Here is a 66,614-nt window from a genome sequence, read left to right on the forward strand (position 1 = left end):
GAACATGCTGTTTTCCAGAACATTCTGCTCTGGCTGTCCTTTTCATTAAATATGTAACTAGATCTCCTCTATCTTCAGACTTACCAATCAGGTAAAGGCAGTTTGTTTTTGGATGCCTTTTAGCACTTTCTTTGCATAGCACTTTGTCCAAAATTGTTACCAAAACCTATCACTTTAATATGTACATATAATCCTGACTACATATATAGTATAAAGTCCTGTTAACAAAGGAAGTACATGATGAAGAAATGGCCAGTAGTTAAAGACTAATGAAAAATTATTGGTATGAAATACCATCAGTGTTTGTTGTAGGATATTTGGATATGTATATATGAATAATTTATGCTTAGCCTGTCCTTGAATTACACAACCAACTCTACATATGTTCTTTGGCTCTTTCAGGTTAGAATAGTATGCAAAACAGACTATGGATCACTTTCTCTAAGACTGCTTAAATGAAAGTTAAATACTTCTCAAGAATATGTTGCTGTGCTATTTACTATGCATAAAACTGATTTAGTCTTTACAGTTTGGCAAACTTAAAATATTGAATTTTAGATTCAGTTCCATTATCATTTATCATTCCTTAACATTTCAAAACTAATATGATTTTTCTCCTTTCAGAATAAATTATCTTCTTTTCATTTTCTTCTGTATTTTGGCTTAAATTGGAGAGAACACATTTTGTTATTTCCAGATCAAATATATCTATGTCTGAAATTGAATATCTTTATAAAAATTGATCTTTACATATATGTTTTTTTTTTTTTTTTGCTTTTTCGAGAGGGTTTCTCTGTGTAGCTTTGGAGCCTATCCTGGCACTCGCTCTGGAGACCAGGCTGGCCTCAAACTCACAGAGATCCACCTGCCTCTGCTTCCTGAGTGCTGGGATTAAAGGCGTGTGCCACCAACACCCAGTTCTTTACATATATGTTATAATAAAATGTTTACTAAATAGGAAATGAATCTTAGCATGTGAAATATAAAGCTTCTTCATCAACTTCCCCATGACTGAATTTCATACATATTAAAATACGAGACCCAGAAAGTGAAGCGTTAGCATTTAAACTTGAGAATGTTAGGTCAGAAGGGTTACTTACACCCCAGCTGGACTGCCTGAGTTCAATCCCCAGCACTCTCATGGTAGAAAAAATGTATGGACTTCTACAAGTTGTCTTCTGACCTACACATGTGTGCCTTGCCACACATATGTAACAATAAGTCATTCTGCCAAGCCGCCTGAGCCCTGCTTCCATGTGGCCACTTTCCGCCAGGCCACCCAAGTTCTGCCCACTGCCACGTTAAGGTCCCAAGTAACATACAGAGATTTATATTAGGTACAAATGCTGCTTGGCCAATGACTAGGATTTCTCATATGCTAGCTCAGTCTTAATTATCATAAATCTATATATTTTACAAGACTTATCTTATCGAGGACACCTCCCACTGGTGCCTTCTCTTGCTGGCAGATCACATGAGGACTCCAGAGCAGAGACCAGGAGGAAGAGCAGGAGAAAAGGGACAACTTCCTGCTTGTCCTTACTTAAATATGAGTTTGCTTGCTACGTCACTTCCTGCCTGTATCATGAGACTTCCTTTTACTACATTTCCCAGACTCCTCTTTGACTCCTAGTCCCACCTAATTTGCTACCTCATTGGCCAAAAAGTGCTTTATTCAACAATAAGTCAAATATACACAGAAGGACATTCCCCATCACACATATGCTCAGATACAAGCAGTACCGTCTTCCACATAGATGATAGATACATAAATACACAGATGGATAGATAGATAGATAGATATGAATGAAACCTCTTGATTATCCATATCCTCTTGGTTATGGAAAATAATTTTAACTAATAACAAATCATTCTTACATTTTATTTTAGGTTCTTTGTCAAGGATAATACCAATTACCTTTGTCAGTTTAAAACTTCTTTACAAATTCTTCAACCTCTCTTATGTTCTTGTTTGTACCTTCTGACAATGACATTGTGGTAGAATACTCAAGTCAGTAAATAAAAAATGAGCATTTAGAAATAGCTGAGATACATGACTGTATGTTAGGGTCTTCAGTGCTGCATCACAAGCAAGCAAAGTGTAAACTGTCTACGTTTAAGAAATGAATTAAGGCAGACTAGAGAGAGATAAAGTATATTTGAACTGCAGTAGGATTGACAAATCCTAGAATCTAAACTTGTCTCCCTGGGCCTGAAGTTTAAGGCTTCTCAAGTGAAGAGTTGAACTACATCAGAATTTCTACACTTTCTCTTTTTAGGATATTTTTAGTGTATTCAAAAGTTTCACATGGTTTGTAGGCAAAATAAAAAACAGTTGCATTTATTATATAGGTTCAAACTTACATTTTAATCCTACCAACTTAGAAGCTATTTACAAAGTAATAGGCATACATTAGATATTTTACTCTTAATGGGATATTCATCTATGTAGTATTTTTAAGATAGCAAACATCTTTATTTTGTGTTCCACAATAATTCCTCATGGTTGTATCTTATGAGAGCAAAGTATAGAAACTTAGCCTTATACCCATATGGGAAGACAAATGGAGTAGTTCAATGCTGAAGTTTGAACTACCCCAAGTCAGTTGTGTGTGTGGTGTGCAAATGATGTCACTGATGTTGACTTTCAAAATTTAAATATATATCCATCACAGTCTTTGAGTTTATCATTTCAGTCACCTCAGTACAGAGTTTGGAAAGCCTGGACTATGATCCAAAACAAACAAACAAACAAACAAACAAACAAACAAACAGAAAACTAAGGTGTGTCACCTGATAAATAGAAAGTGTGGCCAGTGCTTTCTGACAACAGGTGGTAAACAGCTACAGAACTGAAGAGGAGGAAAAGTAAGTGTTACAAATGCTGGTCTGCTGGAAATAGTCCCTCTTTCCCCTCCCCTCTACACCTGCAAAATGCCCGTTCCTACTTTGAGACTCAGCTTGGCTGCTTCAGAGTGACTGTCCCTAATAATCAAGCACACCCATGACTTTCTGATCCCTCTAATAAATCCAGGACATCCGAGACGCAGTCCATAGTATTCCTCCAAGCATACCTCACAGATGTAATTACACATTTATGTATGTGACTACTTGATTAGTTGTTCTCTCTTCTAGTACAATATATGAGCCTGTCTGTTATCGCCAGGCTATCACTCAATGTCTGGCTTCTTGCAGGAATTAAACATATTAGTGACATGGATGGATACAAATATTGAGCAAAAATTGGCTTAGGGTTATTTTAGTTATTTTCCTTCCTTATAGAATATTTATAGTATTCCAAAAACATGCTGTTCTCATACTGGGTAAAGTGGTTGAATGTTAATGGATTCTTATAAACATATTATTGCAAGAGAATATCATGTTACTTGATGACAGAAAACTTAATATCTTTGTGGGTGGACACACAACAATTTGAGAGCCATGTTCTGCAGTGGTAATTGGAAGCATTGTTTTGTAGAAAGTGTCAGCTGTGTTATGTTGTTGTTGTTAATAGCTCATAGTAAAGACTGGCTTTATAGCACACTAACTCTTAAGGGAATTTAATATTGCCATTATTGAAATGAAATGAATTCCTGAAACTTGATTGTGAACATTAGACTGTTAATCTTGGCTACACAAAAATTTATTACCTAAGACTGAATATGAGAACATAGCACGATATGACTCCTAGATAATATTTTAACAAAACACAAAAAGCCTGATAGGAAAATAACCACCATTAAAATGACTTAAAAAACAAACAACAACAATAACAAAACACCAAGAGTTTAGTACTTATTCAGTCAATAAACTGTTTTGTATGTGTTTTACACTTTAGATTGCTATGCTAAGAGAAAATTATTCTTTTCCATTTAATGTTTCTTTGGATAGAATATATGTGATCCATCTATACAGGTAAAGAAATGGAAGAAAGATAACAAGAAGATGTTTGGTCGGTGCCCTTGGTTTGTTGATCAATGTGAATGGTCTTCTTTACAAATATATATATATATATATATATATATATATATATATATTCATTCATCCATTCATTTACTTTATTGCTTTAAGGAAAAAGCAACTCTCAGTAGGATTATTACTTCCTATAAGTTCTGCCATGATGTTAGTTATTTGGGAGGGGTATGTATCAGGACACAGTGCTGATGCCCACCCTCCTGTTGCCACTTCCAAGATCACTTTTAATGCATGCTTTTCTTAAATTAAATTAAAACAAAAACTACTAACCACAGGGCGGGCCTACCCATTCTGCTATAGCTCAGGATAAAATTCCCTCCTATTGTATTTCCCTTGCAAACTTTACCAGTCTGCTCTATCTCACTCATGTGAGATATCTCTCTCCCTCTACCTACTACATAACAATCTCAAGCAGCTGGGTCACCTGTAAGACCTTATTAAAGTCAGAGTCTGAATCAGTGAGGACACACAAACACTCAGAGATTCTGCATTTTTTATGGCCCCTCCCCCTTTAAGATAAAAATCATATTCTGTTTCTTAGACTGGCCTTAAACTTGAAATGGCCTCAGAGACTAAGTGCTGGGATTACAGGTGTGAGCCATGAAGGTCCTGGTCCCCATGAGAAGCTATGGAGGACTTTGAAAAGCAAAGCACCTGAAACATTGTTTGGCTGTTAGCAAGTCCACTACAGCCCTGATCTCATTTCTGCTTTTGTACTTTCCCTGCTCTCCTACTAACATCTAGTGTTCCCTATTGTCCTTTGTCTTTCCTAGAGCCAACCCTTTTCTGAAGAAGTAGCACTCACTAACCCCCCATAAAACCAACCCCATGCTATGGTTAATTAATAATTAATAATGGTGCCTCTCAGTACAGTTCAGACTAGCCTCTGAATGGTTGTTCTCTTAGCCTTCTAAGCAGTTGAAATTACAGGCCTACTTTCACCTTCTCCTCCATGGGTGGATACAGCACTCTAATGTGGGGCTCTTAAGGTTTTAAGTTTTTGGTCCTGGAAGTTCTTTGGCAGTACCCACATGGCATCCCCGTGCTTCCTCTTTGTCCACCAGTAAATGACTCCTAAACCATGGCTCCAGCTTGTACTTCTTGAGCTGTCCTACTCACCATATTTAATAGATGTCATAGATGTATTTCAAACCTAAGAAGTATGAAGCCAAGTTTATAATTTCCTCCTGGTAGTGTATGTCATTAGTACTCAGCCAGAAACATAGTTGAGAACACTATTATTTTTAACTCTTAAATTTGTTCCTAATAATAGCATACACATCAATGGGCTTAATGAAGTGCATGCATTTTCATACCCTGATTCTGTTGACTCCCCCAACTCCCTGCCCTGTGCCTCCTGCTCTTCCAGCTCCCCAGGAGCCCCTCTTCTGCGCTCAACTCATATGTATTCTCTTACCATCTTATTTCCTCTTCTCAGCTCCCCTCCCCGAGCTCCTTTTCCTTTGTTTTCTCCTCTCTTTTATATATAGTTTCATATATAAAAATAAAAATCTAGGACCTACAAGAGAGGAAACATGAGGTGTTTTCCTTCTGTGTCTACCGTGCTTACCACAGTAATTTCCAGTTCATTCATTTACCTGAAAATGTCGCCGTGATTTCATTCTTCTTTATGGTCTAATAAAATTCCACATGTTGATGTGCATCTAACCTAGGTTCACTTCTTATGACTGAGAATCCTTCAAGTATGTACACAGAAGCAGCATAGCTGGTCATATTGTAGTTCTGTTCGTAATTTGTTGAGAAACTTCATGGAGAGTTCCATAGTGGCTGGACCAGTTTACACAAGCACCCACAGTGATTAAGGGTTCCTCTTTCTCCATGACCTCGCTACCATTTGTGGTTCTGTTTTCTGGATACATCCTTTTGCCCTGCTGTCTTGGATCCTCCCTTCTAGTGTCTCCCTCAAATGTATAAAGCAAATCAAACTTCATCTCCATCTCCACCATCACCTCCCTGACTCCCCAAATTCACTTCTTTGCCTCTATTCTCTGGAGGTTAACAGCTATCTTCGTCCTTCTTTATCACCTCTGCTTTCTCTTGGTCCTCATCCCCAGGCTGTCATTGGACTTGCACCTGGACCACTTCATCAGTTTTCCAACGATTCTTTCTTCATCCATTTTGCTCCCCAGTAACAGAATTTTCATCTTTTCCCACAGCGACTTTCCCAAGACAGCAGGAAAATCATGTTCCAAATTGAACCTTTTAAAGATTTCCATTGCCTCAGATTTAAACCCAGTTTTCTTCATCAAGGCATTATGTTTTGTTCCTAGAATTCCTGAAGAGCCGTTCCAGTTTTTCTCGCCATCTCTACCAGACTACCAATACAAGCTCCACTCTGGTCACACCAGACTTAATTCCCATTCTCCAATGCCTCAGCACTCCTATGCTGCTTTGGAGGAAAAGATATTTTATTGTCTACTGTAGAGATACAGTAAAAGTGGGAGGGAAGGACTATAAAGCTCCTAGCCTACAGGCCCCTACTTTGTAGGGCATTTCCAAAGCCATCCCTGCTAGAATGCTCTCCAGGTGCAGTATTTATCTACCAGATCACTGTAATTCTTCGTCAAACATTAGGTGATGCAATTAGGAGGAGCTAAGCTCTTTGCCTGGTACATCTTGATGTCTGGCTATACGGAATTTGCCTAGGCATAATCTGACCTGTTTTCCAGGCTGGGAAACAGGTACAGGGTGAACACCTCCTCAGCCCCAGAACCTCTGCAAGACGGCTAAGGCTAAGGCAGGGAGTCCCTACGTCCTGCGTCATCACGTGCTGGGAAGAGGGTGGGGCCCCCCTGGGATCCGCGAGGGGCGGGACCGAGCAGGTGGGGCGGGGCCGAGGGGCGGGGCCGGGCTGCGCGGGGTCGCGGCTGCGGAGAGCCGGGACGCGGCGGGCGGCGGCGCCTGTGTGCGGTCCCCTCGACGCCCGGTGCCCTGCGCGTGCTCCGGAGGGGCTCAGACGGAGCGAGCCCGCGGACGGACCGGTGGACGGACTCGGAGGCGGCGGCGAGGGCGGGCTCTGAGCGGCGCGGCACACACACGGCGGGAGCCGGGCAGCCCCAGAGCCCCGCGGCGCTCCTGCCCCCTGGACGGGACCGGACGGGACGGGGCGCGGCGGGCTTGCGGCTCCTCCTCCGCGGCCACCCCGGCAGCCCCGCGTCCCCTCGGCCGTCCGCACCTGCGCGTCGCGGCCGGTCCGCCCTCGGCGGCGGCGGCTCACCTGGGCGCCGCGCGGGCCGGGCGCCGCCTCCGGGCCGCAGGTGGAGCGGGCAGGGCGCGGGCACCATGAGCAGCGGCGCCAGCATCACCTATGCCAGCCGCAAGCGGCGCAAGCCGGTGCAGAAAACGTGAGTGACGGCGGGTACGGGAGGTCCCCACGCGGGCTGCCGACCGGGAGCTGGGGACCGGGAGCCGGGAGCCGGGGGCCGGGGGCCGGGCCCGCCCCGGGCACCGCACCCTGGCAGCCCGGCGACCTTCGCTGGCCCGGATCCGTTGACAGGTCTGACCTCGCTGGGGCCGCTCTGGATTATTTAGCTAAGCTGTCTTGAAATCCTATCCCTCTCTAGTTCGCCACCTAGGTGAGCTTTAGAGGACGTGTGAGATCCTTAGTGACAGGCGCTGCTGAGGTGAGGTGCTGGTTTGGAAGGAGGGGGTCGTGTGCCTCTGAAGGAATTCCTTTCTGCTCTCACCAGCTAGCCTTCTGCTTTGCCATCTCGATAACTAGCTAGGCAGAAATTTTGCAGGCTCGGTGTAGAGCACAGTTGGAGCCTGCAGTGGACAGGTGCCCTGGCGGCTTGGTAGCATTCTTAGCCACCCTTTGGTGAAGCTCTCTTCTTCCTTTTGGAGTGGTTTGGGGGCTTATAAAATTAAAGAAGAAGACGATAAAGAGAAAGAACTGGACTTGCTTTTACATTATCAGTGTCTACCTGTAATTCATTTCCCCTCACTTAAAAACTCTTGCCAGTTCTAACAGAGGATTACAGTCTTTGGGCTTTGTTTCCATGGGGGTATTAATATGAGATAAGAAATGCTTCTAAATAGTTTCCCCCAGAGAAGCAGATCCGAGCTTGAGACAGGTTTCTATTTAAGAGTTGGCTGTATTGATGCATCCATTCATAATTATCTTGGAGTTTCTACAAGTTACTATTGCCCAATTTTTCAAAAATAGTTTTAGGAACACTTTCAGGCAATCGGTAGTCTGCATTTTGCTTAGATACTTGACTTATCTATCACACAAATGAACCAGAAAAATAACATTTTAAGACTTATACCCTATGTACAACTGGTTATTGGATTAAAAGTTGTGTTACTCATGAATTATAGTTTTCTTTAGAAATTTCACCTGTCCTGCTTCCTCATATCTCTACTTACAAATTAGCTTTGAGAGATGATGTTTGTGTGCAAATGGTGCGACCAAATTCGGAAGTTTTACGGTACAGTGTATCGGACGCAAATATCACCAACTCAGCAGTTTTCCGTCTAGGCGTTTCTGAGGCCTCTGGCTTCCAGTGCTTTGCTATTTTGTAGAATGTTTTCTTTTATTAAAATGTGTTTGCTCAGTTTGACTTTGCTACTGATGGCTAAAGTTTGAGGGGCTTTCAAGTGCCTGTTCCATGTTGTCATTAATAGCAATACTAACTCAGCATTAGGTGAATTGGGTGTATCTCAGATTTTACGAACATGGGCCAAAAGTTCTGAAGCTCCCTGTGGGTTTTTAAGTAACCTTTATTCATTGTGTCATTTAAGGACATGAAGTGCTTTCTATACAAAGCTCGATATCTTAGTTTTTAATTCGTTATAACGTTTAATGTTTTTAGTTTCTAGTTAATAGAGAGAGCTTCCCTTTTAACACACAACACTTCCGTTTGGATTAAGATACAGCTTTTATTATATTGTCTCAGTATTTTTATTACTCCCTCACACTGTAATATACTATATTTGATAATTTATTACTAAACTGTTGTCCTACTCACTTCTATTTGATTTTATTTGGCTTGTAGCTGCAGTTTATCAGATCTTGACTGAGCACCCTGAATTGACTAACCTTTCAAGTGTTTTAAAGGTCACTGGCCTGGCTTTGTACAAGAGCTTACATCATCTAGTGAAAGTCCTTACACTTTCCCCCTGAATGGAAAATAGTTACTTTTATAATGCACTTAGTATAAGTTCACTCTTAACAATTAAGTTATTAAACTTTAGTATGAATCTTTAGCTTAAAATACTAATACCGTGACATCAGGACACACACATCTTTGGGTTGACCATGCTTTGTCATTTTACCTTCTTGGACCCTTTATGGGGTAGCCATTTTATTTTACTCAGAGAGCACATGCACTGTTATTCTACGGTTTTGAAATATGCCCACTTAAATACACAGTCGATGATGACATGATTGTGACCTGAAGGATCTGGAGGCAAAATAAGCCCCCTCTAGTGGCCGGTCTCACCATGACAATTATCTTTAGTAGGAACTAAGTTTGAAAAGTGTTCAATTTCATCCGAGTACAGTGTCTTGTATACAGTTGACTGTGAATAATCATTTCCTTCCTCTTTGGTGCAATGAAAGTTAGGAAATTAAAAGGCCCGGAGAAGCCTTGCATCCAACCCATATCCTCATCTTCAAGGTCAAAATTTCAGAAGTCACCCCAGGAATAGACCCTTCCAACATTTCTTAGCTAGCTGCCCCACACTTAGTAAGTCTGCTCCAGAACATGAGCAAATGTTTTCGCTTAAATACTGTTCTTTGGAAAGGAAAATGTTGTGTGTATTTGTTTAGTTATTCCATTTCCTGAAGGTGGCTGCAATACCGACTGTAGAACGTTACATACATTTTGGAAGCTTTATTAAGACTGAAATAGTTTTACTGCCAGCTTCGTTTATCACGTTTCTAGAACATTAGTAAGGCCTGTTAGCAAATCATAGGTGCTTAGTAAGTGAAGTCTTCATTGGAAGATGAGGCAGTAGTGGTGGTAATCAAGCCAGCCACCCTGGGGTGTGGGGACATAGTTTCTAAGAGTCACATAACCTACTGTTGAGGTACACATTGATAACAGCTTTTGCCTTACTGATATGCTGGCGATGCTGAAGGAATGTAGAAGCCCTTCATTCTGTTAAAACACTGTGAGCCTCACCTATTTAATAAACCTTACTAAGTTTTGTTATATGTAATACTAAGTTTTCTACAGAACTATAGTGAGGTGCCCTCTTCTAGAAAGCACCTAAAATTAAAGGGCCTTCCAGATAGTTAATCTTTTTCTTCACCATTTTCTCTCCAATAGCACTGTTGAGAGGGCGTCTGTGTTGAGACTGTAGATATGCCTGACATTAATTAACCTGTGGGTAGAAACACAAGGGCTCACATCAAGCAGAACAGAAGAAACCACAGATCCAAACTAAAAGATGGGGTCTAGTTTCTCACTGCTGTTACTCGGGCCACAGTTTTTGTTGTTATTTATTTGTCTGTATTTATTTTTTTCCCTTCCTGCAACTTATCTCCCACTACATAGTCTTTCTCTCTCCCTTTCTCTGTAAAGAATTTTAAGAATAGCAGGGCAGTCTCCTCCACTGCTGCACTTACAATTAAACTAGAAAACGGAAGGCTGCCAGAAAGCTAAGTGAAGGCCTGTTCTCTAAGCACTGCTAGTTATGTACTGCAGGCCTGAGACAACACTTACAGACATGACTGACTCTCGCCTTCCCAGCCAGTAAACTCAGCACAGGTGCCTTCCTCTGTTAACACAACACGTTATCCCATACTTAACACTGTTACTTAGACGTGAGTACTGTGCAAATCTTAACAGTACCCTCCTACTTTCACACTTTAAAAATTATTCATTTTGCTTTGCAGTATAATATAGCATAAAATGCTGTTTCCCTTTTTCAATAATAGGAGTGTTGAATACCAAATTTTCCTTGTATAGTTTAATTTCATTTTCATACTGGTACTATGAAAATAATGTTTTTTTTTGTTTTTTTGTTTTTTTTTTTCTGTCATGTCACTGGGACCTAAGGTTCACATTCAAAGTTGGTTCGAGTTGTAAGTGAAAAACCAGACTTTGGGTATTGAATCTCTACTTGTTGGCTTCAAAACATAATGCTGCCTAGCTAACCAGGTTAGTCAGTGAGCATGATAGCCTCTGTCCTGGGAATCGCTTGTTGCCCACTACATCTTTTTTTAATAGCGTTGAGGCTGAAAACACTTCTTTGCCATTTCAGGACTTGAATGTACTTGCTCATCTCTAGTTTCTGTGTTCATGTCTTTTCTTCTGAGAGTCCCCCCATCTTCCTACACTGCTCACTTACCCCTATAAAGCATTTTGATAACCGAGTGGTGTTCTATTGAGTAGTGTCAATGTTTTCCTTTATAGGGGGCAATCTGTCACTTCTAACATTTTAGTAATTTAGCAGTGTTTTAGAGAATACCCTAGACATTTGTAAATTCTTACATAAAGGTGTTGTTGCCATAGGACAAACTTCTCCAGGTAGAATTTGGGTGCACAAAAGCGTATGTATGCTTCTAAGGTTGAATGGAGTGTTACACTCAGATACGATTATGTTTTTTGTGAATTACATCCCCTTGGTTGTGTATGGAACATGTCTCTTTCTATGTATTTTATTTAAAAATATTACCAGTTTGCAGGCCGATGATGGAGGGGGTTGAGCTTGGATGTTGGGACTGTGCATGTGTGCAGTAGTAGGATGTGGGTTCTGGATTTTTCTCCCTTCCATATTGACTTACTTTGTCAAATATTTTACAGTTTCTTTCTCTTGTTTTGAACTCAACCCCTCTAACATGTTTGCACATTAAAAATGTCAGTAACATACATACAAGTGACATCTTGCATTTAGTGTGCTGGTCATTGTCTTTGATGCCTTCTGTAAGGACTTTAGCGTCCCATCTCCCCTGAGTTTTCCTCACCTCTCCCTAACCTCAGAGTTTTATATTAAATATGCTTTCAGTGTGTCATTGTTTTTGACTGTAAAAACTCTTTGTTGCTGAGATAAGCAGTGTTCTCTGATTGCATTTCCCTTCCACTAGTATACATTGGTAATTCTTACCCGTTTCCACCTTCATATTATTTTCCATGTGTGTACAATGTCTTAGGTTTATGAGAAACAGGATTTCTGCCTTTGTTTTCCTCCTTTGTCTTTATTTCTGAAAGAGAGAGATAGTTGCTGAAGTATTGCATTCTGCCACTGTGAATCCATTAGGAATCACACGAATTAACCTGTGGATGGGTGGAAACACATCAATCTGAACAGAAGAAACCACGGATCCATGCTAAAAGATAAGGCTTACTTTCTCACTACTGTTAATCGGATCACAGTTTTTGTTGCTGTTTGTCTGGCTTATGTATATATTTAACACCTGATTTAGAGGCCTGCATCTTTATGAAATATAGAATATTCTTGGTCCTGGTAGGAAAAGCAGAACTGTTCGTTTGTCTTTACAGGGACCAGAGCTTCGGTTTACTAAGTGACCAGTTGATCATCATTTAACATTTCCCGGATCTTGTCTTGGTGATGTGGTGTATTGAATCTGTTATGTCGGCTTAAGCAGTAACACTAAAACGGAATGTGTATATGCATAAGAGAGAGAAAGAGACAGCATTCATCCCCCCGCTCAGAATCACTCGAAGAACCATCATTCTAGGACATATTTCATTTTCCTGTCTTTCTGCTATGTGTTTCTTGTGTGGGCACCTGCTGTTTACACAGAAATCTTTCCTTGACCAAAGCCAACAGGGAAGTAAAGACTCTGTGACAACTATAGATCAGCAACAGAGCAGTAGCAAGAGAATTCTAAGTCTCAGAGGTCTGTGTGTGCCTTTTATCTCACATAGGGAAATAAAACATCAAGCTGAACTAGCCTAGCAATGAAATGCATCTGTATGCCATACATCACCCCTGTCATTTTAAATTAAGCACACAGTTTATGATGATTCACATTTGAAATTCGCGTTCAGAGACCAATGCCCATGCACTGGGGCTGGGGGAACAAACTAAAGAACGCATCAGGTTAAGAGTTGGGTGTATTGTCTCCATCTTGAAATTATTCTCTTGTTCTCTCTGTCTTTCTGTCTCTCTGTCCCTGTCTCTGTCTCTGTCTCTGTCTCTCTGTCTCTGTGTGTGTGTGTGTGTGTGTGTGTGTGTGTGTGTGTGTGTGTGTATGTGTATGTGAGTGCGCACATGTGTGCATGTGGAGGCCAGAGTGCTTTCCACTTTTTTTAAAAAAAATAGTTTTTCTCTAAGAATTTCATGTATTTTGATGGTATTCATGCCCTACCCAACTCCCCCCAGATCCTCTCCACCTCCCTACCCACTCAACTCCCTCATCTCCTCATCTCTCTCTCTCTCTCTATATATATATATATATATATATATATATATATATATATATATATGCAAGCTGCAGGAGGCTTTATTGTAATTTAACGAGCTAACCCCATGTTAGCTCGGGTCTTTCACCCACCCACCATGGCGGATGCCTCGCAAAAGACAACTCCCAAGAGATCTTGTAGGGCAGCGTAAGGGGAGTGTCTAGGGGTACGCACAGGCTCACTATTGGTGTGCCTCCAGCCTTGGAGGGCTTGCCCTGTATTGATTGGTCAACTGGTTGTTATGGCCCATAGGCCCTCCCAGGGTGGTTGCTATGCTCTCTATGTCATTGCTGTGTGCTTGTCCGTAAAGTACACCCAGGGTCGTAAAGAATAGTGCCACCAGCTAACTTCTGATTGGTTCCTTGTCACGAGGCAGGCACCTATCCTCTAGTGATTAAGACAAGGTCATAGAGCACATGTTACTGTCATGGCTGCCGAAATGGGAAACTGGTCCCTTCATTCCCCCATTTTCTTTTTTTTTTGGAAATTCCAATCATGGAATTGCTGTCTCTCTAGCGCCCCCATCAGGGAAACCCATTTAATCTAGTTTTTTTGGCCAACTACTCTTGGGTGTGTGTCACTCCATTGTAGAAACCTTGACTTTTTTCTCCAAGCCCAATCAGATAACAATGGCTTCTCAGCTGGGGTGGGGACTCCAGGCTGACTTAGCTTTTCCCTGCTGGGGTTTTGGCTGGCTTGAGCTTTTGTAGGTCTTGTGCTTTGTCACAGCCTCTGTGGGGTTGATATGTCCTCTGTCCTGATGTCACCCACCACCTTTGGCTCTTAGGATATTTCTGTCCCTTCTTCCCTGTGGGTCCCTGAGCTTTGTGGGGAGGGGTTGATATAAACCTCTGAATTAGGTTCAGCACATGTTTTATCCTTTTTTTCTTCATTTTCTACATGTTTGTTAGTTGTGGGTACCTGCTAATGGCTGTCCACTGCAACAAGAAGCTGCTTTCATGAGAGTTGAGCAATGCTCTAATCTATGGGTGTGGCAATTAGTCATTAGGAGTCATTAGATTGCTGTATCCATTTAACAGAATAATAGTGGGTTTCCCCTAGGACTCATACCTATCATAGCCTATCTAGGTTCTTGGGCTCATTGACAGTATCAGGCATGGGTTCCATCTCATTAAGCAAGTCTTAAATCCAATCAAAAAGAGAATATTGTGGTTCTGTAACATTTAAGTAACTAATAACAGCATAGTTAACCTTAGTATATGTGAGAAGATACAGTAAAATATTTAAGGAAGGTTATTAGGAAGTAGGAATTTGAGCATCTATGCTAACCAGTATGTAAATGATTGACTATGTAGGTAAATAAACATTTTACATTCTAACTCCATATGCATGCTTAATAGTAGTTTTCTAAGTAAAATTTGCTTTAAAAGAAATTTTTACCTAAAGGCTCTTTCAATATGGAAATAACTTGTGTTTTACTGTACAACTCAATGGTTTTAGTGTATTAATGCATGAATTTGTAAACTTCTTTATATTTGTGACAATATTTGTTATTATCTGACCTTTTACCATAATCATGCTAATGAGTAAAAAAACGAGTTGGGTGTGTGTAGCCACTATAGTAGAGGGGTTTATTGAGAAATACTTGAAATTTCTTGGGTGGAGAGTAGCACCCTACAAGATAATAAGAAGGGGAGCCCAGGTCCTAGGAAATATGAATAAAGACATTCAAGTACAGGAGACTTAGAGACATTTGGGTAGACTGAAGCAGTGGGAGTGGATTAGTTGTAGAGAAAAAAGCCAAGAGAATGAGCTAGGAGTCTAGATTGGTGTCTGTTGTTAGGAGACTCCACTTTAATTGTCCAGGATTACCGAAACCATATGTTTGCATTGCCAAGCAACTACAATAACCTTAACTTATGATTAAACTGAATTGTTCACTTTTTCCCACTTTGCTTCAAAACAGAGTACAGAGAGCCTAGCTCCTGTAGGTGAAACTGGAAAGTCCTTAGAGAGTGCCGACAGTCTGGCATTAAAACCCAGCACCAGATGCAGTGAGCTGGACTTCAGAAACAAGCTTACTTGCCTGCACTCAGCTGGAGACTGTGCTGGGCAGGTGCTTAAACAAATCATGAAATGTGTCCCTGCCTCATTAGAAACTGCATTTCTCCTTAGCCATGCTATATGGGTTATTTACTTACACGGAGCAGCTTTTATTCAAACAATGGTTGGCAAACATGGCAGTGTAGAGGTAAAGACTACATAAGAGCAAATATGCTGGCATACCCCAGGTCTATGCTGCTGTTACAGGGTTACTGCCTGTCTGTAGTATTCTGTGTGTCGTCCATATGCATGAAATATATGAAATATTTTTATAAAATAATTTTAGTAGATCTCAAAAAATTATCAGTGGAAAAGTAAGCCAGGCATTGTGCTTCACCTGCCTGATAGTTCAAGAGCTTCTGATCATGAGGAAACACACCACAGACAGAGTTGTATTACTCAGTCTAGGATCCCCTTCTCAGTTTTCTAGACCTTTCTGTGCATTTAACTTTGCACTGGGACCTCCATATATGCTAACCTTGTCCTTTCCCATCTGTCTTACCCTCTTTTTTTCCTCTTTCTCCGTCTCATACTTAGCTCTATCCCTAAATGTCAGTTTTGTTCAAACCACCCTTTTGTTCAGCAGGCCTTTCGTTAAGAATCATGTATGTTTGTAAGCTGCAAGTCTCAGAGTTATTTGCAGTCACTCCTCCCTCTGTTTTCCTTACCCTCCCAATGCATATCAGTTTGGCTTAGTTTGGCCAATATTTGAATCCTGCTTAAGTCTCTCTTTAGGTACTCCTCACTCCCCTAGTCACACCCTGGGATCAGACTCTGATTACTTCTCTGAACACTTCTAGTTAGCAAAGATTCGTTAAGAGTCCAGTCTGTATCAAGTACTATGCTGAGTACTGAGAATCTGGGAAATTTGGTTCCATGTTAAACATTGCATAAGGTACATGCTAATGCATTAAATTGTGAACACTTCTGATTTGTGTAAAGAAAGTAGATTCTGATAATCTAGTACAGGGTTAAATACTGCAAGAGCCATCATAAGACAGGGAACAGTGCTTTGTGGGCTGTGGTTCTCAGTTACTGTTCCTTCTCTGTGTCATCTCAGGGATCTTGCATCTGTTTATGTTATTCTTCCAATTGTTTCATGGTTGTCACTGTAAAGCTATTAAGAATGCATGATGAGATTGAATATGCCTTACTGAGCATGACATCATTTAAATGGCCTATTCCTTAATGGAACAGTGCATTGAAAGACCCCAGTGGCTCAGCATGAGGCTTTATTGCAGTTGTTTAATGAGCTAACCCCATGTTAGTTTGAGCCTTTTATCCACTCACCATGGCGGAAGGCTGGAGAAAGACCCTGAGAAGCCACGGGACCGAGATCTTATAGAGCAGCATAAGGGGAGTGTCTATGGGTACGAACAGGCTCAGGATTGGTGTGCCTCCAGGCTTGGAGGACTTCCTCTGTGTTGATTGGTCAACTGGTTGTTATGGCCCATAGGCCCTCCCAGGGCAGTTGCTATGCTCTGCCTGTCATTGCTATGCACTTGTCCATAAAGCACACCCAGAGCTGTAGAGAATAGCACCCCTAGCTAACTTCTGATTGGTTCCTTGCCACGAGGCAGGCATCTGACCTCCTAGTGACCAAGGCAAGGTCAGGCAAGCATGTGTTAGGCTGTTATGGCTGCCGAAATGGGGAGCTGGTCCCTTCAGCATGATGGTTTGGGGTGAATTCAGAAAATATGGAATGGGGTTAGGCAGTCTATTGCAAGGCAGGTCATAGAAGCCTTTTTAAAAGTCTTCCATTGTAGACTTGAAAGGAGTGAGTCAGAGCAAGGAGTTGCATGAAAGCACCAAAGTGCGTGTTGATTGCTGTAAGGGACTTTTTACCTCTGGAGTATAATGGTCAAATAAAGCAAAGCCAAGCTAGAAAGATCATGAAGGAGTCTCTTAACCAGGGGGCCCAGTGCTAATAAAATCTGTAATCAGAGAAGCATGGTTAGATTTGTCCTTTAAAAAGAAATTTTCAGATGATGGAATTGGAACTTAAGTGAGTGCTGCCCTGTTGTCCATATTCTCCATGACTAAGGGCAGCTTGGCAAAACACAGAACGGTAGGGTAGATCCCAGTTCAGGGCTTGAGATAACTTCAGATGTCAGAATCCAGTTTTCTTCCATGGCTTTCCTCCATTTCCAGCCATCTGATTCCCTCCTTCATCTGTACTGAAACATGAGACAGACTTTTCCTGTCTGTCACAGTCAGCACCTCCGCCAGCCCTTCCTTACTTTGCTTTAGTTTGCTTAATACCAGATGCAAACATTGTATGCATGGTCATTTGTTTTTGTTCCCTGTCACCCAGTTGCAACACAAGAATGAAAGGTTTGTGTGCTAATGTCCCATCTCAGTGTTCTGCATCTGTACCAGGTAGGCATTCTGTCTCATCCATCTCGCCCTCTCCTATTTTCCCCCTTCTCACCTTCTTGCTTCAGACCTTACTTAGCCAGGGTCAGAGTCAGATGTCATGTATATGTGAAAGATCCTTTTTAAGCGGTTCTTTATTTTATGTAGCTCTCACACTAGTTTTTGATATAGTAGAATAATATCTTTGAGGACTGTCCAGGATAGGACATATCTAAATAAGTAATGGCGAAGTCTTTAATTACCACCAGAGAGAGAATTACAGAATGAGGTAGACAAACATTGGGAATAAAGATTGAAATTCGGCAGGTGACTTAAAAATTTGATTCCATGCATATGACTGGGAGAAATAAATAGGGAGGCAGTCACCAGTTTCTGTTTAATAAGGAATTATACAAACTCTTTAAAGAAGGCATTGATTTTGAATATATAGTATGGCTTCTAATGTAGAAAGACATGTTTAAGAAATTATTTTCTAGTGAAGTGTAAAAAGCATATTAAAATTATGAATTTTCGTCTTTCTAAATGAAATATTCTCCTGCTGAAGAGAGAAGCAGATGAAAGACAGGAGAGAGGCTATCACAAGCATCATGCTATACTGGGTGTGGCATCTGTGATGTAGTAGAGTGAAGATAGTGGACAAGAATCTCTACCACATCTCAAAACAGCTAGAAGAGAACACTTTAATGTATCTACTACAAAGAAATGATAAACCTTTAGGGCAATGGACTTGGTAATTATCCCATTTTATTAATATACAATATACACATGAATAAAAATCATATTGCATCCAAAAAAAGAAATATTCTCCATTTATATCATTAAAGATATAAATGATCTAACATACTTCTTCAGTCTAATTAGTGCTACTCCACCCAGTCAATTTCTGCTTTGTCTGGCACCCTACTTTCATTTGTGGTGTCACAAGGGGCTTTGTTGTATGAATCTTACGACAAAGTGTAGAGATGTGGTCTAAAATTTTATTTGTTTTCTTCATGTGTGTGTGGGGGGGTACGCGTGCGCACAAGCAAGAGCGCACACATGGAGACCATGGTATGCTTGTGGATATCAGCACAGCATAGGGGAGTCCGTTGTCTTTTCTACCATGTAGATCCTGGAAACTGAACTCTGTTTACAGGTTTGGTGCTGGCACATTTCCCACTGAGCCATCTCACCATTCAATTTATTATAGTCTCTGTTTGAGCATGGGGGTCTACTGATCTGCCAACTGACTTTAAGTTATTTTTATTTTGAAATTTCAAATAAGGCCTTTCTGTAAAACTCAGTTTCATCTCCTACCCATGGCTGTCTCAGTTCGTTGTTTCTTTGTGTTTTGTTTTTGTCTCAAAGGAATATCATACTATATTGTCAGGGCCTCCTTGGCTTTTTAATTGAGATGCAAACCATAGAAGCTAATCATTATGTAGACTAAATCCAGCCATGAAAGTAGAAATTGCCTCTAATATTTGACATGCAACAAATATGAATACCTGAATTCAAATGTATCCTTGTTTGTATTTAAGGACCATATTAGGTGGGTAGTGGAGCGTCTTCAGGTTCCAGAAGGATGGGGAAGCAGTTTTTGAGTGGGATGTGTACAGGAAGCAGCTGGTCCCTCTGTTTCTGGCTTCTCTGCCACCCCAAGAAACAATGCTGGGCTGCGTCTCTGGAAGACAGCACAAGTGTGATTTCAATATACTACAGTAAAAAAATTTCCGTTGCTTTGGCCTACTACTGTTTTCAATGGGAAAATAAAGCCTAGTAGACTTGTTCAGTGGCAGTTACTATGCTACATATATATGAAGTGAGTAAGCATTTTTGTAAGAAGCATTTAACATTTCCCCATGATGAGTCTGTAAGCTTTTAATGAAGGGTTTCCCCTTTCCCTGGTTTTCTTAATTAAGATATGAAAGGAAGATTTGGGCAAGATCTATGCAAACTTGAAGTAGGTCTTCAAAGTTCGTTCTCTTAGAGATGTGTGTGAGGAGATGTAGTGCACCTGACACTTTTGCTATGTTTTCTAAAGGCTTTTGCAATATTTTTGTTGTTTTCAGAGTAAAGCCAGTCCCTGCTGAAGGAGTCAAGTCAAATCCTTCTAAGCGACATAGAGACCGGCTGAACACAGAGTTGGACCGCCTGGCCAGCCTGCTGCCCTTCCCACAAGATGTTATTAACAAGCTGGACAAACTCTCAGTTCTTAGGCTCAGTGTCAGCTACCTGAGGGCCAAGAGCTTCTTCGATGGTAAGACATCAGGGTTGGCTTTGCAGCAGTAACTTGTGAAATACTAATGTTAATTGTGCTTCTTTTAATGTTGATGACTATTAAAACTATGCATGAGTGAAAATGTTTTATTTTTTGTCATAAAAAATAATTAAGTGACAAAGCTAATTTTGTAACTATGTTAAATTAACCCTTCTGTCTCATTCATTAGATAAATATAGCCATTTGAAAGATATATGGTATCATTCTTTGAAAGTCATATATTTAGAAGTTATATTCAGTATTCTGGACTGCTCTCTTTGGAACTTAGAATGGAGCCAGCTTTACAGTCCTGGGTCCGATTCTGAGTGGGGGTGTATGGACCTGGGGAAGCTAACTACCCAAGGGCGCTAAGGATGAGACAGAAAACACCAGATCATCTCAGGAGGGCTTCCAGCAGATACTGAAAAGCCACAGTTTATTGAAGAAACCCTTTAAGTAGTTCTCCAAGGGCAAGGGCAATACCAGAAAGCATCTATTATCATGTATAGAGTTGATATCAAGTAATTCTTTTAATTCAAGAGTCACCTAAACAGTCTCTAGGCACAGAGCTCTCAGCACAGGTGGGGAACATTCACGGTCTAGCCCTGTTCTAATGCAAACTGGGAGACATTCTCCACTGAGGCCATGCCATCCGGCAGCAATTAGCCAGCATCTGCAATGCAATGGAAATTCAGGTTTCTGAAAGATGGAGCCAGAGATTTGGACCCCAGAAACTTTCTAACTGATAATTTTTGGTCCCCAGCAACTCAGGCTTCATTTTTAGGAAGAAATAACAAAATACTTGAAGACTGTGATTGGGGCTGGGGTTGTGACTAAGTTGATAGGAGAGTATTTGCTGTAAAAAAAAAAAAATGAAGATCTGAGTTCACATCTCCAATATTCACTTAAAAGCTTGAAGTTTCCTCTTATGCCTATAACCCTAGCACTGTGGGAGACAGAGACAGAAGGGATCTGGGGCTTGCTGGTGGCAAGCTAGCTTATCTGCAGGTTCAGTGACAGTCCTTGGGAATACCGCATACAGTGATAGGGAAAGACACAAATCTTTCTCTGGCTTCTGCATGTGTGCATACAGACATGTGCACTTAGATCCTACACACACACACACACACACACACACACACACACACACACACACAAGATAGTAATATATTGTTCCTACATTTTCTGTTTTTATGGATGTCAGTTCATCTAGCCTTTCAAAATTATATTATCTTATACTGATTTACATTAATGTATGTTTGCATAAAGAAACGGTAGTTACATGGCTTATGATTAGCAAGAACACTCAAATATGGCAATCAACAGTGTTAGATTTCTTTCTCACAGTGCCATTAACAAACTGTTGACTTTAAACCATGCCAGGGAGCATCCTATCCTTCAGCCGTGAACTCGGTTGTGACGGTGGATGTGGGGCTAAGTGGCTGAATGATGTTTGTTACATATTAGTCATCCAGTATTTCATTACAGAATTTTTAAAATGGGATTCTTATGTGACATTAATGTTCTATCGTATTTTGTCATATAAACTACTTCCTCAGGTATCTTTTAGATGCATTCTTGGGATTTGAACTAAAGTTGCCATGCTTCAATAATAAGAGCCCTTCCCTTGGAAACCATCCCCAAGTGCCTTTGTTTTCTTTTTATGTTTATAAGTCAAAAATTGATTCCTTAAGGAACATGCTTTTTAGAGCATCATGTTCTTTCACAAACTGTGGTGAATGGATTGATACCTAGATCTCAGTGTACGCTACCCAAGCTTCTCAAACTGCAGTACATAATATCACTCACCAGGCCTCATGCTGAAATGCAGTGTGCTCATCACTCACTAGTATCGTGTTCACTGAAGTGTGCTCACTACTCACTAGTCATCGTGTTCACTGTAGTGTGCTCATCACTCACTAGTCATTGTGTTCACTGCAGTGTGCTCACCACTCACTGGTCATCGTGTTCACTGCAGTGTGCTCACCACTCACTAGTCAGCAGTGTGCTCATCACTCACTAGTCATCGTGTTCACTGCGGTGTGCTCATCACTCACTATTCATCGTGCTGGATTGCAGATGTTTCCCTTCTGCAAACTCAGATGGTGCTGATGGTGGCCGTCCAGGTCACCAGGTAGCACCACTCATGTCTGTAATGTGTTTTAGAGGATTGCCAAGAAAGTCATTTCCCTTCACATGTATGTTTATATGATTTGATGTATTTTGTTTGAGCACTATGATTGCATGCTTCTTTGTGAATGTTTTAATATTTGTAGTCTGTCAATGTACACCAACTCTTACAGTAGTGATTCCATGTGATCTGCAGTGCACACCAACTCCCACATGAGTGATTCCATGTGCTCTGTAAGGCAGAGTCCTACAGTAGTGATCATGCATAGTTTCATAGCACTCCCATCCTACTCAGCCCTTGGTCCTGGCTCACTGTGTATGGCTCAGTGGAGTGTCTGAGCATCCTTGTCTGTGGTAGAGCTAACACTGAACCCACGCTTCTTGATTCCTTTTATCTCTTTGACTCCAGCTGTGTCCCTCCCCTCACTTGCAAAGTCTGAAGAATGTGTGTGTGTATACCCTTGTCTCACAACAGTGCCAACAGAACCATCTCCAGAAAGCAGCATCAGCACTGACGGGGCTTGTTAGCAACCCTGGACCTGCAGTATGGGTCACTGATCGCGGGTAGAGACCTGTGAGCACTTTGGATCCAGTGCTCTTGAGCTGGCCACACAGCTTGGTATCCTGAGCCTCTGTGTTTGCTTGCACACTGTGCTCACTGCTGCACCAGATTCCCCTTCACGCTTCCCTGACGTAGGAGGTTTCTCTGCTCTCGGGGAATTTCATGTACAGGGTATGGGGCCTCTGTGTTGACTCTAGGAAAGGTTTACCTTTCAATTTCTTTATAATGAGGTGTGTGTGTGTGTGTGTGTGTGTGTGTAAGGTAATGTATATTTGTGTGTGTGTGAAAAATGATGTATATGTTTGTGTGTGTGTGAAAAGTAATGTACATGTTTGTGTATGTATGTACGTGTGAGAAAATATATACATTGTCCCTTGTTTAAAAGTAAGGGGATGACACTGATACCATGTAAGCATTGCATAATCACTGTCTTTAAGATATTTGTATGCTTAACATGTATGTATGGTTATACACGTGCATGCGTCTTGTGGACCAAATCTGCATTATTAGCAAAGCTGTAGTGTGCCAGGTCTGTTAAAAGTATTTTTCAGCCCTTCATTAATTTGTTGGGTTTTTATTCAGATTTTATTACCTATTTGTATTGTTCCTTGTTGATTCTATTATCCTTAAATTTAGACCATTGTGTTGATTGTACACTTCAGTGTGCATGAAAGTTATCTGGAAATTTTGTTGGAATATGCCTTCTAGACAATGCCTGCTCCATGCTGACTCAGTTTCTTTTACCAAGGAGTCAATATTTGAGCAAAGTGTTGAAATCTTATGGCAGTGTTTTAGTTTGGCCTCCATTATGCCCAGAGCTGATTTTTAAGAGTTGTTTGCTTTGCCTTTGAAAGGAAAAACCAAACTACACAAAATTTCGGGAAGATTGTAAGTGTATGGGGGGTGGGGTTGTGTATACACTTTGAGCAGTGCCTTGGGCTGTTCGGTATAGGAGCACAGACGTTAGGTGGAAAGTGAGGGGATAAAAGTCAGTTAAAACCAAATGATCATGCATCCTCTCTGGACCATCAGTGGACCCACATGGGCCCACCGTGTGCCAGAATACAGCATGGTACCCGCATGCACAGAGCAGTGCTGTGCAAACCTGGTGATGTGGAGCTTCCGACAGTCCTGCGGGTGCCTGTCCATGGCTGGTCTCAACCGTCCCTCCAATAAGGAAACAGTGTAGTGAAGGGAAGGGAAGCTCAAAATGAATAACAGGATGCAAACAGGGGGTGTGTGAATTCCTGCGGAAAGAACAATATAAACGAGTAATCATACAATCTTGCTAGAAAGGAAACTCAAGTTTTACTATAACAATAGATATTTTTCCAAGAAAATACATCTATTTATTGCAAGTTCAAATAATACGGCTTGAATTGATCTTCTTAAACTTGGGAGCCATGACCGAGCTGTTAGTACTCTCTGTAAAGTAGCAGTTGAATGTTAGGTACAACATGAATATTTATCCATTCCTAATTAAGGGAAACTGCCCAGAATTGAACTTTTAAGTACTTAGGACTACTTAGTCATGTTGTAGGTAGGGTGAAGTTTCAAGTAGTTAATTTGAAACTTTTATCTACCATGTCTCATGCAGAAAGTACTCAAGAAGGTCAATGACTATGGTCAATAGGAGATTAGTTTCAGAGACTAGGATTTTGGTGGCTGTATCCAGGTCTTGAAATTGACTGGCATTAACAGAAAGGTGTTTTTCTCCTGAGCCATGCCTCTTACAGGGTTATCAAACATGAGAGACTGTGATTCTTGATGACCAACCTCATTATGGGTAACAATTTATTTTTAGTTACTTTTTTAGGTTTTTCTTTAACATAATTTCTCTATGTAGTTCTGGCTGTCCTGGAACTCAATCTGTAGACCAGGCTGGCCTCAAACTGAAAAGATCTACCTGCCTCTGCCTCCTGAGTGTTGAGATTAAAGGTGTGTGCCACCACTCCCAACTAACAATTTATTCTTAAGAAGAATAATTTTGGCATTTATATTTTGAATGACTTTTTTTTTTACTACCTGTTGAAATTTTCAGGATATAAATAAGTTGTTCAAATTGTTCTGCATTTAGAAACTGTCTTAGGGTTATTAAGTGGTGAAACTTCATGACCAAGTAGCTTATAAAAGGAAACATTTAACTGGGGGATTGCTTATAGTTTCAAGGGGTTAATTCATGATCAACATGGCAGAAGGCAGGCAGGCATGGCTTTCCAGCAGTGGCAGATAGCTCACACCTGATCTAAAAGTTACAGTCAGAGAGAGAGCAAGACTGGGACTGGAGTGGGCTTGTGAACCCTTGAAGCCCTTCAGTGACACAGCTACTCCAAAAGGCCACACCTGCTCAACAAGGCCACATCTAGCCAACCACTAACTGGGTACCAAGCGTTCAAATATATGAGCCTATGGGGCCATTCTCATTCAAACCACCTTATTCTACTCCTATAGCCATAGCATAATCCAAAATGCATTCAGTCCAACATCAAAAGTCCCCATAGCCTTTTGCAGTCCCAACACTGTTTAAAAGTCCAAAGTCTCTTCTGAGAGTCAAGCTAATATTTTAACTGTAACACCCTGTAAAATGAAAACAAAAAAGCAGACCACAGACTTCCAACATACGATGGCACAGACAGATTACATATCACCATTCCAAAACTCACAGTTGTCTATTGTGAACTTGTTTTTCCTCACTTCTCATTTTCCTCCATGATGTGGGGGACATTTTATTGTCATATGACAGAATATCCCATTGGTTCTGGGTCATGTCTCCTTTCTGTGTCGTGGTGGAGGTAGCACACAGCAGAGGATGTTTTGCCTAATATGGGAGTGAACAGGCTCAGGGGAGGTGCATGTCACTCAGTGGACGAGTTTGTATCTTTTGAGAGGGCTGTGCCACACCGTCTTCCTTCCCTCTCTCATTGTGGGCAGCACCAGGGCTTGCCTGCTCTGAGGGTGGAGTGGCTTAATGCTCAGAGTAAAGGCTCTGTGAGTGAATTCTGTAATTAAAATTATTGACATGTAAACTATACTTACTTCTTACGGAATATTGTTTTAATGGAAACAATTCCTTGTTGTTATTGAATATGCCCAGGGACCTTGAGGGACCCAGTGTTAATGTCACCTAAGAACTGCCCTTCACCTCAGGTGGGAATTTGCTAATGAGCTCTTTACAGTCTGGAGGGATAGCTCAGCCGTTAAAGGCTAGGCACACAATTTTTTAAAAAGCACATTTCATGTACAGAAGAAAACTTTACAGTATATTAAAGTAATTAAGTGTATCATTTATTTCAGATTATATAGAAAACTCCCTCTAGGTGTACTTGATATATTATTTGGAAATTTATTCATTCTAATAAATTAAGTTGGGATATTTTTCCTAAATTAATAAAAATTGTGTTTTATAAACTATTCTACTATATCTATGTTTATGTGTTTTGTTGATTTTAAGTTGTTTCTGTTTTATGCTTACATCAATGTTGGAATGGAATTTAACTCTTCCTGTCACAGTTATAAAGGAGATGATAAACACTGTAAAATACATTAAATTAATAGCAATTATTAGAATAAATAAAACACATATAGTTTTCCCTCAAAAATTGTATCATGCCACATTTCAATTTAAAAGTAAACTTATAAGAACAAAGGTCAAGATGTACTTTACCACAGTCTAGCATTTTGTCTTATGAATTTTCTTTCTTTAATAATTCAAAATAATGTGTAGAAGAGGAATATACTAGGTTAGAAAATATAAATTGGGTAAATGGTTAGCCCCAGTGCAGTATTCTAAGTTTTTTGTGGTAGTCCCAGGGTATGTAAACATAGGGAACGGTATATTACCTCTGCCCTTGACTGTCCCTGAGTAGGCTGCATGTTATTTTACGCTCGCCAGAATTCATCTCCAGTGATTGCATTGCTCTCATTTAAAGGCAAGAAAACCAAAGGTGAAAAGTGGTTCACTCAGTGAGAACTGTAGGACGAGGGGGTCATCTCCTGCACACTGGGAGCAGGCTGCCTGGATTTTCATCCAAGATTCACCTCTTAAAGTTTGACAACTCCCAGAAAGTTTCTTCGTCTCATACACAACTATGTCTAGTTGTATATCATATTAAACAAACAGTGCCACTCTCATAAGGTTGTTATGGAAACTAAATGGGACATGATAGTTTGGAAGTGCTGGGCATAGATTACAGCCGCAAGATCATACATTATTATTCAGTAAATACAGTACTTGTAATGGCAGGAAGCAGTTGCTCTCCTCCATTGATTTCTTAAGCTACATGAACATGAAAGAAAAACTATTAATACAGAGTCTAGCGATTTAGAAAGGGAGAGGTAATGGTTATGAGACTATTTCGAGGGAAAATGCTATAAAAGGCTAAAATGACTTAGTCTGGATTGAGAAGTATGATCATAAAGTAAACCTTCTAAAATGGCACAGAGGTGTTTGGTGGGGAGACCTTGAGAAGTGAGTGCACGTACTGGTTCTGTACTTAGGCTTGTGGAATATTTACTTTAGTCCTTTACTGGGGACTGATCAACAGAAACATTGGTCTGGTCTGTTTGGAGTAGAACCCTGCAGTGACCATTCTCAGAAATTCATTACCCTGTATATCAAATGTTGTTCTTCCAACATTTAAAAACCCAAGAATTAGTTCTTATGCAGAGCTTGCTCTTATTTGCACCATTGTCACATTTTCTGCAATACTTTGTACGCCTGTTCTGATTGACTCTTTTTGACATTCTCTTCTAGTTCATTCTTTCTATAGCTTGTACATGGTCCTTGAAGACAGGCAAAGTCTCATTACCAGGGTTACTAACCCTATACAAGCCCATTAGCAAGTGGTACATACTGAGACAAACCCTTCGGTTCCTTATTCACCATTCCAATGATAAAGAATGTATGTAAATGCTGAGCTGTTGTTTTCCCCTATTGGTGACTGTAGTTGGTACTGACATGAATTCTGCTATTACAAAATTAATGTGAAGAGATCCCAGATGATAATTGAGGTCTTCTTGTCTGACGCCATATCTCTCCGGTTTTAGACTGCTGCTGCTGCTTTTTCGTGAGAATGTGGGGCTTGGGTTTGGCTGTGTTCCCATCTTTTCATCATGGGTCTTACTGGTGAAACTCCTAAATGGTTCTTTCTGTGGAAGCCTGTGGTGAAGGAGCAGAGTCCCTTTTTGAACTTTGGCATTGTGAGCCCTCAGTGCTTCACAGCAAAGTTTCCCATCAAAGAGCACGGCAGCAATGGCTGATACACAGACCAGAAAGGAAGAAAAGGCCTTTCATTGTCTGTTGTGCATTTCAGTGAGAAACATTTAAGTATTTCCGTTTAGTCCTGATTAACAGCTAGATCAGATTACCTTACACTATTTTTTTGGCCTGAGGAAGTCTGTTCTCTGGCCCTTTACAGTTTTTATGCACAGAGGCCAAACCCTGGCCTCTTCTCTCCCAGAGATATAGTCCAGCTTCTGCAAAGGTGGGGGGAGCTTGCATAAGATCCCGGAGAGACACATGCACCCATGATTTACCAGAAAGTGCGAGCGTGTGCTCTGCCTACCAAGACAGCTTTCCCTGAATACTTGGTGTGCACTCTGCCCAGGAAGACAGCTTTCCCTATGAACATGAGAATGGTTCATGTGTGCTCTGCTCACTATGACAGCTTTCTCTGAGCCAGGGGAACAAAGAAATCTAATAAAATAATTCTTAAGGACTGCCGAGTCAGTATTTAAATATGGAAGGTAGAAAGAGATCAGGGAAGATAAGAAGGCAAGGCATTTAGGAGATTCTTCTTTCTAATAAGGCAGCCCTTAAACTCTTGTAAACACCCTAATTAGAGCAACTGTTTGTTGATGTGTTGGTCTGCTGTGTCAGGAACTCCACGCCTTGTTCCTCACCACAGCCTCGCACAATGCACTTTTTAAAACTGCCTTTCACATATTAGTTAACACTGGCTCAAGAGATGGTGTGTTTAATAAATGGCAGAGCTAAGATTTGTATCTGCCTTGGTCAGACACATTTGCCCTGTGTTTTCAAATGAGGTTTGTTAGCGCATGATAAAATGTGGAAATAATGGTAGCCATGGTGATCCTGCTCAGCTGTGTTACCTCTCACTAGACATTCTGTACACAGGGTTTCAGGTCATCTCTTGGATGGTTTTTATTATAGTCTTTTCATATTGCTTGTTTAAATATGTACCTTTTATGAGATTATTTCTTCCTCTTTTTCCCCCTATAGTTGCATTAAAATCCTCCCCTGCAGACAGGAATGGAGGCCAGGATCAGTGTAGAGCACAATTCAGCGATGGACTGGACTTGCAAGAAGGAGAGTTCTTATTACAGGTAATTCTAGTGGTACAGTCCCTTCCGATAGGACAGTTGGACATCCTAGGTGGGAGGCTCAGTGGTCCTAATCCCTCTAAGTCATTGTAGACGCACTGGGCTACTTTCATGTGAGCTGCATCAGTGGTATTCTCCAGTACCTGGCAGATGGGATTATGAGAAGTGGATTAACCAAGGCTAATCATCCCGGGACTGTGGGAACTGAGTTTATCAGGTCCAGTTGTTGCTTCTCTTGATTGTCCTGTGTACATTTTCAGGAACGTTGCTTACATAGTGAAAGCATGTGCTGTGTGCAATACAAACACTTTTGTTTTTAATATGCAATATTATAACTTCTACTTAACTTTAGCAATGATGTGTGACTTACATGTTACAGATTTCCCCAGCACCTGCAAGTTATTGTTTGTGCTTTAGAACTTGGGAGTTTCTAACAGGTTTACTGTGGGTCCATTTTTTAAAAACTGTGAATTGTATCTTCTTAGAGTAGACACTGCTCACTTCTCACAGTGTGTGCGGATGCTCAGCGATTCTGTGCAAGTAAGATGGAAGAGTAAGCATGCTGTGATAGTGCTGGCATCTTTCCCGATTATGCTTAGTGAACTGAGCCAGCCTGGTGTATGTTTTGCTAACTTGTTGCTGGAACAGAACTATGTGGATTCCTTTTCTGTTACTGGAATGAGACACCATGACTAAACGTGATTTACAGAAGGAAGGGTTTACTTTGGCTTCCAGAACCAGGGAGTTAGAGTCCATCCTAGTGAGAAAAAATAAGTAAACAGCAGGCATGGTAGCAGGAGCAGCAAGCTTAGCTGGCATCTGTAAATGTGAACACCGTGCAAAGAGAGAAAGAGAACTGGAAATAGGGTCAGACTATAATCTTGGAGCTTGCCACCAGTGATTGACTTCCCCAGCAAGGAACAACTCCACCAAATTGGGACTAAGTGTGCAGTTGCCCAAGACTAAAGAGGGCATTTCCCATTTAGTTGACAAATTCCACTCCCGGTCTGCACACCCAGCTACAGGATTTGGTGTTTGCCCTGCTGAGCTCCAGTCTAGCTTGAGTTCAGTAATTCCTCACAGTGCCCCTATTCCTCCCTTTTGAAGCAATAATGTATATTTTGGAAGTATGTAATTTGCTCTTTAGTTTTATAGGGGTTACAATTAAGAGACTTTTTTAAAAAGTAAAAAGAGATTGCATTGTGTCTCAGGAGGGACATTGGACTGAAATCAAGAAGAAAATAATGAGAGCTTTTTGAATTCAGTTTCTAACCCTGGATAGTTGAAGTGCGCACATATACTTTTGTTATCCAAGAGGAAGATAAACCTCTAATTCACACTGACCTTGAAAAAATCTAAGCAAAAGTAGAAAAAGAAGGACGTGCAAACTAAAAGGGAAAAGCATGGAATAATCATAATAGTAGTACAGGCATGAGGGAGAAAAGTAGCTAAAACTAACAGAAATAAGAAGTGTATATGAAAATGCATTTAAACATGAAAATATTCACAATTAGAGTAAACGTTAATACATGTATGTGTTTTATAGTTGAGAAATATATTTAATTTTTGAATGTTATATTTAATATGCATTGTGCTTTTCAATAAAAGTTTTAATATATAATTCTTTGAAAGCATCTAAATTTCAGTCAATGCCTGAGGCATTTTGGCTGCAAGCCTTATGGTCTTCTGCCTAGTTTTCTCCACTTAAAGGTCTAATAAGCAGTTTTTCTGCTGTCCTCCCTAAAGAAAAAAGGCAAGTAATTATAGTAAGTGTTTTCTGTGCAGTTTATTTTATCAAAAAATAGATGCAGTGCATTTAAAGGAACAAATCTGGAGTGTAAGGAGAACGGTAACCCTGTATCTTTTTCATGTACCTGGTTGAATCTTAAATTTAGCTGTTAAGTTTTCTCTCAGCCTAGTAGGAGGCAGGGGTAGATTTGCCCAGTCCAGATGTCATGTGACTGTGTTTGGGGAGTATAAGGAGAGGGTGTTTGTAGATAGAGACAGCTTTTACCTAACAGTTGCTCCCCTGATTGACAGTTTTATGCCTTCCTGTCTGCAGGCACTGAACGGCTTTGTACTGGTTGTCACAGCAGATGCCTTGGTCTTCTATGCTTCCTCTACTATCCAAGATTACCTGGGCTTTCAGCAAGTAAATGCATTTCTCGTACATCATTTTAAATTAATTTTTTTTTTTTTAGAAAACTAACTTTCTGCTGTTTGGTCTATTTTATAATGTAAGATTAAAGTTGGCCTTTTGTACATGGAAAGTCTTGACTGACATGTGTGCTATAAGAATTGCAAATATATTTAAGACTGTTAGATTTTTTTCAATATTGATAATGTATAGCACTGATGTTTTGTTTCATAGTTATTATGTTTATTTGCATCCATTGATAATCTCATATTCATATAGGTATGAAACTTTCAGGACCCAGCCAATATAGTTCTGTGCTTTATAGTACCTTCTATGCTGGGTTCAATAATTAGCCTGGCAGAAGACAGCCAGGAAGAGAAACTTATGGCAGGGCGGGTTTGGAAGCAGATAGAACATTTGCCAATAGATGCCCATGGTCTGCTGAGTAAAAGAGTTATGAAATTACTGAGATGCTACACATGTAAAATGCTATAATTTATACTTTTAGTCCTCATGCATCTGCATTATGAGTATTACCTTGAAGAAATGTATGGAGACTGAGCTAAAGCAGGTAGAGTGCACAGATGTTGATGAGGGAGCATAGGGGAATATAGAAGTGCTGTTAGCAGTAGACAAGAGACCCTTGAAGGAGGTGAGTGTTTGCTCTATGTAAGCAGTCTTGAATGGATGGTGTGTGTGGTGGTCAGCAATAGTAAAGTAACAGGATTCGTTAATAGAATTATGGAACACTGGTGTGTTGGAGGGATTGGAACATCTGATATGATCTGAGAACAGGCCACAAGTACACTTTAGTGCTTGCTGCTCTTGTGCATCTGGCTCTCATATTGTCATGGCATAAGGAGCATGTGAAGCTCTTGATAAGGTCTTTGGGCTCCATTCCCAGATACTGCATTTCAGTGGGTCATAGTGTGGCCCATGAGTTTGCATGTCTGCAAATCTCACAAGGCTGCTGGTCTACATGCCATAGACTGTTTAACACACATGTGGACTGCAGTTCTTATTATATGTGCAGTCAATATCCACCGACAGTTTTCATTATCGAGAAAGTGGATGCATTAGCTATGTTTCAGATCACCCTGGAAACTGTGTAATCGATGCATGACCATGATTTGATTGCATTTTCAGTTCCCAGGGAGACCTGCTTAAAGGAAAGTGATTAAAGTAAAGGAATTTGTCCACTGTCACAAAATCTAAATCTTTGTTTTCTTTGTTTTAAACAATCTGTTGTCTATTGAAAGCCTATTTTAAATATAGTGAATCACTTAAGGTTTTGCTTATGATACTATGATTATATCATTTAAAATTTGCAAATAGAAATCCATGTGTGGTAATGACTTTAAATCCCAGTACTAGGACACAGAGGCAGGCAGATATCTGTGAATTTGAGGTCAGCTTTTTCTATATAGTGAGTTTCAGGACAGCCATGGCTGTATAGTGAGACTCTTGTCTCAAAAAACAAACAAAAAAGAAATGAAAAGAAAAACTAAAATATAAGCTGTGTTCTAACTTATTTTTCTCATACATATGCATACCTTGTATATTCTTTCTGATGTGAGATTAAGATTCCAGTGTCAAAACTACAAGTTGTGACACATTAGTGGGAAATATTTCAGGTAATATAATGGATAAGAATCAAACTTTCTATTTCAGTGCTTAGTGTGCAATAAAGTAAAATGGTAATGTTGAGTATCATCACAAATAATGATGCTACACAGAAGTTTTCTGCATGTATATGTTTGTGTAGGATGGATGGAAAATGGATTAGACTTTGTGAGTTTCAGTGGAAAAGAAACAGATCTCAGCACTGAAGTGAAGGCTGAGAGGCATGGAGCGGTGTACCTAAAGGCTGTATCCCTTGCTGTGGAGTCTATGGAGTGTACTTGGAAAGAAAGTTACTATAAAGAAAATCCACATGAATCTGTGAAGGAGATAAAAATTAAATGCTGTTAATGTTAGACAAGACAGAATGAGATGCTGACAGAGGGATCATGGGTGAGTTAGGTTCTAGAATTGGTTTTCAGGCTTCCTAGTATTGTGACCCTTTAATACAGTTCCTCACATTGGGGTGACTCCTAACTATAAAATTGGCTTGTTCCAACCTCATTGCTGTAATTTTGCTGTTGTTATGAATTGTAATGTAGATGTCTGATGTGTAGCCTCAAAGGTGTCGAGACCCACTGGCATGAAATGGACAAGGAATAGGAGCAGATCTTCATATGGTACATTTGAGAAGCAGGGAGATGCCTTGTGAGCCAGAGTGCTCATGTTGGGAAGTGCTGGGAGATATACAGCTTCTGAATCAGTTACAGGGTTGGCCTGTAGCTTCCCCTACTGTGAATGACTTGGTGGCCCCTCCAGCCATCATTGCATTCAGTTCATCATCACCAAGAGGTGCCCACTGATGTACACATGTTTGGAAACTTCTTGACTAAGGTTATCATTTTTTAATCACTACTTTATCTCCTCACACTACTTCTCTTTAGTCTGATGTCATCCATCAAAGTGTCTATGAGCTTATCCATACCGAAGACCGAGCTGAGTTCCAGCGCCAGCTTCACTGGGCTCTAAACCCAGCACAGTGTACAGATTCTGCACAAGCAGGGGATGGTAAGAAAGTTTACTAAAATGCCATGGTGATGCTTTCTGGATATCTGTGAAAGGAGGCTGGGAAGTCATAGGGCATGGAGCTCCATACTGAAGAAAGGGAACAAGTCAGGTGGTGTGAGTCTATAGCCATAGATCAGAGCCCAACTGAAAGAGGCTCATGACCTAAGGAAAATTTGGCAGATGACAGCCATGTGTTTGCCCACTTGTGGGTACATGTGTGGAGGCCAAAGGTCAACAACCCTGGGGGCCATTCTTTGCACACTATCCATCTTATTCTTTTAAATAAGACTTTTCATTGGCCTGGAAATCACCAAGAAGGCTAGACTGATGGGAGCCATAGGGATCCTACTCTCTGCACCTCCACAGCACTGGGATTACAAGCATGTGCCTCCATGCTCAACTTTTCTTGACATGGGTTCTAGGGATCAAACTCAATGTCATCTTGCATAGTGAGCATTATAAATTGAGCTCTGACCCAAGCCCAAAGCAGAGCTGTTTTATAAAATTAATTGTGGTACCACTGGGAAAGATGGAAGGAATATACAGGGTTGCAACTGAAGAATACAAATCCTTCTTATCAAATTGTGCCCATAAAAACATTAGTATATGCAAGAATAAAAGGGTTTTCCTGGTATAAGCATTGTTTTAAGATGTCTGTGAAGCTGGTAAGAAAAAACAACACAACAGCAGTGCCTCAGAAATACAAATACAAAATGTGTCAAGTTCTATAGGATAGAGGTGTTAGTAAGTTTGGGCTTTTGAATTAGTTTTTGAAATGGTACTTTAAAATTATGAATACACACTCCATTTTAAAATTTGTCACAGGTTTAACCGTTCAAACACTGCTGTTTTGTTTCTACAGAAGCTCCTGGCCTCTGGCAGCCACCAGCAGTCCACTTCAACCCAGAGCAGCTTCCGCCAGAGAGTGCCTCTTTCCTGGAGCGGTGCTTCATATGCCGGCTCCGGTGTCTGCTGGATAATTCCTCTGGTTTTCTGGTGAGGTGCCAAGTCTGCAAACACTGCTTGTGAAATGACTTATTATGATCAAATGAAAATTAACATTTCAGGGCCAGTATAAAGACTCAGTCGGCAAAATGTTTGTGTTGTAATAATGGGGACCTGATTTGGACCCCAAGAACCCATGTAAAAGCCTGGCATGGAAATACACACCTATGAAAGGAAGAAACTAGAGAATCCTGGAAGATTATACCCAAACACATATGACACATACGTGGCATGTGCCTGTGCTCATGCCCCCCCCCCCCCCCCCCACACACACACACACACACACACTAGTGTCTCAGGTTTTGAAGGTCTTCCACAGCTTACAAAATGCTATCATTTCAGATGAAGGTATAGAAATTGAGTGGCATAGTGTGAACCCTGTACTTGAAGTGTTTTGAAAGACTTTTTAAGTCTAAGAACTAGCTAGCCATTCTTCAGTAGGATGTTAGCATTCATTCAGGGGTTGTTTGCCACCTACACAGGAAAAGCATAGATGCATCTGTGTCTGGGATAAATGCAAATAAAATGCTTCTACTTGTGGTTCTGGGTTACTGCCTGCCAGGGATACTGCTGTAAGAGGTAATCCTGGGAGCCACCTGGCAAGGTACAGACACTGAGCACAATCTTCCAGCCACAGGCAAGAAGCATTACATCTTAAGTTAAGCCTTACAAATCAGAGCATTTTGTTATGTATTGTTTGGCTGATCTGGAGTTACAGGTGTTTGCTGAGGTGTCTCTCCTAGTATCATGGTTATCAAAGTGATACCAGTGATCACTGTTAGATCAGTTAGTGTTGTAAGGCGGGATTTCTGTGTGCAAAGGGTATCTTCTCTTTGTGCTGTATCAGACATGTCAGAGAGTCCTACATGCTCCTAGATCAACTCAGTTTATCACACCCATCTTAAATTCTCTTCTGCCTCTGTCTTCTAAAACCATTCTTTATCTTTGATCTTTGATCTGTATACAGAAATGTATACAGCTTTCTAAGGATCATTTACTGTTTTAGTAAAATTGCATTTTTCTCAGGAAAGATTATAGCAAGCCATGCAATATAGATCATGCATGTTTGAAAATTAATATGTACAGTGTAACTTTATCACCACTCTGTCCTTTAAGGTCTGCATTGAGTGCCTGGTGTGCAGAGAGCCATGAAAGGTCAATATGGTCAGGTGGTTTCAGGCACAAAATGTGTAGGGCTCTCCTGTCATGACACTAGGGGGAAGGGGGCTTCTCTCAGGAGGCCTTACACCCACACTCTACCTTTGGAGTTTTAATAGGTTTAAAACTATTAATAGTTTAATAGGTTTTCTGTTCTGAGCCTTGGGAACTGTCCAAAAATACCAAGAACCCCACAAGAGCCATGATGGGAACTTTGAAAATGAAATTTTTACACGCTGTTAATTTTAGTGACTTTTTAAAGGCGATGAATTTCCAAGGGAGGCTGAAGTATCTCCATGGACAGAACAAGAAAGGAAAGGATGGAACACTACTGCCCCCACAGTTGGCTTTGTTTGCAATAGCGACCCCACTTCAGCCACCGTCCATACTGGAAATTCGAACCAAAAACTTCATCTTCAGGACCAAACACAAACTAGACTTCACACCTATTGGTTGTGATGCCAAGTAAGGGAAACTTTTTCACTCTTATTTCATTAAATGTGTGGTTTTTTTTTAGCAATTCTCTTATTGTTTGGCGAGATATTTGGCTTAGGTTCTACAATATTATTTGCTACTATGTTAGCAATTGTTTATTTTTTTCAGTATAGTCTACTAAAATAAGGTAATTCCATCAATCTGACAAATAATATTATTTAGCATACTTGTAAGAGTATTTTTAGAACATTGGTTTATTTTATATTTTGTAAAAGTGTTATTTAATTTTCAGCTCTAGAAATTAGATAACTATCTAAAGTTACTTAGTTAACTACCAGGAATTTATATCAAAGCATTTTAATTTTTTTTCTCCTTCCATTGGGAGATTGCAGCGAAGTGACTTAGACTCTGTCTCTGAGCTCAGTGTGAGCACTCCATGTTTTTAGTTTTAGAATTTGTTTTGCTTTTATAGTTAACTCTGTCTGCTTCATTTTTAACATCCTAATTTTAATGGTCTTATTCAAAAGAAGGAAATAGGCTAAAACTGAAAATTCATAAGCTGAAGTAAGAAAGTAAAAAAAAAAAAATCAAAATTAAAGCAATGTTTTCTGTGTGCTAATGTGAAAGCTTTAATGTCAGCTACAGTGTTGGAAGAAATAATGTCCACCCAGTGAAGGTACCCTGATTCTCTGACAATGTGATGCTGTTTTTAAACAGAGGGCAGCTTGTTCTGGGCTACACAGAAGTAGAGCTTTGCACCCGAGGCTCTGGGTACCAGTTTATCCATGCCGCTGACATGCTGTACTGCGCAGAGTCCCACGTCCGCAGTGAGTTGAAGTTCTTATGGCCTGCCTGCCAATGGCTAAAACATGGACTGATTCCTGTGTGTGTGCTTGAGCTGGTCAGAGACAACTTGCAGAGGCAGTTCTCTCCCACTTTGTGGATCCCTGAGACCAACCTCAAATAGTCAGTCTTGGTGGCAAGCACCTTTCCCCTCTGAGGCATGTCCCTAGTCCTGTGATATGCATTTCAAATTGTTATGTATGATAATGTCCTCATAGAAATATTTGGATTAATCCTGAGTGACATCCTGTCACTTTGGTTAGCCATCTTTACTTTTTATTTCCTAAATCTTCTACAGCTGCCATGCAGTAACGTAGTGGTATAATGATTTTGAAAATAACATTTTGGCCAATGAAGTTTTGTTCAGAGGATCTTTAGTGGCATCCTTGACTCACACACGTATGTGAATAAAAAGTCAGGAAATACTAAATATATTGCTCATTCAATATGAAAAGTTTTAATCTTTACTGTTCTCACATGTTACCAAAGCTGTCTGGCGTCTTCTTGATACTACTCTTTACATTTTCCATGCTAAGCTCCATCTAAAATGGGAAAGCACCATCTCTGAAGAAATGTTTCCTTGCCTTTGCTGTATTTAAAAGTTTTCAAGATATTATCATACTTGTGGATTAATGAAATGTGTCAGAATGGCTTTCCTAAAATTTTGTTTTATGTTTCAATTGTGTACGTGTATTTGTCTGTGTGCAAGTATGTGCACATGGGTGCAGGTGAACTTAGATTCCATAAGAGTGTTTCTGATACCAGGGACTGGTTGTAGGAGGTTGTGAGACACCATTGTGGCTCCTGGGGAACAAACTCAAGTCCTCTACAAGAGCAGCAAGTGCCTTCAACCAATGAGCCATCTCTTTAGGTCTGTAGAGGGGCTTTGTTGAAGGGATTTTTTTTACTGTGTTAACCTTGTCTTAAACGTTTATTTTTAGTGATTAAGACGGGAGAAAGTGGTATGACAGTTTTCAGGCTTCTGGCAAAACACAGTCGATGGAGGTGGGTCCAGTCCAATGCACGCTTGATTTATAGAAATGGAAGACCAGATTACATCATCGCAACTCAGAGGCCACTAACGTAAGCTTACAGAAAGAACATGTCCTGGTTTTGTGTTTTTATATATCTTCTTACACTTAAAAACAGTCTTAAGGTAATTGAAATTATAACTAAAAAATTAAAATGTTAAAAGAATATATCTAGAATGAGCGGGGCAAAGGTGAGCCATATTCAAAAGATGTAAGTGGCAAGCTTCCTTGAACAGCTAAGTGGATAAAGCTAAAAAAAAAATCCTACTCATCTTCCAATTTAAGTGGAGATGAAAAGCCCATGGCATCTTTAAAATTAAAGAAAAACCTAAAAGTGCTGAGGTGTGTGTCCAGTGATTTGGAAGTTTCTCACACATTCCAAAAAGGCATCTTTTATGAAATATTTACTCTGCAAGGGCTTCTTTCACGATGAGAATTGCTTTTCTGTTGTAGCCGGAGGTAGGAATCCTGACTGACTTTCTCCATTTTGAACATCAAATGATCAGTAGAATTTATTAAAGAGACAAACTCTTGAAGAACCATCTTACCCCACTGCACTAGAGTGTTCTGTTATCCTGTTTCTAGAGTTGCTGGCCTAGTCCCTTTGTCTGTCCATTTCTTGTACTGTCTTTATTAGCAGTTTTGATTTGTGAATGCATGTCTTTATTTTGTTTTTGTATAAATTTTGTTCTTATTAGTGATTGTTTTGGCTTTTCTTTACCCTTTATGTTTCCAAATGCACTTTAGAATTCATTATAAATTCCCAATAATAACAACAAAACTGATAGGATTTTGAAAACATAGCTCTTTGGGGGAAAATTATCATCTGTACAAAACTAAGTCATCAACACATGGCCATAGTGAGTGTTTATATTAGCCATAAGAGTACATGGATGTGCGCTTCCCAAACCCACTGTGATACAGCAGCGGGTCTCTGCCCTCATTAGGCTCTTCCATGCTTATACATTTCATTTATTGATTTTGTTATTGTCCATTTGTTTTCTATTCCATTTGTGTCTCCTAGTTATTATTTTATTTATAATTTTTCAGTATTTATATATTTCCTTGTATAGTTTTAGCTATATTTGGATAACATTAGTCACAATAATAATTTGGTTCAAAAGAAAATCCATGTTCTGTGCAATCAAGCTCAGCTCTAGTACATTTTACTTATTTTTTTCTCCATTTAAAAACATCTTACTTAAAACATGTATGAAAAACTTCTAACATATGCAGACTTTCTTGCCCACCCTGTCAGGGATGAAGAAGGAAGAGAGCATTTGCAGAAGCGAAGCATGACGCTGCCGTTCATGTTTGCTACTGGAGAGGCTGTATTGTATGAGATCTCCAGCCCTTTCCCGCCCATAATGGATCCCTTGCCAGTGCGCACCAAAAGCAGCACCAGTGCAAAGGACTGGGTTCCGCAGTCAACACCAAGTAAGGATTCTCTCCACCCCAGCTCCCTTATGAACTGCATAATCCAACAGGATGAGTCCATCTATCTCTGTCCTCCTTCAAGCGCTGCACCACTAGACAGCCATTTTCTCACCAGCTCTGTGAGTGAAGGCAGTGGTTGGCAAGACAGCATTGCACCAATAGGAAGTGATGCTATGTTGAAGCATCAACAAATTGGACATGCTCAGGACATGAACCCTGCACTCTCTGGAGGCCCCCCGGGGCTCTTTCCAGATAATAAAAATAATGACTTGTACAGCATCATGAGAAACCTAGGGATTGATTTTGATGATATCAAACGCATGCAGAGTGAGGAGTTCTTCAGGACTGAGTTGTCGGACGACGTTGACTTCAGAGACATCGACATAACAGATGAAATCCTGACATATGTGCAAGATTCTCTAAACAAGTCAACCTTGCTGAATTCTGCTAGCCAGCAACAGCCTGTGACTCAGCACCTAAGCTGCATGCTGCAGGAACGCCTGCATCTAGAACAGCAGCAGCAGCAGCAGCAGCAGCAGCAGCAGCTACAACAGCACCAAACTCAGGCAGCAGAGCCCCAGCATGAGCTGGAGCAGATGGAGTCCCAGCAACAGCTACATCATCAGATGGAGCCCCAGCAACAGCTACATCATCAGATGGAGCCCCAGCAACAGCTACATCATCAGATGGAGCCCCAGCAACAGCTCTGTCATCAGATGGAGCCCCAGCAACAGCTCTGTCATCAGATGGAGCTCCAGCAACAGCTCTGTCATCAGATGGAGCCCCAGCAACAGCTCTGTCATCAGATGGAGCTCCCCCAGCAACAGCTCTGTCATCAGATGGAGCTCCCCCAGCAAGAGCTGGGCCAGAAAATGAAGCATGCGCAAGTCAATGGCATGTTTACAAGTTGGAACCCCACCCCTCTCGTGCCTTTCAGCTTTCCTCAGCAGGAACTAAAGCATTATAATGTCTTTTCAGACTTAGAGGGGGCTGTTGAAGAGTTCCCCTACAAATCTGAGGTGGACAGTGTGCCTTACACACAGAGCTTTGCTCCCTGTAATCAGTCTGTGCTACCCCAGCATTCCAAGTGTGCACAGTTGGACTTGCCTGGAAAGGGTTTTGAACCACCCCTGCACCCCAATACTTCTAACTTAGGAGATTTTGTCACTTGTTTACAAGTTCCCGAAAACCAAAGACATGGAATAAATCCACAGTCAACCATGGTCACTCCTCAGACATACTATGCTGGGGCCATGTCCATGTACCAGTGCCAGCCAGGACCTCAGCACATCCCTGTGGACCAGGTGCAATACAACCCTGCAATTCCAGGCTCCCAGGCATTTCTAAACAAGGTAAGGGCTTTCAGAGCTGAATAGACCTGTCAGACCTAAGTGACTCCATGTTGTCTATGGTGTTTAAACATACTATCAAACCCATTTAGATAGCAAGTGACTTCAGAACTGCTTTTAGTATATTTATGTTCACATAACTTTATTATAATTTACTTAAAATAGGATGAATACATTATTTTAAATAATTTTCTTAACAGGTTGATGTAGACATAATTTAATAGCTGTTCTCTCTTGTCACTCAAGGGTATATCATGCTCACACTATCAGATTTCTGTTAGAGAATATTAGTTTATTAGAAAATATACTAGTTTAGCTTCTAAGAATTTCTTGACTAACATTAAGTTCATTGCCCTGTTTGAGTGTGGCTTGAATCTCAATTCTGACTGTTTCTTCTAGATTGTTACTATGTCTGCTTTATCTAATTTTGTGGGATGTTTTGGTATTTTTAGTGGAGAATAATGTTTTTCTTCATATTTTTCCTGATAAGCTTCAATTCCATTAAAATTTAACATTCATCATAAAGAAAATTGATTAGTCATGCATTTGCTAGATTTTATCCATAAAAGAATGGGATATTATCATTGGCCTCAAAGTGATGGATCTGGAGGACATTATAGAATACTGAGAGCAAAACTGCTGATTATATCCACGTGTGGAAACTTCCAAGGCTGATTTCTCAGACACTGGAAATGGCAGCAGAATGGGGCTGGCTGATGGGTACTAATAGACAGACAAGAATAACAGTAGGATGACAATAGTTAGCAATAATTCACTGTATGATTTAAAGTTCACTACAGGAAGGAATCTAAATGTTCCTAATATAAATGATAAATGAATATACATATAAGTAACTACATTTTGGACCTGGAGAGATAGCTCGTCAATTAATGCTTGCTCTACTAAAGGTCCTGTATTTGATTTCCAGCTCACAATTGTCCATAATTCCAGTTCCAGGTAATTCAGTGCCCTCCTCTGCCTCCTTGAACACTGCACCCTTGTGTCACACATGTATACGTGTGGGGAAACCACTCGTACACATAAAATTTTATGTTTTAAATAATGTATTCATTTTTTGAAATTAAAATATAATTATATTTTCCCCCTTCCCATTCCTTCCTCCAACCTTTCCTGACTATCCACCCTTGCTCTCTTTCAAATTCATGGCCTCTTTCCTTAAATTGTTTCTTGTGTGTGTGTGTGTGTGTGTGTGTGTGTGTGTGTGTGTGTGTAAATAAATATAACCTGCACAATCTGCATATTACTTGTAGATATATGCCAGCCCTGCCCAACAACTCAAAAGGGTGCTTCTCCTGCCTGGTCTTGGGTGAGTTCAAAGGCAGCATGGAAAACAGTGAGGCACAAAACAAAATTACAAAAAGTCAAGAGTAAAGCTCAGTGGCAGAACAGGCAGTAACATGCAATAGCTGGGCCTAGAAGGTAAGCAAGGCCCTTGCCAAGAATCTCTAGCACTACAAAATAAATGAGTGTATTTGAAGCAGCTACAGGGATAATTTTATGATTTTTATCTTATTTTTATTTTATTTTATCAACCATACACTATAATGTGAAAGTTCTATAGACTATCAGCTGTTACATTTGTCCTTTGTTTTTGTTTTGTTTTGCTTAGCTGTGCTGAAAATGAGACTAGTTTTGGTGTAAGAAGGCAAGTGTCTTAGTTATGGTTACTATTGCTGTTATGAAATGTCATGACCAATAGAAGTTTGATGAGAAAAAGGGCTTATTTCACTCACAGTTCCATGAAACAGTTCATCATCAAAAACAGTAGGGGCAGGAACTCATGCAGATGTCTTAGAGGAGCGCTTCTTACCCACTTGCTTTTCGTAGCTGGCTTAGCCTGCTTTCTTGTAAAACCCTCACAATGGGCTGGGCTCTTCCACATAAGTCACTAATTAAGAAAATGCCCTACAGGCTTCTGCCTACACCCATATATTATGGAGGCATTTTCCCAGTTGAGGCTCTCTCCTCTCCAATAACTTTAGCTGAGTCAAACTGACATGAAACTAGCCAAAACAACTGACCCTTTGTCAACTTGACACACAAAATATCAGTTTTAAATTCAAACCTTTCCTTTCTCATTTATTCCTCAAGATGGCACATACAATATAAAATATAAATGACTTTAAAAGTCCCATGATCTTTACAAATTTGAACACATTAAAAGTTCAATTTCTTTAAAATATCCAATATCTTTTAAAGATTCCAACTCTCTTTTAAATATTCAAAGTCTTTAAGCTGTGGGGTCCTGTAAAAATCAAAATAAAATTAAATACCTTGTAACTTCAAGAGGGCAGAGCCAGATCACAGTCGCAATACAGCCAAAGCAAAACCAAACTCCAAATGTCTAAATAGCTTAGTGTCCAATGTCTGGGATCCACTCACAATCTTCTGGGCTCCCCAAAGGCTTGGGTCACGTCTCAGGCTCCATCATCTGCAGCCCACACAGCCTGTCTTCTAACATCCAGCAAGCTCCACTCCATTGCTGCTGCTGCTCTTGTTGGTCATCCTATGGTCCTGGCTTCTAGAAGATGCTGGAGTCTTCTGCAATGGGGCTGTGCTTTCACCAGTAGTCTTTCATGGCCTTTCTTCAGGGTGCCCAGTCCATGACCCTATTTAGTCATGGACCTTTAACTGCCATTGAGGTTGCACCTTCATGATGGCCTCTCACAGTGCCAATCCTCAACTGTGTCCATGGCCCCTTCATGACTTCAAAACCAGAACCACCTGGGTGACTCTTGGACTACCAGGTTTGGCTGTTAGCACAAGGTGAAACCTTGACTGCCTCTGGACCACAGCTTCTCTGTGCTCCCAGGAGACACTTCCCAGAAGATGTCACCTCAAAATGCTGGTCTCTTTTTGATCACAGCTGACTCTTCAGCCCTAATTGGCCTACCGTCCAATCATTTTCCCAACTGAGGTTTCCTCTTTTTTCATGAGTCTAGCTTGTATCAAGTTGACATAAGACCAACCAACACAGCAAGCTAACATTTTCAATTTGGTAACTTGCAGAAAAAGTTAATGAAATTAGTCTTACAAATAAATTCATTAAAATCATACACATAATAAACATAAGAACACCAAGAAACTGGGCAAAAGTCTGGTATCTGAAATGCAGTATAGAGGTTCTGGGTATAATGAGTTCATTGACTCCAGCTTCCTGATTGCGGTGATGGGAGGCCAGAATAACCCTCTGATACCCTATGTCACATAATTTCCAAGCAGGTCTCAAGACAGAAGAAATGAAATAGATGTAACATTCTTTATGCCATCTTGAATTTATCTCATAGAATTAATGGGGAAACCTGATCTTCTAAATGAAATCAGTACGTGATCACATCTCTGTATGACCTGAATGATGAAGGAGCAGCAGAGGAATGTAAAGTAGAGCAACGTGCAGATGGAAGGGTCTAGAATATGTTTTTAAGGAGTTGTTTAGTGGATCTTAACAAGATGCTCTGCTGTTTTTGTTTTCAGTTCCAGAACCAGGGAGTGTTAAATGAAACGTATTCGTCCGAATTAAACAGTGTTGGCCACAGGCAGAACACTGCTCATCTTCATCATCCAGCAGAAGGGAGGCCGTTTCCTGATATCACACCCGGTGGATTCCTGTAGCTTTAGGAACAAGATACTGGAACTGTCCGTGTTGGCCATCAGCACTTTTTTTCCAAACCAGATTTCAATCTTTGTGTTGAGAAAAGGAGTTTAAAAACTGTTATTGGTTACCTATAAAATGGGAAGCTCTGCTGGAGCACTGGGAGACGCCACATGCATTTTCATAGCTTTAGCTATGCACTCAGCGTGCACAGTGCTCACTGTGGAGAGCTTTGGGATTCTAGAAAGCTGAGCTCTGCTCAGTGACCAGCCAGAAAGACTGAAGTTTTTTGAACTTCAGGATTCCTGATAGTGTACCAAATACAGTTACAAGACTAATTGATTTCCTATTTTTTTAACCTCTCTTTGTCTCAGATGTTAGAACAAATGGTTTGGTGCTTTTATCAAAAGAGAAATCTCAATGTTTTCCTTCTGCACTGTTAATATAAGTGCCTCACTTTCTTTTCAGTCTACCTGTAACACAGTAGGGTGTGTATTTTATATAAAATGTTCTTTATCTTTTTTGAATTAATGTTCTTTCTGCCCAGAAATGTTACTGGCATTTCTGAAATCCCATCATTTTTATCAATTCAGGCATGTTTTTACTGCACTACTTGCCCCTTTTTTCAGATAAAGAGCAGATGATGACTGAAAGATAACTATTTATTATGTAATATACTTGCTTCTTGACTTTTGATGTTCCTCTGTGCCTTATGTTGAAAATTTTGAAAATAACATGTTACCAAAATTATTTAATTATTGCATAAATATTAAGGCAGTAGCACTTACATTTTAACAGTGTTTTCTGAGAAGTGGCATTCTGAGAGTGCCACCATTTGCTTTCACTGAAACCTCTCCATTAATGATACCAGAAAGCCCCCATGTAAAATGCTCAACCTCCATAATGATACCAGAAGGCCACCATGTAACACACACAAGGCAGCCATGTCCACTAAGCTGCAGGGAAGGGAAGTGGAGTTTGTTTAGCTCTTTGGTTAAATTAAGTAAAGCACTCATTTCATTATGTATAAATTGTCTTTAAAAACTATGTTAGGTCTGCAATCCTTGTTGTTATATTGACTTTATAAATTTCACTTCTTATACTAGTGGAAGCTATTGGTTTTTCTCATATTTGAGGAGTGTTAAGATTGAAGTTGCCATGTTTGGTACAAGGTATTTTAATGAATGAAATGAATGGTGCATTGTATAAATATAACGAACAAAATAATCTGTAAAATATTTTCAGTTTTCATTTAGGAATAGTCCTTACATCATCTGCATATTTTTCAGTGTATCTCATTAAGAAATCAGATAATGAATTGGGGCTTTTGAGCTGGTATTAAGATAAAGATAAATGTGACTTGTTGACCTCCATTTTGTATTTTGCTACCAATATGTCAAACTCGTCGCTTGGCCAAATTTATTGTTCTCAGATGGCTTAAAAAAAGAAAAATACTGGTGTCTGTCATTGTTTTTGTCATTTACTTAGATATAATATATAAAGGACATGGACCTGTTTTCATATATTGTATAAAAATATGATGAGATCCCAAACTGAGATGTAGTATTAAAATACTTAGTGGTTCTTAGTCTGCAGGCCTCTTTGGGGGTCAAACATCCCTTTCACAGGGGTCACCAAAGACCATCAGAAAACACATATACTTACATTACAATTCATAACAGCAGCTAAATTATAGTTATGAAGTAGCAACAAACTAATTGTATGGTTTGGGGTCACCACAACATGAGGAATTGTATTAAAGGGTCACAGCATTAGTAAGGTTGAGGACCACTGAAATACTGGCTCTTTTCTTTTTCTTTTAGAAAACTAATGTATGTAAACATGGCTTCAGGTAAAAAGATATCCCAATTTTATGCATTTTCAGTCAAAATTCTTTAAGAATAAACATTGAAAAATGACTGTCTAAAACATTTCACAATTTGCTTCCAGCATGAGGTATCACTAAGGATTAAACTTTTCATTAAAAGTTGTCATAGAAACTATTGTGTTAGTCTCTTCTACATGTTAACAAATGGTCAGTTAAAAAATACTTTGGACATAGTAAGTATGGTGGCATTTAATTACATACTTATAAGACTAAAAGTTTTAAAAGCAATATTGTGTATTTTTACCTATATAAAATAACTAAAACGTCTAAGAATAATAAAATCACATTAAACTGAATATGCATTTGTCTGTATTGCTAAATGCCCAACAGAAGGAACGACCAAAGCACTGCTGGACTGAGGAATTACTTTTAGATGAAATTCACATCTAAGGCTATGTGTATGTGTGAGTGGAGTTCTTCCTCTCCAGGTGTTGTTTCTTACATACATGAACACTTACCAATATGTCATTGTAGTAACCTTTCAGTTGTTACTATGCACAAGCTAGCTTGTTTCAGTATGAATAGATTTTAAGTTTACATAGCTTCTTGCTATCCTTCAAACTGTTATTGCTTACATATGCCATGCATAGATTTTTGTTTACTAAAGTATGATTTATAATACCTTTAAATGTTGAAGAAAATGTAAACATGATATATGATAATAAAATAACCACAAAGTATGCAGAATGTTTTCTTAAATTCTTCTTTCTGTCTGTATAAAGGAAACAGGGCCCTGTACCCTCACATGATTGCTTGATGGAGGTAGTCTCTGTAAGAAGACCAACACCAAATCTTTCAAGTAAAAGTCATTTAAATTCTCTATTTGATCTGAGAAAATTCAAGTTTAAAAGTGGTGTCCCCAACCACTATTGTGTTTATTTTGGCAGCCACACATGACAGCGAAGTTATGGAGTGGACGCCGACACCACCGAGGTTAGGCTAGTCCACTCTGTGATGTGATGTGTGCACATCAGAACAGTCTGCATCACATTTCTTGCAGTATATCACTGCATAATGATACATGACAGTAATCCTTCTGATCTCTGTTTGCACTCAGTTCAGTGGCTTCCTTAACTAAGAATGATCCCAGCTTACCACATCTCACCAAGACTACTGACCCAAGGATGATGGTCACGCCACAGCACTGAATGATAGTTACGATTCCTGTCTTACATTTTGCAAATGACCTTGCTTCCAGTTTTCCTAATAAAATTGGTAGCATTGCCAATCGTAACCTATACCTTCATCATTTCAACATTTACCATGCTTAGTCTTTGCTTTCTTGTAATACATAGGAGGAGGGGTTCCTAGACCTGACCATCTTTTTTTATTCTTTGGAGTTAAAACTAAGCTTCTATGCTTTTCTCTTTTTAATCTCTGGCTTCTGTGGCTCTCCCTGTGAACAAGTTGCCATCAAACTGGGAAAGCATGGTCGTCTGTCTTCTTCATTTGTTCTCTCTTTGCCTTGTTCAGAAATCGTCTCTTTGCATCCAGAGTTCTTCCTTCTGGGTTACTGGGTCACTGTGGTTCATTTCAACTCTTTGCACTATTTTTTTAAATGCCAGAATTATATCTTTTATTTTCTATCATGTAATTTTAAACCCCAAAACATCAATAGCTGATGGAACAAGCCATTCAGCATGAAAAGACAATACTAAGCTCATGTCTGCAGAGCAGTCCATTGAGGTGATGGAATACAATGTGCCATTCTAATATCAAGTCCTCTTTTGTTCTTGGTAATGACAGTTCAAGTGTGTTTTTAAGATTTTTCACTTCTAACCAACAATAATCAAAATGAGTTATGAGGTAATCTAAGCACCACAAGATAATTTTAAAACACTAGATAAAGCACTGTATTAAAGACACATAGAAATCAGGGTTAACTTTGGTCTGTATATGGTTGGAGTTGTTACCACCACAAAATCAACACATATGAATTAAAGCCAGCTTGATGGTGGGTGCCTGTGGTTTAGAGGTAGTCAACACCATCCTTTTTAAGCTGGGAATTGACAAATGGTAAGCAACGGGTCTATTAAGTATTGGAATACTTTCTCACAGTACAGGAGTTTGTTCCAAGTATAAGGTCCATACTGAGTCATAGGTCACCCTGTCATTCTATCCAAACAACTAGGTCACAGCTCACACAGGCACGTCTCAAAGAGGCTGTTGACTATGTAAGACAGAACTGGGTGCTTTATTTTTAAAAAGCAGCTAAAATCTCCAAATGGTTTTCATACACAGAATAATGGTCAGCTAAATATGTTTTTATTTATTCATAACCCCAGCTTATGTGAATTTGGTGGCAAGGGACATATTGTAGATGTTACTGAGTTCAGAACCTAGGGATGGGAAGGTGCTATGGACTAGATCTTAAACATCCTCCAAGTCTTTTGTTGAATGCTTGCCTGCTCGCTTATGCTGTATTGAGAGGTGATGAAGATACGCTTAAGAAGGAAGACATTGTGGGAGGATATTAGGCACTGAAGATGTGTCCTAAAAAGAAACTTAAGACCACAACCCTTCTCCTCTTTCTCTGTGTTTCCTGAGTCCAGTGAAATGAACAGACTTTTATTTCTACCTTTCTCTCCTGAAAGCTTTACTGAGCAGTGACAGGGCAAAGAAACCATGCATGGAAACCCTGGAAACCACAATTTATTCCATCTCTCTTAAAAGAAGGCTGATAGCTGGGCAGTAATGGTGCACGCCTTTGATTCCAGCAATCGGGAGGCAGAGGCAGGCTGATGTCTGTGAGTTCAAGGCCAGCATGCTCTACAGATTGAGTTCTAGGACAGCTGGGGCTGCATAGAGAAACCCTGTTTCAAAAAAAAAAATAAGCAAACAAAAAACAGAGACAAAGAGAAGGCTGACATATAGACTGTACTGGATTACCTGGAAAGACTCAGTGTAATCACCAAAAGTTCTTTCAAGAGGAAGGTTGGAGAGTTAGTAGAGAGGGAGAACAGAAATAAAAGAGATCAGGAAGTGTTAGAAGATGCTATGCCGATACTGTTGAAGATGTAAGACTGCATACCAAAGAACATAAAAAGGTCCAAGAAGATAGAAAATTTGAGAATGTAATTCTCCCCCAGTGATTCTAAAAGAAGCCCAGCCTTGCCAATGCCTTGACTTCAGAGGTAGCATCTTGTAATTCATCTGTTCTCAACCTGTGGCTGTTAGCCCTCTGTTCACATATTAGATGTTTACAGTTTATAACAGTAGCAAAATTACACTCATGAAGTAGCAATGAAATAATTTTATGGCGGGGTTCACCACAATATGAGGAACTGTATTAAAAAGGCTCACGTTGGGAATGTAGAGAGCCACTGATCTAATTCCAGCAAGGTAACATTTGTATTGTTCTGAGCCAATAAATGCAGTAATTCATTAGAGGAGCCATTAGAAACCAGCAGATATGTTTTGGATTTTATTGAATGATGCAGTTGGAATGGAGACATCTCCATTTTCCTAACTTCTGTTGAAAGAGTTGTTCTGTGCATTCTCCCAGGCTACAGTAACTTTGCTGTTTCAAAGAACAGCCAGAGGGTTTGGCAATACTTCGTGGGGCTCCTCCCCACCTTCAAGTCCCTCAGAACCAAGAAAAAAGATTCCACTTAATGATAAGACAGTGGTGCCTGGTAGGCTCCAGGCTTTCCTTAGAGAGCAAGGACATGTGGAAGAACACACTGCAGCCTTGCCTTCTCCAGATGTTTGCCTCCTGTCTGGAGTCAGGAAATGCATTGCTCATAGTCCCACATATGTTTCCAAGGAAGGGTCTTAATAATGTGTCTGCTTGTTGCAAATCACCATACAAATTGGCCTGATTCCTAGAAGGAAAATGGCTGTCCTGAAGTGGGTTAGACATTATACCCACATTGCCCACATCTTCAAATAGTTTTCTACATTTAAAATTAACAAAGCTATTTTTGCAACTCTGCAACTAAAGTGCTTGTGTGGGAAAAATAGTAAGTTTGCATTTTCAAACCTCTATCAGAATATTATCACTTCCTAGGAAGGAAAGCTGTTAAAACATTGTCCTCTATAAACACCTTGCCAGTTATTAATTGAGTGCTTTATTTGCACAGAAATTTCAACTTCAATATTGTAACTGATTTGATTATTATGCAATAAGCTCAGTTTATAGTCCTTTAGTTTCCTATTTACTGTCTTGAGATCATGGTTAACTGTGGGTAATAGAGCAACAAAATGTGAAACCTTGAATAAGGGCTTTGCTTTATTTCAGGGTCGTTTTCTGTAGTAGGACATGATGAGATTTGAACCACTGATTTAAATATATGCCTAACTCAAGCATTTACAGTTTGCCTCAAAGATTTTACACTGGGTGCAACTCAGGTTATTCTTGCATCTATTGAGGAATTACCTATTGAACCTAAGGCTAAAATGTAAACTGGTGTTTAACTGAAGAGCCTTTTAAATATAGAAAAGTATTATAAACCTGTTTTAGAATGATCTGGGCATTTTGCCAAGTTTCAGTTTTCTCTCCTTGATTCAAATAAAGTGTGGAGTTAAGGCTAACCCACTGATAGCAAGCATGCTCTTTCCTCCATTCATCTAGAAATCAAAGACCACTTGGAAAATTTCTGTGTATCAATAAAAAGACCTTTATTGCAAAATAGACATTTAAAAAGGCGTAGGACTTTCTCCATTAAAAGTGTTAGAACATTTGGATAATAGACTCTTGATTTCCCTTGTATTAGCAAACTACATGCACATACATCCTCAAGGCTCAGGGAACATCCCAAAATAAAGGACACAAACAATGTGAGAGCTGAAAGATGGATGGGAGTGTGGGGAATTCTTCTGGTCATGGCAGGCCTGTTGCTCTCATGAGTTCACAGAAGCTGTGGTTGCCTACACACAATCAAGCAGTCAACACCCCAGCACGGATGGGGGAGGGTTCAGCGGCTCCCACTCTTGCTGAGTAGCTATTGGCAATTCGTGTGTACTAATGGGAGAGCAGTGACTTTTCTTCAGGACTATTGCTACTGGGAGGTTGCCTGTGCCACTTGAGCACTAGCCAGAATCGGTGGGTTATTAAATTATAAAAGGACTTACATGTGAGAGGGGAACTATTGCAGGAGTCCAGAGAAAGCAAGAGAGACTAGGTCTGATGATGGTACATTATATTCATACATTAAATTGTCAAATACTAAATAAAAATATTCAAAGATACAAAAATAAAAATTGATTTCATAAAGGGGGTGATTAACAGATATCATAGTTTACAAAGGAATGCTGACACATGAGTTCTGGTGCTTTCAATGTGTAAACTTTCAGTAGGTTTGGGGGTTATTGATGACTCCTTGCTTTCATTTTACATTTGTTTGAGGTAAATCTGAAACAATCGTATTTAGGCTGAAGGGTATGCAAGAGCCTGGTGTTAATGTTCACTGTTTTGCTTGTCCTAACCTTCTTCAACAATGACATTTCTTGGTGATTTTCATCTCAATCACATGTCCACTCACTGTCTTTAGAATCTATATACAAAGTGTTCAATATTCTATTTACAAACAAAGTCACATAAGATGTTGACATGGAGAGTTTGTGCTCAAATAAGATCAGGGAAAACTTGGGCAAAAAGAAGTTAACATTGTCAATGTGTTAATGTAGATTGCAATTTTCAAAAGAATTGGTGTGCAGTATATTTCAAACTTGACACCAGAACTCTTTACAAAAAGCTTTACATTTTTGCTAGTGTCCCAAAGAAAACACATTGAAAAAGTCTCACTAGTGGGAAGAAACTCCAGGCTTTCCTTGTGGCTCAATCTGTATTTTCAGATATGGTTTGCAGCACATCAGATGCATCTCTTTATCTGACAGTCATGCATCATCTCCCAGCAGCACTCATATGTGTTAGGATTTGCTCCCCTCTGCCATTTCCCAACCAAGTGTTTCAGTTTGTGAAGACCATAACATTCTCTCTATACCTTGAAGCATTTGCTATGGGCTCTACTCCATATCATTTTTAAATAGATCCTAAAGTTTCTTTTGTTCAAACTTGAGTATCAAAATACTCTTTGTCACTCAGCTATGCTATTTCTGGCCATCTATAGAAAATTCCCTTGTCCTTGGTTTTGTATTTTTTAAATCTTAGTTTTCATAGAGTGTGTGAAAAGTAGTCTGTGAAGACACGTGACTCTAATTACTGTAGCGATCATATTTAATCCTTTTATATAAGACTCATATGCTTTTGTTTCTATGGTTAGAACTAGGAAAAGAATGTGTTTTCCTTCTCCAAAATACAAGTAGCTTTCTCTTTCATTTGGAGCACCAGGAAGCTTAGAGCCATCAGGGCACAACTGGAACAAGAGTTGGTGACATATTGCATATGCAGTTGTTATATTCCCATCACGTTCTGTCTACACCAACCCACTTCATTTTATCTCCTTTTATTATAAGTTATTTTCCTGTGCATACTGTGTTACTTTAACTCTTGTCATCAAACTAAAGCCTTTCTTTGTTACCAGCTCTCTTTGAAATAATTTAGACAAAAGTAATAAAATAAAATAGAGCAAATCCAAGAATATAATGAACCAAAGAAAATCATTCTGCCCAGGACTCTGCTACCAAACCTCACTACTGCTGGGAGAGACTGATAATGCTCACAGCTCACCTTGTAACTCATGTTCACAAAGTATGTATGCGGTGACTGGTTGGCCCCTGCTATTATTTCAGCTCTGCTATTATAAATAATTGAGAACTTAGACCCTTCAACACTTCTTAAAATGCTCCAGTTAGGAAAAAAACAAAACAAAACGTCAAGAGTCTGGAGGACATGACATGCAGGATCAAAACCATTATGAATTGTGCCCTCTGGCCTTAGGATGGAGCTTAGAGATTCTCCACAATTTAAAAGGAGTTCGGTGGTTACCATGGTGTGCAGCAATCTGCAGAGAACCCGGTAGGCCAGGCAGGAGGCAGAGTACAGATGGGCCTATGATGCCAACTAGCCATGTGCATGGCAGGCCTGACATCAGGGCCTACTGTGGCTCCACATTCTTAATCAGTGAGGACAATTCCTCCAGGTGCCCAAGGAAGCAGGTGCAGCTCTCTGTGGTCTTCAATGATTCAAGAAGCAGAAATGTGGCTGCGCTTGCTGCTTCTGGTGGATGGCAGCAGTCTAACTCTCTTTGCACATGTCGGAGTGTCCGTTATTCTTAAGTCTAGATCACAGAGGAGTGGTCACTGACAATCCCATAAGAAACATTTTCCCTGTGCCTGGTTAATGACACCAAGATATTTTATTGTTGCACTTTTCCTATGAAATAACTCTGAGCGCTCCTCCAGGATGTGACGGGGATAGAGAACAGTGGCTGCTGTCCCTTGGCTTCCAGCTACAGTCCTGAATTTTCTTTTTTTCCCCGCCTCCCTCCATCATTCCATGCTGCATCCTTCTCTCTCCCTAGCCTCCACTTTCTTTTGTTGTTGTTGTTGTTTAAAATAAAATTTAGCCAAACAAATATTGATGGGATTGTTCATAATTTAGCATTTTTCCATTTCCATAGTTTTGTTTAAGACAGAGTATCTCTATGCAGCCCTGGCTGTCCTAGAATTCATTATGTAGACCAGGCTGGTTGGAACTTACAGATATTCCCCTGCCTCTGCCTCCTGAGTGGTAGGATTAAAGTGAGTGTGCACCACACACCCAGTTAGTCCATAGTCTTATTGAAGTATAGATGACAAATAAAATTATAACTATTTCAAGTTTATATGTTGCTGTGTGTATATTTCCTATGATGATCACCACAAGAACCCAAGGCAGTTTCTGTGCAATGAAGAGGGAATCTCTGCAAATTGCTCTCCAGAGGACAACGCTGAATTGCAGGTTCCCTCCATCAACTCTGGGCTGTTTTGAGGTACCTAGGTGCCCTTTAAAAATTTTTCAGCTGGTCTTACTCCCAGTCTCTCCACAGACAAGATGGATGCTTGGTAGGTAATTTATAAATGATGTTCATGCAAGTAGACTGAGAAAGAATGCTCATATGAAGAATAGATTCAGGTACCAAGGGACAGGCATACCTTATCACTCAGCAGGTTCCTCTCCAATTTGGAGGTAACACAGGAAGAAACCATGAGTCCTTCAGTGCTAGGAAAGGAGTTAGCAACTCTCTCATCCTCACTCTCTTGTGTTTGTTTTTTTTCCTTTTGACTTTGCAAATGAGAATTCTGATATGCAAGAGGTAAACCAATGCTCAGAATACAGCACGGTGGTTCTCACAAAAGCCCACTTATTAGGAATGAGGAGTGATTGCAATGCTTTTCAATCTTTCTCACGCAGGAAGCCCTTAGGAACCTGCTGTCATCCAGACTGATTCAGGATTTGGGCCAGATCCCCAAAATCTGTACTTCTACCGAGCACTCCCATGCTATACTCCCAATAGGGGCTGGCACATTGAATATTGAGGATTCATAGGCAAGCCCCAGCCTTGCCTGTGTGCAGAGTTTTCAGCAGAAAGGAATGCAGGACTTCCTGCTGTAAATTAATTGCTTCATGATAAAGAATCCCAATCAGAGAATTCTGTGCAGAGCAAGTAGAGTTCCTTATGGGTGCCCCTTTCTGAAGTAGACCAAGAAGCCGAGGCATATAAATCTCCTCTGTTTGGTAGACACAGGGGCTGCACTCCTGAGCAGTCCTTGGTGAGGGAGCCCTCTCAGGTTCACAGCTGCATCTCCCATTCAGCAGGAGCACACTTTTCTTCCTCTTTGGTATTAACTAACATTGCAAAATTGCAGCTGGGAACCAGCAGGATGCTTTGTAGGAACAAGAGCACTTGCTTTCTCTTACAGCAAGTCTCCTATCATAATTCTCATCTTTCTCTCAGCTTGTAGGTTGGTCTAGCAACCTTAGTATTATCACCATTTCTGAATGTGTCATTCCTTGCTGTGCAGGGCTACCCTGGGCACAGCAAGGTGCTTCACAGAATCTCATTTCTCTCCTTACCAGTGCTAGCAGCATTCTGTAATGGCTCCCAACATTGTGCAATGGCCCCAGGAAGCAAGAACATCCCCAGTGAGAACACTGTTTTAAAACAGAATTCATACTGTGTTGAGGACAGCTAGCCACAAACACAGCAAGAGACTTTTAAGCTCCACTACGGGGGGGGGGGGTGAGCATGTCACACCCTAAGTTATGTTAGAAAGACTTGACTGCAAATCTTTCTGTTTAGTCAGTTCTAGACACTACCAATGCTTCATTTCTGAGTGTGATGGATTTCAGTTAAACAAAAGTTCCAAATTATGTATTAGCTGTAGTATTTGCAGATGTTGTGAGCAGTGGAGGTCACCGCTCCACTCTGTCTGTCCCCAACAGATTGTGACTGGAGGGTGAGATGACTCCAATCTTTATAAAGTGTAAACATATTACCAGTGTCACTCCAAAATGAGTTAGTCTGAATGCCCTGCCCTGGGCTTGTCAGCCATTACCTAGCTAAACTCTGGAACAGGTTATCTTGACAACCAGTTATAGTAGGTCTTAACATGTATGCCTTTGTGATTTTGAGGAAGGTGTTCTCTCTGCAGTATTAGTTGGAAATACTTTACTGGTATTCAACTGACAAACATGAAGAGATAGAAAACCACCAGGCATTTTGCATAATTATACATAAAAATGACCTAACAAAATAATCACTTGTTTTTATACTATCTTATTTTTAAGAGAACTCTGAAGTAAAATATATATGTATGAAATTCGTGTTTCTTGCTCATGAATTCTCTAATATCAGTAAGAAGTGATGGCCATGGATGCTATCTTGAAGGCAGCTATTTATGAAGGCTCAGACACTAGGCCAGAGGGAAGGAGCCATTTCCCTGCTGTCCTACTGAGAGAGAGGAAAGGCATCAATCTGTCAGCATAAGCTGGGGCCAGCATCCACCACTTTCCAGCAAACACTGCTGGGCCCTGCAGCTGCTGCTAGTCGATTTATTCACTCTCAGCTAATATTTCTTATATACCTGTCAGATGTGACCCTCCAATTCAGCCACCTTCGTGTAGTTTCCTTTATAGTCATAATTTGAAACTGTTCTGCTAGAACCTCCAGCTTGCTCCAAGAAGCCCCATTTCTCTCTCTCCTAACAAAGAAAAACCACCAGAAGCCCAGTTCCGTATTCTTGGTGGTGGCAGCAAAGATGACTCCTCCCCAGAATCATCCAGTTGTCTAAGACCCCACCTAAAAGCATAGCAGACGTGGGCACAAACGCAGCTTGTGGTAGACACGTCATCACCTCAGACATACAGGGTATTTGAGTACCTTGCCTTAGATCAGCCATGTGATTTTTTTTTCCTGCCCTTTCCCCACTTCAATCTCTGGGGACTGAAGGAGTCACCTGGGAGTTGCTTTACTCAAATATACCTGTGCTTTTGCTTTTTAAATTCAGTTTGATCTGGCTTACTGTTTTGTCGGAGAAACTTAATGTTGGGGTACAGAAAACCTATTAGGTACACTTGAGAACTAACATCGAATTTAAAGTAAAAAAGGTGATCCGTGATGTAGACCTATATCATAGATTTCATACTCAAAACTGTGAGTAGCTGAACAAACCTGAAGTTTTCAGGATGACACTTAAGTCTGAAGAGTGAGGACTGGCATGAATAGTCAGATTCGTTTCTCACTTCGCTGCTTGCTCCATCAGTAGATGCAATTTCAATAGTTGATTTACTTTTGAAATGTTTTGTGTGGTTCCAGAATTTTAAAAACTCATGAAATCATTTTGTTCTTAAACAAGGCATTATCTGATATTTTAATTCTAAATTTTTACTTCATCGTTTTCTCTAAAGTGCCCATATGTAATCTTTTCTTAGGTCATCTTAGGCAATCTGAGCCAATGGCAGAATGTATTTTGACAACAATGCATTCCATTTACAGTAGTTGTATAGAAATCAAATGTTACCACTAGTAACCATTCAAATGAAGTAGCACATACAGTTGAGTATTTTGACCATGTCTGTTTATGTTAGTTTCCTATTGCCTTTGAAAGAAATTATGCATATACATAGAAGCTTAAAATAACACAAATTTAGTGTTTTCAATTCTGGAAGTTAGAGATCCAAAATAAGTATCATAGATAACGTCTGTGTGGTTAGATCCTCTTCCTTCTGTTTACTTTCCTTTTTCAGCTTCTAAATCATGCCTGTATTTCTTGGTTTGTGGCCCCTTCCTGGTACCATCCTCACCTTGTAACTCTCCTCCTTCCATTTTCTAAAAACTGTAATAATTATATCAGGCCCATTTCAATAATCCCCCCTTTTAAGAAACTGGGCTGCATGTACAAAGTCCCTTTTAGTATTCATAGTTCCATGCACACAGGAGTCATGTGTATTGTTTAGCATGCACAGTTCATGTACATAGAACTCAGATATCTCAGGGGAACATTATTTATTTTATTATAGTGTTGGAAGAAATTTAGTACAGAAATAGTTCCTTCATTTGTAAGAAACAAACATGCATGCCTGCCTTATACACTGCTTTAAACCATAAACATAAAATAGCATTGGAGACATTTAATGTTTTAAATGTCTAAAAGAATAGACTAAAACATTTAAGGAATTGTTGTGCAAGTTTTCAGTTTTAACTAGTGGCTCTATGCAGTGAAACACTTTTGATGCTGAACCTATCCTGCTTTTCATTAAAAGGTAGCATCTAATAGAACTTCAGAGATAGACACATGTGAAAAGTCCCATAGACAGAGCCAACTAAAGTCAAATAATCTGGAAAAATTCCTTCCCTTTCTTGGTCTTTGTTCAAAGCAACAATCTCTCCTTTTTCTATATCCCCAAAGGTACAATTTACCCAAACCTCACACATACTTAATTTTGATTTTATAGTGCAACAGCTCATAAAATTTTAACACAGTAGAGGTCAAAGCCTCTCCCTTCTTTTCTCAAAGAATGTTCATATTATTAACTTCAGATTATCTGAGGAGACATGGACCTTCTGTGTCTTTAGAGAGATAATCAACCTACCATGTAGGTCTAGTCACACTGCTTTTTGCTGCCATGAAAAACAACCTGTGTTTGGAGATCAAGTCAAACTGATGAAAGTGAAAAGAGCTGAGAAGCTATAGTGTGTGGTTTCAAATGAAGCCCTTTCCCCATGGCCATTTCTTAAGCTCTTATCAGAAAGAGACTGCAGCCCAAGATTTATTTCATTGGAAAGATATTTGGTGATTCAGGAGTTGCTCCCTACAAAATCAATAGAAAGCAGATGTCTTATTGCCCACCCCACCTCTGCCTAGAACATACTGCTGCTGGTGCTAGACTGTTGTATTTTTAAGATCAAGTGTATCAGTTCTGTCTTTGTTTGTGGATTTGTGTTAGAGAATATCATGTGCCAGGGATGGTTTCTTCATGCTAATTTCATCTTTTTATTTAAATTGAAACACAAAGTCCACATTTTATAGAATATTGTGATGATTCACATAGTCATTGTATGCATAATGTTCAAGTCAGGGTGAACATCATAAAACTCGATGTAAAGGGACTAGGAGCATAGCTTAGCTTCAGACAGAGGCTCCAGAGTGTAGGGAAGAGAGCAGTGGGCAGGAGACACTAAGTTACCATCAGTATTGGTGTGCTAAGCACAGCATGGAGTTTATTGAAATCATCTGCCAAACATTTCAAAAGTTTAGAAATAAACTTCCTGAATTTTTCATCATATAGGAACAAGAACAAAGGCTGGAGATGGCTCAGCAGTTTAGTGTATACTGCATTCCCAGAGGACTTGAATTCCATCCCAGGTACCCATGTTAGGAGCCCCCCAGCTGCCTGTAATTCCAGCTCTGAGAGATCCAGCATCCTCTTCTGACCTCTGCAAACCACCTGCACTCACTTGCACACAGCCACACACACACACACACACACACACACACACACACACACACACACACACACACACACTTACAAATTAAAACATAATAAGAGAATTTAAAATAAACAAACATTTAAGATAATAGATGTTCTTAATTGGTTTAACAGTGGGAAACCACACTGGACTTTATCATAATTTTGTAATTTCCCTGCACTGTCCAGGCCATCATGCTAGCATGAGCTGGTTTCTTTAGTGAATGTCCAACTTTAGATAAGCCTTATTCCTTAGCTGCATTTGTTTCTTAGGTCAAATTTATTACTTCCTAATAAAGCACTGGACCAACATAAGAACCATCTGTGATCTTGACTGTTGGGACAATGGATAGCAGAATGAGTTCCACCACATGTCCATATTAAGATCTTGCCTTTGTTACTGTGAAAAAGCATTTTGGGACACTCCCCCCTCCCAGGTGTATATCAATGAAGCGGTAATTCATTACTTATATTTTTAATTTTTATTGAAATAAATTTCTGTCAATTAGAGAAAATACAATTGTATATTATAAATACAAGAAAACATGTCTGAATTCCTATAGTAGGGATGGCATGACCAACATTCCCATTAGTATAGAAACAGACAGTCTAAACTGCTCCATGATCCAAGCCCTTTGCATTCTTCCTTTTGCTTGAAATATGATCTTCTGGGTGTGGCGATGCACATTTTAATCCTAGCACTTGAGAGGCAGAGGTGAGCCAATTGATCTCTCTGTGACATTGAGACTAGCCTGATCTACATAGTGAGTCCCAGCCAGCCAAAGCTACATAGTAAGGCCATATTGAAAAAAAAAATCTTCCTTGGACCTACGTATGGCTATTCTTTTTAAAATGTCACCTCTAAGGATCAGTCTAGAAGCAGCAGAGCCATAACCTTCCTCCAGTCTCTCTATCACAGCTTCCTGTTTTATCCTTACAGCCTTGGGATAAGTTGAAATGCATCCCTGTGTGTTTGCAGCATAGTACTTATCACTTCTGTGTTACCTGTCATCTCCAGAGATCACTATGGAGCAAGGACTCATTCATTTGTGTGTCACTGTAGGTGTTTGATGGACTGTTCACTGGTGCTTATACTATGAACCTTTCTCAATGTCAGTAATTATCTTCCCAGAATACCTAGTCGTGGCTATCTCCAGTAGCTATGTGTAAATGGAAGTAGGTATGTGTGTTGTAAACTATTTTAATGACTTCTCTGTGGCTGCAGGTCATTTTGGTGCATGTCAATTTCTGCTATGGTGACTGTATAGTGATAAGCATGCTAATTGTCTCATGGGAGTGCACAGTCAGGGAAATCACTGAGAACATGTCCTAGAAGTAGGATGGCTGCACTCAAGAACATACACTTTTAAAGGACTTGGTTGATAAGTATTAAATTCTGCTACAAAAATATGGAACCAATCAGCATTCCCACTAGTAACAAAGGGGAGTGTTCATAAGGCACATTCTTGCCAATCCCAGAGGCCTGTTGTTTACAAATGCTTGCCAGTGTTACTTTTTCATGCGAAAACTGAGTTGAAATGACAGATACTTAATACACTTGCTGCGCCAAGTGGAGCTGAGAGAATATGATTGGCACTGCCTGGCAGTATTGGCCATGACATGCCTTTATCTTGGGACTGAGGTCTATTCTCATTTTCAGGCACCTTTCCTTATTAGCTGCAAATCTGAAAATGAATGTCTCCAAATGGGCTGCTCTAAACTGTAAATAATCCCTAGTACTTTTAAGACCAGTGTGTTCTAAATTTAGATCTTGTCATTTCTGGTTACATCTAAAAATCTTCAAAGAGAAACAAATCTTGGTCTAGAAATTTGGTTTGGCTCTGGCACTAGGAAATTGTTGCTAAATATCTAAAACTCTTCATAACAAGTTTAGAAATGTTAATGGTTTCTTACAGCTAAAAAAAAATTTAGTCTACATCTGACAACTCTGAACAGAAAGAGAGTGAGTTAGAATGATTTTCTGTGCATACAAGCTATCCTCACACATAGTAGATGACTGACTCCATCAAAGTAGCTAGCCTGAGTCTTGACTGTTGTAAAGTGCACTGTGGTACAGAGGACCCAAGCTCAGATCCAACCCCTTCTGGGACACATGCTCTCTTAAACTCCAGGCAGGAAAAACAAAAGTAAAAACAAACAAACAACAAACAAACAAAAAACAGAAAAAAAAGCAAAGACGAAAACTATTTCAAGACAAAAATCCTGAGCAACCTCAAGGCAACTGCAGTTACTTTTCTTGATGGAGAGCAAACCCAGAGGGGTGCAGGGATTGAAAATGAAGACAGAGCTGGTTACAGAACTCAGGGTGGTGTCAGGGGTGGGCAGGAGGAGAAAGGAGGCAAAGCTGTGCAAAGAAAAACACATTTTTGTTTGTTTGTTTGTTTTTTAATACATTTTTATTTAAATTAAAACAATCTTATTTTACATACCAATCCTTGTTCCCGCTCCCTCCCATCCTCCCATGCACCCCAAAGCCCCCATTCCATCCCCTACCCACTCCCCAGGGAGGGTGAGGTCTTCCATGAGGGGTCAGAAAAGTCTGTTGCATCATTTGGGGAAGGACCTAGGCCTTCCCCCATGTATCTAGGCTGGGAGAGTATCTGTCCATAGGGAATGGGCTCCCAAAGTCCATTCGTGCACTAGAAATAAATTCTGGTTCCACTGCCAGAGGCCCCATAGACTGCCCAGGCCTCCCAACTGACACCCACTTTCAGGGGGCCTGGTTGGATCCTATGCTGGTTCCCCAGCTGTCAGACTGGGGTCCATGTGCTTCCACTTTCTCAGGTCAGCTGTTTCTGTGGATTCCCCCAGCATGGTCTTGATCCCTTTTCCCATCACTCCTTTCTCTCTACAACTGGATTCCAGGAGTTCAGCTCAATGCTTGGCTGTGGGTCTCTGCTTCTGTTTCCATCAGCTACTGGATGAAGGTTCTAGAATGGCATTTAAGGTAGTCATCAATATCATTATAGGGGAAGGACATTTAAGGTGGCCTCTCCACTATTGCTTAGATTCTTAGTTGAGGTCGTCCTTGTGGATCCCTGGATATTTCCCTAGTGCTCGATTTCTCTTTAAACCCCCAACTCGAACCTTCCAGATCACTCATGTTCCCCTTCCCCCCTTTTCCCTCCTCTTTCTCCTACCTCCCTCTCCACCCACCCACCCCCATGCTCCCAATTTTCTCAGGAGCTCTTGTCCCTTTCCCCTGAGGACCATGTATGTCTCTCTTAGGGTCCTCCTTGTTCCCAGCAGCTTCTCTAGAGGTGTGGATTGTAGACTGGTTATCCTTTGCTCTATGTCTAATATCCACTTATGAGTGAGTACATAACAAGTTTTTCTTTGTTTGTCTGGGTTACCTCATTCAGGATAGTTTCTTCTAGTTCAATCCATTTGCCTATGAATTTCAAGATTTCATTTTTCCCCAGCTCCATTGTGCAAATGTACATTTCTTTTTATCCATTCTTCTGTTGAGGGACATTTAGGTTGAAAGCATAGGAAATTAAGAGGTGGACTGGAGACAGCTGGGTGTGGGTTATCACAGAAGAAGGGCATGAGATGCAGGAAGAGCCCTGGAAACCTCAGCTACTAGTGTGAGCAAGCTCATGGAAAAGCATTTTCATTGAGAAATACCAATTGGTTGCAGTAACTTTGCTTGTGTTGCAATTGAGGTAGAAGACAACCTCAATAAATATTGGAAAGCCTCATTCATTCCCAATAAATTGATAGACTCAGTTGCAATCAGACACAGCCCAAATCTGTAGTTTGGTTTCAGACGACCCATCAAGGATCCTATAAGCCTAAGGTATCAAATGTTCTAACTAATGCCAAAAAGGTACTGGTTTAGCAAACATCCCTTCCCAACTGTATCTTTTCCTCCACTGTCTTCTCAGTCTGAAAGTGTAGACAGATGAATACAACCTCTGAAGATAATCCATCGTTGGCCAGACACTACCTGTTGCTATCTCTGCACTGGCATCCTGCACTGTTCGCTATCACTCATCTTCCTGTCTGGGCTAGTGATCACCATACTAGGCCTGCATGATTCATTTCTCCTGTTCTTGTTGCCCCAGTTGAATTCCAAACTGGGGATTGTTAACCTTCCCTTTGTTAAAAATCAAGACAAACCAATTCAATATAAAATGGTAGAAGTATAAAGTCAAAGGCTACCATGCAAATGCATCTATTGGGAAATATTTAATTCCCACCTTTTATGCATATGTGTCACTGACCTGACCAAATATAAACACACACACACACACACACACACACACACACACACATACATATATATATATATATATGTATATATATGTATATATTACAGTAATATATATTATTATATATTAATAGCAGCTAATATCTGTTAAGTTCTGAATAAGCCAGACAGTTCTTTAAGCTCTTTCCTACCATATTAAATGTCTTTGTGGGAAGAGCATGGAAAAATTAGCATTTCTCTTTCCTATTACAAATGAAAAAATGTGGCCTGTCACTTGCCCAAGGACACGGCTAAAACATAAGGATCTGAAAAGTGATGAGTGTTCCAATGATACCAATTATTTATAAAATACTCAGTTATTACTAAACAGGAACAACATATTCCATTAGGATGATATAGCTTTTATTTACTCAATCATTTTCCTGGAGTTAAAATTTAAAATGTTTTTTCTTTTGTTATTTAAAATGACACCATAATTATCATTTGGTACTGAAAATGTTTTGAATTAAGTTTAATTTTTAAGATACATAAAACTAAGGAAATCATGCATATGTGTAAAATGCCATGTGATGTTTTGATGCATGTGCAAGGTGTATAAATCAAGCATGAAGTGTGCAAAGCAGATTAACCTGTCAATCTCAAGCCTTTTTCAGGCCCTCATGATAAAAAATCTCAGGCTTCTGTCTTTTAGCTTTTTGAAATGTCACTATGTGCAGTTTCTCTTAGTAATAGCACACTGGTTCTTCTTATCCCATCTAATTATAATATAGCAGCCATTGCTCAATTTCTCCCCACCTGAGCCTTCCCTGAACAGCTATAGCATCTGGGAAGCAGAATTCTCTTCTCACCCATTTGAAATTAACTTATTTTAATATCTCACATATGTAGTTTTGCCTGTCTGTGCTTGGCTTATTTCATGTAACACAATAACCTCAAATTCCATGGTGTCATGAATTCTCTAGTATGTGTGCTTGTCTCTTTTCTGTATGTACTGCCTTTACTAATTTAATCAGCTGGTGGATGCTTAGGTTGTTTCCATTTCCTGACTATTATGAACAGTGCTACAGTAAACATAGGAGTACAGATATCTCTTTAAATGCCAACATCATTCCTTTCTGATACATATCTGGTGTAAGATTGCTGATGGTTAGTTTTCAATTCTTTAAGGAACCTCCATGATATTTTCCAAAATGGCTGTGCTTATTGTCATTCGTACCAACAGTCTGAAAGTGGTCACTTTTCTCCACATTTTCACAGACATGTTATCTCTTCTCTTTTTTATAATAAGCATTCTTACTGGAGGAACATACTCTCTCATTGTCATTTGGATGGTTTTGTAGTGTATGTTGAAGCAAGGCAGCATAGTGTTTCTAGCTTTATTCTGCCTGCTAATAGTTCACCTGTTTTTGGTAGCTCCATAAAAATTTTGGGATTCATGTTTAATGTCATTGTTATTTCTGATAGGAGTTATATTGAATCTTTTATGGAGTATAGACATTTTCATAGTAATAATTTTTTCCAATCTACAAACATAGCTGTCTTTCTGTGTGATACTTCAATGTTCCATTAATATTCTAGAATTTCACTACATAGATTTTTGCCTCTTTTGTTTCTAGGTATTTATGTGGTTATTGCAAATGAAATTGGTTCCCTATTTCTAGTTAAGACAATTCAATCTTTATGTATTAAAGTCCTAGCCACATCTACAGATTCAAAGCAATCCCCATCAAAATCCCAACACAATGCTTCACAGACCTTGATATAACAATTCTCAACTTTATATGAAAAAAAAGAACCAGGATAGCCAAAACAAACCTGTACAATAAAAGAATTTCTGGAGGTATCACCATCCCCAACTTCAAGCTCTATTAGAGAGTTATAGTCCTGAAAACATCTTGGTATTGGCACAAAAATAGACAGGTAGACCAATGGAATCGAGTTGAAAACCCTGATATTAACCTGCACAACTACAAACACCTGATTTTTTTATTAGTTCAAATTAGGAACAAGCTTGCTTTACATGTCAATCCCTTCTCCCTCTCCCTCTCCCTCCCCGCCCCACAAACCCCCACCTGCCCCCTACGCCATCCCTCCTCCACTCCCCAGGCAGAGTAGGGCCCTCCACCCGGGCTCCCCAAAGTCCACCTGGGCTGGGCCTAGGCTCTCCCCCATGTGTCCAGGCCAAGAGAGCATCCCTTCAAGTGGGATGGGCTCTCAAGGGGAAAACACTGATCCACTACCTGTGTCCCTATAGAGTGCAGAGGCCTCCTCATTAACATCCATGTTCAGGGGTCTGGATCAGTTCTGTGCTGGCCTCCCAGACAGCAGTGCTCCCCCTTGTTCAGGCCAGCTGTTTCTGTGGGTTTCACAGCCTGGTACTGACCCCTTTGATCTTTATTTCTCCCTCTCTGCAACTGGGTTCCAGAGTTCACCAACACATGATTTTTGACAAAGAACCTAAATTTATACAATTGAATAAAGAAAGCATCTTCAACAAATGGTGCTGGCATAACTGGATGCTGTCATGTAGAAGATTGCAGATAGATCCATGTCTAACGCCATGCACAAAATTTAAGTTCAAATGGATCAAAGACCTCAACATAAATCCAGCCACACTGAACCTATTAGAAGACAAATTGGGAAATACCCTTGAACTAATTGGTACAGGAGACTGCTTCCAGAATATAACACCAGTAGCACAGACATTGAGTTCAACAATTAATAAATGGGACCTCCTGAAACTGAGAAGCTTCTGTAAAGCAAAGGACACAGTCAGCAAGACAAAACAGCAGCCACAGTATGGGAAAAGATCTTCACCAACCCCACATCTGACAGAGGGCTAATCTCCAAAATATACAAAGAACTCAAGAAACTAGTCTCCAAATCACCAAACAATCCAATTAAAAAGTGGGGTACA

General features: G+C 40.0%; 1 protein-coding gene across 1 annotated transcript; it reads left to right on the forward strand.

Moving 5' to 3' along the window:
• The first annotated feature begins 7,269 nt into the window (after nucleotides 1-7,269).
• Nucleotides 7,270-45,028, forward strand: Ahr (aryl hydrocarbon receptor). The gene is given in 11 exon segments (NM_001243990.1): nucleotides 7,270-7,340; nucleotides 19,865-20,052; nucleotides 28,986-29,089; nucleotides 31,149-31,238; nucleotides 33,728-33,851; nucleotides 34,714-34,847; nucleotides 36,277-36,479; nucleotides 37,167-37,276; nucleotides 38,234-38,375; nucleotides 39,582-41,112; nucleotides 44,605-45,028. Coding segments are annotated over 11 exon segments (2,826 nt in total). The 5' UTR covers nucleotides 7,270-7,278; the 3' UTR covers nucleotides 44,743-45,028.
• Nucleotides 45,029-66,614: the final 21,586 nt, after the last annotated feature.

The sequence above is a fragment of the Cricetulus griseus genome, chromosome 5, assembly GCF_003668045.3.
Source record: "Cricetulus griseus strain 17A/GY chromosome 5, alternate assembly CriGri-PICRH-1.0, whole genome shotgun sequence".
In the NCBI taxonomy this organism is placed as follows: domain Eukaryota; kingdom Metazoa; phylum Chordata; class Mammalia; order Rodentia; family Cricetidae; genus Cricetulus; species Cricetulus griseus.